The sequence below is a fragment of the Pholcus phalangioides genome, unplaced genomic scaffold (genome assembly GCF_987345545.1).
Source record: "Pholcus phalangioides strain wild (caught in Gottingen) unplaced genomic scaffold, Ppha-v1.0 ptg000004l_1, whole genome shotgun sequence".
NCBI classification, from domain to species: Eukaryota; Metazoa; Arthropoda; class Arachnida; order Araneae; family Pholcidae; genus Pholcus; species Pholcus phalangioides.
The window spans coordinates 31,788,789-31,860,877 of NW_028301597.1; positions in this window are offsets into that span (position 1 = coordinate 31,788,789).

Genomic DNA, 72,089 nt, shown 5'->3' on the forward strand with positions numbered 1-72,089 from the left:
GTTTTACTAGAATTAGGTTTTTTTGCGCCGCGTAAACCGAATTAGACCATTTTACGTGTTACATAATCACGCTACGTGTTGGTGTTTTCCAACATGGCGCATCAGATCAGGGCGGCTGTATTATAGTATATCGCCTTGCATCAGCTACTCTGTCGTCTGCATGCTCCGGTTTGAAGGAAAGGGAAAGAAAACACACAAGAGTGAAGAGAACATCGGCAAAACGCGCAGCGCACGACACATTTGACTCCTCCAGAAGTACTCCGCCAATCACGCCCAACGTAAAGCGTTGTTGTTAGCCGTATTGCGCTTTGTAGGAAAACTGTTATTCTATTTTTCTTCTTGGTGACTGGACGGCGTGTCGCGCTGGGCGATTCACGTTGCACAGAAAACCAACCTATTTAAATTCGAGATTTCACTCTCATAAGAACAAATATGCACAGAAAATAGCTTGACTTTGTTCATGATTTCTCCCATGAGTGGACTCATGATGTATCTATGGGAACCATTCAACCCGTAACTTTTACTGATTCGATTCATATGCTTTACTTTTGATTCAGGATGTTTATTTTCAAAATTTTCAATATCAGATTTAACATATATATTTTCTGAAGAAAATACCTGTGTTTAGGGAGCTTTGAACTACGTAAAGCTGTTTTCCGCGTATCATAACTTTAGTTGCAGTGAAACCCCCTGTCTCTGGTCAAGTAGTTTCTTTTATGCATATTACTCCTTCGTTCTCTTCGAAAAATTGGAATTTTAAATTAATTTTTTCTAGAATGCCTTACATCCTTATAATAACAACAAATTTATTTTTGAAGTATATAATTTGTCTGATTTCAAATTTAACGTGGGTTTTTCTAATTTAAGGAAATGTTTCGTTGACCCGTTGTAAGGAAAAAAAAATTATTATAATTAGATCATATGATTCAAAAATAAAGGCAGCTCTCTTTCACACCCCCGCGTTGGTCTTATTTTCTTAAATCCACTCACACCTTTGTTATATAAACAAATCAGGTGATGGGCAGTGACCTCATTATGCCGGGTGACTTTTGCCAACCCTGTTTATATAAGGAAGAGGAGATCCATTAAAACAAAATATACGTAAATCATATCTACAAACCCCCAAACAAACAAAAAATTTCTTTTGCAACTTTTAATTTCCAGGTTGATTGAAATTTTTTAATTTCAATTTTAAAACTTGGCAAATCACCACAGTTCACGATAGTAGGAATAATAATGTAAATATCAGCAGTGTAAATAACAATTTATATAATAGCAATATAAATGCAAATAATAACAGTAACAGATATCGTTGAAAGTGTACTGAGTATTAAACGATTTTTTTTCTTCAAAATTTTATATGGAATTTCGTGGTATTTCTCGAGAAAGAAAACTAAATATTTTAGATTCTAATGGGTGAATATTAAATGATATATCATTAAACTACTGTAGTAGAGAATGTTACGATCTTGTGAAAGATATGACGCTATTTCGTGTCATCAGTTCCAGCTATATTCACTAATTTACATTTACCAAGCACAACTTTGGTCTATCGCTATTGGAAAATTTTCAACATTTGAAGACCCGACACACCCCGCTTTCCATCTCGGAGAGATATCGAAGCGTTCCGGAAGGATAGGTGTATTCGAAAAGTTAAAAACAACGTAACATGACCATCTCAGACGAACGCAGCAAAAAAAAAAAAATTACATGAAAATTGATCGTCAATCTGAAGTCATATAACAGATAAATCAACGTCAATTGGCAATCAAAATCATAAACGGGATTATAGGATGGTGGTGTATAGCCGTTCCATCCCATAAGAATCCAGTAATCGTCAATTGATCGAATGATTGCCGATAATCTTGGAATATAAAATTTCGAATCTCGGTGAATTAATCGCAGATCGTCATCGTCTAAGCCGCAAGTCGTTACAGGAATCGTCACCGGCTGAACTAAGGTCAGCACAATTCCTTATAGCCAAGTAAATAGCATTTAATTCGTCCTTCCTATCAATGACTTGATTTATCTCCTCCTTGCAGGTGAACTTGCTTCAGTTCTTTTTTCAACCGCTTCACCTTTTTCACATAGATAAGTGAGATAATTTTTCTTCACAAAGTCTCCTAGTATTAGGAAATATTGCGATTGTTTTATTTCATTTTTACACACACACACACATATCCTGTTAATAACATACCTAGACACTATCACATAAATTATGCTTTGCACACTAAATCGCCTACAATATATGGAATTTTGAACTTTTTGCGAAACCTTAACAATTTTAAAATTACAAAATTGCCTGTTTTATATTTTTTATTTTGATACATTTATTTCATTACTTTTTCTTCATTCAAATAGAAAACCATTTTAATGTACTTTGGTGCAATTTGGCGGCTATATATATATATATAGATATATATATATATATATATATCAACCTCACACACGCACATATATATATATACACACACACATATATATATATATATAATAAAGTGTAATGGTTGAATATGTTTACCATTATAGATTCTGTTGGTGAGACTTTAAGACTGGGAGATTCGGTAACATACAGTATATCCCACTTATAAAATTCCCACTTAGAACGTTGTTCCGCTTAGTGAAACATATTTTGGTGGTACTAACCATAGAACTAAAATTTCCTAATAGCGTTTTATACATCAACATTTCCCGTTCAAAGCGTTTTCCCGCTTACAATGTTTTTCTTTGACGGCTGATTGGAAAACGTTATAAGCAAATCCATTGTATATAATTTAATTTTGTTACGTAATATCCGCTGTAATCGACCTTATTCTAGTTGTAAGAAGTGAATAAATGAACAAGTTGCGATACAAACTACCACTCACAGCATTACCGGTTATCCAAACATTCGAAAAAAGTTTGAATTAAATTCTAACATTAAATTAGATACAAAACACATGGAATGTTCGTAAAAGTTCGAATTAATCGAATTACCCAAAATTCGAATCAACCAATTTCCGGCTGAAAAATTTTATAATAGCCATAAAAATATCAACAACAACAAAAAAAAATTATACAAATTAGCATTTTGAATTTTTTCTACACGGGTTTCTGAAATTGTCCACCAGTCATCCAAACCCTTTTGGCGGTGTAATGCAGCACTGAATAGTATTTTTCCACGAATTTAGATCATGTCGTTTTGCTAGTTTACGCTCGTATAAAGACCGGTAATTATTCAGAAATGAGTTGCTAAACAATAAATGCAGCGCGGAAAACAAATTCTCACATATAAAGAGGGGCATCCTTTTCTAAAAGGACGATGCGATCTTTTTTTCATTACAAGTTGTCATAAAACCTGGGATTATGCTTAGGACTTGCTCAAAAATTCCTTACACGTTCCGCAGCAGACAGAATGTTAGCATGGCTGTTCGAGCCAGAAGTTAAGGTCCGATCATCTATAGTGCACTTAAATTCCAGGAACGTCAGAATTTTTTAACTTTGCTTTTAAAGATAGATTTACTGTTCAACAAATTGGTCAGCAGTCAGTAGCCCTGTATAATGAAGATTAAAGAAATCAGTCGAAAGGAGCAACGTCTGACTACTCGTGAATTTTCTCCAACTATCATAATAAGAATAATTTGCTCATACTAAGAAATATTCGAAAATGTTCGAATTAAACAAGGAAGTCTAACATTGAATTAGATACAAAATCAAAGGTGAGTTCGAATTAAGCAAGCTTCATTTTGATTGAATGTCATGTTCTTATATGTTTCTATCCGAAGATGATCTCACTCTCCGCTATTGAGGCTTCGAAGGCTGGCTGATGCGAAGATGAATCTAGGAAAGAAAACTCAACTGGTTTTGCGGGGAATCGAACCCACGTTCTCTCACGCATCAGGTGAGCGCACTAGACTAGAAAGGCAGCAGATCCTCTCCCCAACTGAGAGGACGTAGCTTCGCGCCCGCGTGGAGTGGTGGTGAGATGCTTGTCTACCACCGTGAAGGTTGCTGGCATGGTATAAGGTTCAAACCCGAGGTAGGATATAGATAAGATGTTTTCCCTAACGAGCTTGAGGTGACCACCGATACACAGTGCCTTCATTTCCAGCCATTAATGACAGTGAATTTCAATATAGCGATATGGCCAGAGTTGGTGGAAGTAGTACGTAGGTTGAATTCCTCGCAAGGATTGAATTTTGAATTTTCTTTCCTGGATTTACCTTCTTATCAGCCAGCTGTCGAAACCTTCGTATTAATAGCGGCGAGTGACATTATCCTCGGATAAGTCGCCATTTAGTGGTAATGGCAGTAATGTGATCTTTGGCCCAAAGTTAGGTTTGGCGCTGTCCATGTAAAGCCCTGTTTAGCACATACGAGTTCTGAGGAAAGAGGATTCGTTGCTTTTGTAGTAAATTAGTCTAGGGTGCTCACACAACAAATGAAAGGACGTGGGTTCGATTCCTCGCAAATACCGTTGAACTTTCTTAACTGGATTTATCTTCGCATCAAGCAGCTATCGTAACCTCCGTATATGTTTCTATTTCAAACTTTAGTTCTAACCAGATACCCCAATCCCACCACTTTCTTTCTTCGTTTAAGCTATTTAAAGCATTGTATACAGTTTCAGGTGATTGTTCATCAAAACTTTTGACTGATACGCTGAACTCACTCGTACATATCAAACGCGTAAATGCATAAAAAATATATAAACTGCTTATACGTACCTAAGAGTGGTGATTCATGTGATTTGTAAAGTCAAAACTGCCGCGAAATCTGAGAAATCTTCTACTTTGTCAGGCATCTTTTCCATTCCATCAGCATCACTCTCGAGACATTTCTTCAGATAACTTAACTTAAATGTCTTAGAAGAGAGAAAAGGAAGGTGAATATAACTGAGATGACAAATTGCTCGAAAGAACCTTGTCTCCATTCCCTTTACCCTCATGAAAAGGCCTGTCTTCGACGAAATGCAGTAGTATGGAAGGGGGATAGGAAGTGTAAAGGCTTGGGCGTTATTCTTAGGAAAATCCCCATGGAAAGTATGGGGGGCGTTGGTGCGTTGGAGGAAAGAAAGTTTTGTGTGTGGTGGCCCCCACCACAACCGTATAGCCCCCGCCCCCCTCTATCTCGGTAACAGTTTTCAAGCGTTTTGAGAATGACATGATAAGTGAGATGTCATAAGCAACCGATGGTTTCTCTTTTAAAATGCAGCTGTTCTGTTCTGGTGGAAGCGTCGGAGGGGCCCCCTTCGAGTGGCTGGGTATTAAGAATATCGTTCCAAATAACTTTCTGGTCTCGGCAACATTATTCAAAGTGATTTGATTAAACATATTTGTTCCCTCTTAAGATGTTCTATCAGCTTTTCAGCCTTCTCTCTCTCTCTCTATCTCACTCTCACTCCCATCTCTTACAAAGCTAATTATTATTTTGACGATCGATCCTTGAACTACAGAACTTATGAATGGATTGATGAAATTCCGCGCTGTTGTTCTCTCTCAGTAAGGAATCGACGAAAACCAGAGACGGGATATGATATATGAATGAGGATGATGTATATGTATATATGGAATTAAGGATGGGTTGGGAAATTACTCGAGAACACGATCGTGAACATATTTTTGATTTTTTTTTTGGTGTCCTCACTCTCCCTCTCTCTCTCTTAAAACTCAGAATTTTCTGGGTTATGTTCGGTAAAAGATGATATCTCGTAGTTTAAATGAATTATCTCTCTCTGCCTTGTGTGTTTCCATGATTAATAAATCATATGAAGGTGGTTCGTTTTTAATTTTAAAAATTGGAATAGCTGTTACAAAGTGAGCATTATTACCAAAGAGAAGGTTATTGGAGCAACGCACGTTTATCTCGACGCAAGTTTGAGAGAATTTTCATACATTTTGTATCGTTCAAGTCATTGTATATGCATTATTGATCACTGACAGTTATGGGTTTTCGAAATGAACTAGGGAAGGCGGGTATTTTCAGATTATTGAAGCACTGATATCCCGGGTTAAGCGTTTAGTTTACTACAACTTACTGGTAGTTCTAAAAACTCGCATCTCCAAGCAAACTTCCCAAATAAAACGATGAAAATATTTTTAATTCTCTTCATATCATCGCAATGTACAGGGGTTATACAAAATAATGTGAACACCTGTGCAAAAAACAACACTCGAGGGAACCTGTCGTATAAGCCCGCACTCTAGTGTGGAAGAGTTACACTTAGTGGGCGATAATGCGCACACATCAGTCTAGTCGTAGTAGTGATAGCGTTCGGTTGCGATGTATATTGGGGCGTTAAAACTTCGTTTTGGCTGTGTGTGTGTGTGGCCAGAAAGCACAAGATAACAGTATCCCAGATAACATCCGACATGAACATACATCTACAGGAAGGTGTATCGACAAATACTATCTGCGGGTGTTAACTGCATGCAGCAAACACCAGGTAGAGCGACTATTCCCAAATCATTGGTGACACCATGCAATGCCTTGAAACGACGAACATTGTGCCACGAACATAAGAATTGGACATAACAACAATGGGAGAATGTTATCTAGTCAGACGAATCGTCGTTCGCATTATTCCAGACTAACGGACGTGTTCAAGTTTGCAGAATGTCTATGACGTAGATTGTTTCCTTTCTACTGTTAAGTATGACGGCGGGGATCAGTGATGCTGTGGGGTGTCATGTCTCACCGTGGTATCGGCCCACTGGTTGTCCTGGATGGGCGGGTTAAAGCATCGGTTTATGTCGGTATTCTGACCGACCACCTTCATTCAATGGTGCAGTATTAGTTTCCTGATTCTCGACCTGTGTTCCAAGATGTAATTCGCCCGTTCACACTACTGGAATTGTCGGAGACTGGCTTGATGAACACGATGATGAACTGCAACACCTCGTGTGGCCCGCTCAGTTCCCTGATCTTAATATAATTAAACCTTTGTGGGGGTATTTTGGAGGCCAAACTGCGAAGTAGGTTTCCACTTCCAAAGACACGCTCTGAATTAGTGACCTTTTTGAAGGAGGAGTGGCTACGTATCCCGTGACTGTGTTGCATGCCTTGTAATGGAGGAAACTCGAAAGTGGCGATCTGTATTTTATTTATTTCCGAGAGGATTTCAGTGTTACATCGCTTCTAGGTGTTAAATATAATCAACGAATGTGTGTGCTATATTTTTTGGAAGCACCTGACGATGATATTTCCGAAGGGTTTCAACCAAGATGTTAGATTTAGATGTGAAAAAAAAAAGTCACATAATTCCAGAAATTTGGAATCGGTATCTATATGCAACGAGTTTCTCGTAAAATATTTCGGAAACCTTGACGTCCTACTGACGAGGTAGTTCCCACGATATTTCTTACACTTTCATCTGCAGCAGTTTCTTTACCACCGATAAACGGGATGTTGAAATCTCTGTTCATTTATCATCAATGCTTCACAAATGTTCTGCTTGGGGTAGTTTTCCTTCTTCTCTGAATTCCCATCATCAGCACCACTCCTTCTCGGTCTGTCTCACGCAGTCTTTGCTAACTTCTGAGAAATTTTTTCTTCAGTGTGAATCTGCGTTTTTTTTATATTTCCACAGAAACCATAAGCACGTGAATATTACTACATTGCCGAACAAAATAGTTATCTGCCAAAAATGATAAAAATAGTTGAAAACAAACGCTGAGACACCTGCTGACCGAAATTTGCAATCACGAATGAAGGTAAAAAAGTGTCTAACGAATGAGATTTATACCGAATTAGATGCGCAAAGAGATTATCAAAATAATTTTGACCTTACAAAACCAATTCTGAATATGTTAATAATATTACATGGTGAATGTGTTGTAAACTATATGGGAGGGTCAGTGTGGTCCCCTACAGACTTTCTAGGTGTATCTGTTGTTATCTCCGTTGATAAGAAAAACAATGAAAAAAGCTTTTTGTGTCACGCTAATAAAATGATAATTTAGGAAAAGTCGAGACATTTTAAAGCTTTTGGGTCATTCTTACTTGAAATATGGGAGCGGAAACAGCGCACACAGGTTCACACACAGCCCGTCCGTCTCTCTAGTGTTAAACTTTAGTTTTGTGGTGAAGGGAGTCGATATTTGTGAATTTTACCATTTAATAATAGGCTAATTGGATGACTTGAATAATGAAAATATCAAAAAAAAAAAAAATACTTAGTAATTTATTATCACAATATAAAAGTGATAATAATTTTAAAATCTGTAAATAACTTTAAGAATATATAAATCACGTATCTACACGTTTCACAGGAAATAAAAATTGAGTTGAAATAAAATTTTCATTAGAAAATTAGAATTTTCGACTTGGAGCATCTATGTAAAGGTGAATACATGGAAAATATCATGGAGATTACTTTTGGGAGATAAAACGCATTTTTTGAATTTAAAATTTTATCTTAACTATCAAATTTGCATGAAAGACAAATTAGACATTAGAGTCCGAAAATCGGTGTGGCATGAACTTGTTGAAAGCATCGTCTAATATTGCGTACATTTATCTTCAACTTGAATGTTTCGATCTCTCGTGCTCATATTTGCAGTAGTACAGTATTCTGATTAAGAATTCATTTATTCTCATTCATATTCATTTTTATTGTTTTTTTCTATTCATTTCATTTCTATTCTATTTAATTATTTTTCTCTTTTTTGCAAGCGAGATGTTGCAAAATGGGTTATTGAAAGTATCTAACGCAATTTTCAAAACATGTTCTTTTTTATGATTTTTCTGTTTGATATTAAGGAAGTCCGAGGATGATATCACTCCTCGTTATCCATACGAAGGTTTTCAACACTTGGCTGGTGCAAAAATGAATTTAGGAAAGAGAGAAAATTCACCTTTCCATGCCGAAAATCGAGCTCACACTCTCTCACTTGTCGGATGAGCGCCTTGGACTACTAGGCCACAAAAAAGCAGCGGATTCCATATTTCCTTTTAGTCTAGTGGTCTAGTCAGGCCCGTCATTTGGGGGGAGGCAGTGGGGGGGGGGCAACTTCCACCCGGCTTTTGAAAACACACTATATACAATTATAAATGCATTGAGTAAATGTTCTTTGCCCCCACTGGAAAAAGTTGAAATGACGGCCCTTGGTCTAGGCCACTCATCCAGCCAGCGAGAAGACTCGGGTTCGATTCCCCACAAATACAGTTGAATATTTTCGCTCTTTCCTAAAATCATCGCATACTCCTGCTGTTGAAAATCTTAGTTAAATGCACGTACATTAAGAAAGTGCCTCGCTTAAAGTTTAAAAATGCAAAAGCGTAATACTTAATATGATAAATATTTGGATTTAATGTGTCGCAAATTTTCAGAAACCATTTGAAGTGTGAAGTGGAAATTCTGTTTTTCCAGTTCGACCATGTACATGCATATACATAGTTTTAAATAGAAATATTGGAAAAATCACGGCCATGAAATTATGATTACAGAATTTCTATTACGATGATGGTTATAGAGGCTACCCTCTCTCGAGGGAGATTTCGTTCGATCGCGTCTCCTGTATTCGTTTCTCATAAACAGTATTTACTTCACTCTCTCCATATATCGCATTCTTTCTCTCTCCAATTCTCAACTCTTCATAAATACATGGTGAGAGAGAATGTTACCAATAAATAACCAACATACTTCAGACTGTTATTATTTCCGCACGAAACGCCCGACAGTATGATTTTATTGACAGATGCTCAGCACAACCAGCCTAATGAACAATGCGAGCGTACCGTATACTCGTATATATTTTCCGGCTGCAGCCCATTAACTATAATTAATCGCTGGAATAGTTAATGTTCTAACTATCAGTGAACCAGCAGTCAACGGGAAATAGTACCAATGACTGAAACAATAAATCGCATCAGCAGATTCGCGGGTCGTTGATCCAAATAAAATATTAATGCACTATGCAGTTTTGGGGGGGGAAAAATGCACAAGTGTTATAAATGACGCTGCGCGCACACAGTTCGAACATTGGGTACAGGTTATGGTTATTTACAGTGTTTATAAATTGTTTGTGAAATGGTGATCTCTTGAAAATCACATAAAACAGGTATAAATGATTTCTAGTTTTCGGTATCACGTTGCAGAGTTCATCGAAGCTTTTGAGCAAGAGAAATTTCTGTTATTGACATAATATACGTGTTACGGGCATAGTGTATGTGCAGGGGTTGTTAAATGAAAAATCTCAAACACAACACTCAGACTGTTAGGTTCACACACAGTTACACTTCCGGCACAACTCACTAGGCAGTAAATCGCCCATAGATGGTGATAGACCTGAGTTGTGTTCGGTTTAAAAAAAAAGAACGGTATTGTTAAAGCCGGTTTGTTTTTTTTGGGAGGAGGTTTTCTGAGCCACGCGCAACGTGAATCGCCCAATGCGACACTCCATCAACAACCACTAAGAACGGCAGTGCGACCGTCTTCGTACAGAACGCGGCACACACGTCACGCCATCACTTCACGTAGAGCGTGATTATCTCCCGGTTACTGGAGGAGTCAAACGCGTCGTGCGCTGCGCGTTTCACCGACAAAACACACTTCTGTTGCGTTTTCTTTACCTTCCCTTCAAAACGAAGCATGCAGACCAGAGAATAGCTGAAGAGCTGATGCGCCACGTTAGAGAAACAGAAAAAAAAAAGTTGCCTTATTATGTAACACGTACCTGTCGACGCGAAATGGGCCGATTCAGTTCTGTGCAAAATGCTTACTGCTAGGAAAACCTCAACTTTGTGTGTTTAACGGACTCTTTTATGCCAATACGTTCAAAGTCACGAACCAATTCACGCCCTTACGTTTGCATTAAGGGCGCCACGGACCTCTTCTAATAGGGTTGCGAATAACTGCAAATAGCTTAATCCCTGCTGTTGAGATTTCTACCACACATAAGTAGCACGTTTGAAAAAATACTTTTCAAGCAGTTTTTATCTTTTCTTCAAAATATGGGGACTAGATGTCTGCACCATCCAGAACACGGAACGTACGCAACTCTGAAACATAAGTATGTTAGAGTCACTCATACACATGCAGTTTAGGAAATTTTGTCCCAAAAATTTCGCTTGTCTTTACCGTGTGAGTGACAAAGTGAGTGGGTGAGCGACCAAGTGAGTGATGGAATGATGAGTGAGCATATGTGTGTGTGACAAAGTGAATATGTGAGTGGCCGTATGAGTGGCTAATTGAAGGGTTGAGTTACTGACAGAATGAGTGAGCAAGCAAACCCACTGCGTGGGTGACCGCATGAATGAGTGACAGTATATGACTGTATGAACAACCAATTGGGTGTGGTCACTCATATGGTTACTAACTTGATCATTGATGCGGTCAGGCACTTGGTCACTCATACGGTCACTCAATCGCTCATACAATCACAAATTTGATCATTCATATGGTCATTCATGCCATCACACAGGCACTCAAAATTATATATGCGGTCTTTCACTTAGTCACTCATACGGTCAATTATTCACTCATGTGGTAACTTACCCAAATGTATGGTCAATCAGACAGTCACTCGCCTGATCGCTTGGTCGCTCACATATTCAGTCACTCGCCTGATCGCTTGGTCGCTCACATATTCAGTCACTCGCCTGATCGCTTGGTCGCTCACATATTCAGTCACTCGCCTGATCGCTTGGTCGCTCACATATTCAGTCACTCGCCTGATCGCTTGGTCGCTCACATATTCAGTCACTCACTTGGTCACTCACATTATTTATTTATTATGGACATCTTTTTCTCAGCCACCTCGTTGGGCATTTTGCCTGTTGTGGCGCTGTATTTGTATTTGTATAGTCAGTAACTTACTTGGTCACTCAGTCGTTCACTCATCAGGTCGGCCAGGTGCAGATGGACGAAATTTCTGGATGCACACGCGCACGCGCGGCGTGTGCGTGGTGTGTGTCCTTCACGTACCGATTCGTTATTAGAAAATCTGCAGAAGAATGTGTTCGAGGTACATATACTGTTAAATGGTAGTAATAGTAGTGACACGTGGCAACCCTGCACTTCTTCCAAGTTTCTATGAACGTAGCGCTTGAAAAAGCTCATCATTGCTCAAGAAGTTCATGAAACTCAGTTCTCTGTTCTTCAAAAATATGATTTCTCTTGGTCTGAAAGGGTAGATGCAGAGGTTCCCGAAGAGAGGAGAGAGGCGTGTTTTTGAAGCTTCTTTCTTTGGCTTCCTTCCGGGTTTTTAACTTCGGTTAAAAATTTAATTTAATGGTGCTGCACCGACATTTCATATACGAGGGGTTTTTTTTTAATTCTTTTAAAAAAAAGACATTCTGATCGACATGGGTGAAGATACTTGGGTAGTCGTGCTTGTGTGTGTGTGGGTAATCAGCAGATACATCAACCTGTATTTGAAAACCAATAAAAGTTGAACGATAGTAGGGCTTCCTTTCATCGAAATAAGCAACCATATGCTTTCGTCAAAGTAAAATTTTACGGGACGGTCTACAAGCAGGAAAAGGAATTACTCTTTTTTTTTTTTTGCATACACGGTTTTCAAGATTTTAAATTTTTATACCGGAATAAAATTTCCGAGACACCCTGTAGTTTCTTATTTATTATAGTTGCGTGCTTCGTTATTAACTAGTGGTTCATGGATGACTTATAAAGTTAAGGCGTGTTTTAGATTTGATCTACAGTATATTTATTCACGTTGCTGAAGAAGAAAATAAATTTATGTTAGGAGTTTAAATTTTGGGAAAACCCACAGTTTGGGAGCCACTGGGTTAATGATGAATATCATAAAAAAAAAGTACGGGGTGATTATAAAAAAACTATCCCGACATATGGGCCCCTAACTATCATACCATTCACAGAAACTGAATGAAATTTTGGCATAAGGCATTTTGAGGTATGGGCTCAAGAATGATATGGAAAACAACAGTGTCACTCTAACAGTTACGGTTACAGTGAGAAAATTTCGAAAATATCAAATAGCAACACCAAGTTTTTTGTATTGGAATGCGATCTCCATACTGAAAAACACTAAATAGCGTTCGAACGGCACCTGTAGCACGAAAATCCCCGGAGCTAGGCAAGGAAAAAGTAAAAAGGACTTTGCCGTGCACCAGAGCATTAATGTTCGTTTCATTCGTCACACCGTTTCTTCGGCTGAGATCCCAGCCTGATTAGTCCTCCATAAGGTCATGTGGAAAATTTGTGAAACACAATAAAATGCTTTATTTTATGCTGCTTCTCTGTCCTTATTGGTTGTCCTCACTTTTAGCCTATCTACCGCCGGTGATTTTCATGCTACAGTTGCCGTTCGAACGCTATTTAGGGTTTTTCACAATGGAGATCACATTCCAATACAAAAAACTTGGTGTTGCCATTTGATATTTTCGAAATTTTTTCACTGTAACCGTAACTGTTAGAGTGACACTGTTGTTTTCCATATCATTCTTGAGCGCATACAACAAAATACCTTATGCCAAAATTTCATTCAGTTTCTGTGAATGGTATAATAGTTAGGGGCCCATATGTCGGGATAGTTTTTTTATAATCACCCTGTACAATACGTATGAGTATTATTTTTCTACCATTTCACAACTTTTCGAACCAAGCAGCGTGAATGCCTCATGCAAGTAACTTTAACCTGGTGTTTCAATGCATACTCTATAGAGCCCTAGAAAAAGAGTTTCCTACAGTAAAGCCGAATACGTGTGTTTTTTTTGTTTTTTTTTTTGCATTTGCCATGATACTATAGGGCCATTACATAGAAACTCATGTACCAATAAAAGATGCACTTTTTTTCCCGCTCTCTGGATAATGTTTTTATGCAATAATCAAGGGAAATGTTTTACTACTCTCAGAACATTCCTTGTTGAACATCTTCACCAGCATTTTATTACATTATCCGCACAGGAACTACGTACTACTACATACTACCATTTGGCATCCCTTCGCAGAAAAAAAAAAAAAAAATCGTCGGTATTTTTCTTGTTCCTGTTCTTGCCCGTAATTTAGTAGCCAGTAGAAATTCACCTCACGAAATATTGTTTTCTTAAAAAGTTTATTTTGCGAGTGGCTAAAATATAAAGGCAGACTCTGAGAAAAGGAAGAGGAAAAAGTTGCGTCTTGTTTTCTTTCTTGGAGCTAAACCAAAGCTGGAACCTGAGGACTTATATTTTTCTTTTCCAACTCCGGTATGGACATTCCTCTGTTTTTTTTTTTTTTTTCTTTTTTTTATATACTTCATAAATAAAAGATATAAGGAAGTAACGAGAGAAGTTGTGGAAAACCTATGGAGGAATCAGTAATATTTTCCGGGACGGCCTCCTACTCTTATGCGGCAAACTATGTGCCTATATTGTCAGCGTTAACTTGCCCTTGTTGGTAGGGAGGAGCAACTTACGTGATATAACCGTAAGTCAGCTGAGTTATACATATAAAAAGAAATATTCAAAGTATGCCTTTACATCTTTTTTTTCTTTTTCGTCCAAAGAGGGAGCTGACGTGTACTCGTTTTTCAGATGCGATTCGATTTCGAAATGATAATATACCATTGCATATTATGTTGATGATTCCCTTAAATGATATGATGCAGGGATTCTCAATCTCTCATGCATTCAGTATCTACTGGAAATGCGTACGGGGCATAAGCACGTATAGAAAAATGCGCAGGAAGTTTGCGTACTTCTAGGAATGCACAGGAAGTTTGCGTACTTCTAGGAATGCGCAGGAGTTTTGCTCACTTCTAGGAATGCGTGGAAGGCGTGCGTTCTCCCGAAAATACGTGTAAGATATGTGTTCTTCAAGAAATGCGTGAAAGTTGTGCTCACTCCTAGAAATGCGTATAAAGCCAGGGTGACACTTGTGTCCGGGGTAGCCCAATACTTTTCAAGGTTGGTCTTGGGCAAATAGTGTTACCGCTCCACTATTGACAATGATCGCGAAATACTGGAGGCCGCAAGAAATTGGAAGGCTAGTCGGACAGAACGACCAGTAGGTGTACCTTCCAGCCTCCAACCCAAGTTAGAGAAATTGCCTTCCTTACCGATCTTCCAATTCGTCTGACCATACACAGGTTGAAGAACGGCAACAGTCGCTACATGGAAGCTACTGTAAGCAAATATTCGCAAAGAACACTAGGCAGGAATACTGGGTCAGCGTGTAGCCAGCCTGGCTCAATGTTTCATAACGAATATTTGCCAAGAAAACAACTGTTTTTTCCAGAACACTCTCCGTGTTGTGACTTTTGGTGTTCTTCGACCAATGTATGACCAGAAGGACTGGAAGATAGGGGATGGAAGGCGACTCTTTTTGACTTCGGTTGGAAGCTGGAAGGTATGCGACCAGCCTCCAACATTTAATGATCATTGCCAATAGTGGAGCGACCACACTATTTGCCCATGACGAACCTTGGAACATATTATGCTAGCCTTGTCACCAGTGGGGCCCTGGATTTAAGCGTGAGTGCTCGAAACTTCTGTGAAAGCCACACATAACCATTGTACTGCTAGAAATGTGTAAAAGGTTTCCATAACCTCAGAAATTCACATATTACAATAGTATTTTGTCATTTTAATTATGATTTAAGTTTTTTTCACTGAATTCGGTTTATGTGTGTTAATAATAAATTAATTACATTTCATTTAGAGAGTGAGACGACTTTTACTCGGCCTAACATATCAAAGAAATTGATATTTTATGGATATTTTGCCGAGTTGAACTCGGCAAGAAAAGTCATCTGGTCTCCTCCGGAAATCGAACCCAGACTCAGTTTAAGGGTAGCCACTAAGGCTTCTACTTCAGCGGCTCACGTCCCAGTGCGCGAAATAAAAATGTCAGGGCCATGTCTCCAGCGATATATATGGTAGTGAACTTGCTTGGTTGGCGAAAGATCCTGGGCGTGATTCCCGGTGGAGACCAGATGAGTTTTTTCTTCTTGAGTTCCCCTCGGCATAATTCAGATTGGCTGTTTTATATAGGGACGCCTGGGAACTCTGCAAAACCGATACAGTACGTTACAACAACCACTGACTGCGCAACTTGTTCAAATAGCATGACAATTTGTGCGTCAAACTATTTCTCTCAAGTCTCAATCTTGTGAGTCTAATATTTGCTCGCAAAGTGAAGCGTTTTTAATAAGAAATTACTTATTTGCTCGTAATTTGGATTTCTCTTCATTCCAGACACTCGTGACTGGAAGAATTACTACCTAACTGCACAGGCACCTCGTACATAAACCACTGCGGAATATTTTAACGAATTGATACGTGCCAGAATTCTGTGTTCTGAATAAATATGTATGGTCCTACTGCTTATTTCGTGTTCTTGCTGGTGGTGTCATCCGGCTCCAATATTTTGAAAACTCAACTCCAAGTACTACTGCATTTCAAAAGCATCAACTGCAGTTCAGTTAGGGCAAATAACTTTGCATTTTCGATCGGAATTATGCAGGCAGTACATGCGAACAAAATGCATATTTAAAACGTCACTATAATTATTTCATATTTACTTATAGTAATGGGATCCAAAAATTATATATCATAACTCTTTCGTAATTCCAATATATTTAGAACACTGTATGTTTATGAATCCCTCCAAAGAATATACAATATACATTAATATCGTTCGGAATTAATATTTGCATAATGAAATTTAATTAAATAACACTGAAGATAATTAACGGGCGAATTCGAGGTTCTTACAATACGAATTCAAATTTGTTTTCAGTTGAGAGATAAATATTTCCAGAGAATATATTATAAAACGATATATTCTTCTCCACCGTAATACTTTGAAACAACGTGAAGTCATTTTTCTTTCAGTTTCATTCCTTCTCGTATATAATTTGAATTTTAAAATATTCAAATAATCTTATTAAATTTAGATGCGACAAAAACCATTATATTCAATGATAAAACTTCTAATACACATACAAGGAGCTTACCGTACTTGGATATATTACTGAATCCTAAATTGATAAATAAATGAAAAAAACACTTATCGTAAAGCTATGAAATAACCTTTGAATATTCCATTTATCGTTATAAAATAATTAAAAAGAAAGGATGAATCGCAGGAAATCAATGCTGATAATTTTTATTTATATGTAAATAAACAAAAGTGCATAGCTGAGAATTATCTGGATTTTTCTCCTCTATTACGATTCTAAAACATCGTAAGAACCCTTCCATTAGTCTCACGATCTGCTAGAACAACAAAATAAATCATAATACACATCAACTAACACATATAATCTATTTTTCTATGAAAATTTCATAGTTTTTTTTTAGTAGAATGCGATTGATTAATAGTATTTTAATTTACAAAACCACTCGTGAAGATTTAAAGGATTTACATACATTACAGAAACATTTCGTTACTATATAGATGCATTAAATGAAAAGAAATATACGCATTTCCTTCCAGAAATTGAATTCAAAACAAATTAGTTATGGAAATTCAAGGAATTTAATTAAATTATTTCGTCCGATTTAAAAAACGAATTAAAAAGAATTTAATTATTCTTCAATTCTTGAATAAATGAGAGAAATGAAATAAAAGACATGATGTCAGAGTTGTTTTCTTTAGCATTTGATTGAGTCGAATGGAATGTTAATTGCCGATGTTTTTGCGTTAAAACGAAGATATCTACGGAGAGAAAGCCTTGCGCAGAATTAGGGAAAGCCATGGAAATATACAGGGTGATTTTAATTAAACTTTCCGTACCCTTTTTCCCTGAAAAACTACCACGAGTACAGACAAATTTATAGGATACCTTAATGAGACCGTTGAAGAGAGATTTCAGTGCAATTAAATTTTGACCACCACGTGGGTAAGTGGCACTATTTTTATTGAATTTTCTTTTTTTCCACACGATCCATATAGCGTATATACAAAGTGCCAATGAAATTTGTCCGCCAGAACGGGCGCTACATATATCTGAGTAGTTTCAGTATAGTGGCACTGCTGAAACCTATGAAGCGCCCGTTCTGATGGAGGTATTCCATCGAAACTTGATATATACTTTATATGGACCATGGGAAAAAACGAAATTCAATAAAAAGCGCCACTTATTAAACTAGTGGTCAAAAAAATTGAAATTTGTTTTATCGCAAAAAACTCTCTCCCATGGTCTTATTAAGGTTCCCTAAAAATTTGGCCGTATTCGGATGAGTAGTTTTTGACTAAAACCACTCAGAGGGTACAGGGACTTATAATCACCCTGTATTAACAAAAATAGAGAAAACTGCGTCAAAATACTTCCACAAGCTTTTAACGTTAATACACTAATTAGTAAAGCATTAGTGACTTTGAATTTTTTAGAACTCTCACACAAAATGTTTTGGATAATTAAAAACAATTCTATTAGTTACAGTAAAACCTCTCAACAACGGCCATTAACGGGACTGTGAAAATGTGTGAAATGTGAAAAAAAAACAAAGCAAAAAACTAAAATTTGCGATCTATATAACATACTGTAATTGATTACGATAATTACATAATTGTTTAATTCATATAATATTAATTACTATAATAATTAATTTTACCAGAATATGCGATTATAAAATCACACTGAATAATATATAACTGATTAATCTTCAGGGCTACCCGAGTAGAGGGAATCAGGTGGATCCGGTTCCCAGTTGCCGTACCAGAGTGAAGTGCCAATATGTGCCACCGCTTGCCCCGGCTGACCAAGCATCTAGTTGTGACTCTGCTAATCGATCTATGGTGTTATTTTGGCATCCTAAAATTTATACTTTCAGTGCTGAGGTAGAACACAACAGAAAAGACTTGAAAAAAAAAGGTTATAGACTAAAATGTGTTAAGACGGTGTACCAGCAACCTAAAAAAGTTATTTATTCCCACCCACGATCAACTAGACCACACACAGTTGCGCAAACTTTTTGTTCCATAGTCCCCTTTTACAGAACTTTTTTTTCTCTCATCCCCCCAACTCAAGCGAACCAATAGGACCCTATATTATACCCGTAGATTCTATCGCCCCCCTGGACATTTCCATCGCCCACCAGGGGGCGATATTGCTCACTTTGGGAAACACTGAACTAGACCATGAATGCACAACCCATGACGCGTGGGCCAAATGTGGTCCTCGGAGTAACCTAATGTGGCCTGTGATCTCAAACATAGTTTTTAACCACGCGGCACATTCTCAGATGAATTGACTCGCAGCACATTTACAAAATACTTAAGTGATCTGAAGCTTAAGTCGTAAAAGAATGAGTTTTGACGTGAATACGTCTTACAAAGTGGCACAATTTTTAGACTCCCCGGAAATATGTCAGACTTTGAATCCAAATAACTTTTGGATAACACGTGTGAATGTCCATTATCGCTTTAAAAAGATGAGGATTCAGAATGATGACCGTGTAGTGATGAGCGTTTTATCTCAGCACGTCATCGGGTAACACAATAGTGTTACAAACATGAAGTACAAAACTGTTTCGTAACAGATCAAGAATCGGTATAGCTTGGGACCCTGGCTAGCTATCACTTTGTATGAGGTCTCGTTGAATTCTTCTTAACAAGTTCTACAAGAATGGAGTGAAATAAAAGCAGATGATACGCATTCCAAAAAAAAAATATATATATATATATATCGTCCGAAATTGCGATTTTTCCCCCCAAAATAACGGAATATACGGTTAATAAATTGTTTTTTAAACATTGAAAGCGATTTTAGAGGATAGAGCGACTTGTGCTAGTTATAAAAAACTCAAAGTAGGTAATGTCACTTAATGCTAATGCTTTACTAATTAACGCAGTTTTCACTTGTAAAACTTGCGGCTGTATCCAGACACAGCCGATTCTTCTTTCGGATGCGGCTGCATAAAGAAGCCAGAACTATAATGATTCAATAGAGCCCTGAGACTGCATAAAAAATGTTACTAAATAAAACATTTCGGAATTTTTTCTTCTGGCGTAGCTGGTTTCCAGTATGGGTTAAAAATTTGAAGTATTTGTGATTTAAAGCTTTCTTCAAGACTAATACTTCAAAAATTAGTAATTGAGCAAAAGTGATAGTGGCTACCCTGCACGTAATACGTAATTCCAGTTATATTTCTTTAGTATTATTTTTCTGAAAAAAGTATACGCATATTCTTCTAACCGATTACTCTTCTAACCGATGTAATAGATTCAGGGCAAATAGTTTGTATGCATATGACAGGAAGATAAACATGCAAGATGTTGAAGAATTTATGGAATAATTTTACCTTGAAATTTTTTTGTTCTTTTAGCACAAAGACCAATCTAACCTACCTTTTTAACAGCCCTTTTTTTTTTTCTTATTCTCCTGCTAACGCTGGAGCTAGTTTGAGTTCAGTTTTGAGAATTTTTGTATGATAAAGGATTTTTAATTAACAACGTTTGCTTCGGGCATTAAAAAGTTGATTCATTATTCAAATCTTTGTCATCACATTCCTTTTTTCTCTCGATTCCTTTGCCAATTTTTTTTTTCATTCTTCTTATACTTCAAAAATCATATTCTAAGAAATTGATCAGCGTTTCCTTTTTCAAGTTGAGGTTTTCTTTGCCTCGGAGCAAATATTCACGATTGTTACGCGATATCGCTCGGTAAATTATTGGCCGTTTCCTTGAAAAAAAAAAATTTTTTTCAAAGAATTTCTCTCGTAGGAATAAAAGAAGCATAATAGCAATAAGCTAATAGAATCACTTTCAAGAAACGATTTTGATTTTTTATTCATTAAAAATAGCAGAGGTTGCGAGATTTGGCTTTTTTTGACGACCCTACTGTTTTTTTCTTCTAAATCTTTGAATGTTGAAAGCAGTTTATTTAGGATCCTTATTATAATTATTTTTTAAAATATATTTTAATCATGTCTTTAATTGGAGCTGATGTATACTTCACAAGCATTTTACATTTTTGGTCATTTAATTCTTGCAACGGCCAATTAGACAGGTAACCTTAGGTCGAAAGCAGTAAATTTTTCAGTCAGATTATAAACGAACAAATAGGGACACTAAGCCTAATAGTTACTGAATACAGGCTGTCCTAAATTGTTTGGTCAGTGGATATCTCTGTAACCATTGCATTTAGATACGCAAGAAAAATATTTTAACTGCCATGCGGTTACTCAAAATGTCTTAAGGAAATTGATGTGCACGCAAATTTTCCAAAAAGCATATTCTCTAATTTTCAAATTTAAATACTATGAAATTTTCTGCGTCTAACCTTTGAATTTCTGTTATACAAATACAAATACAACGTCACAACAGGCAAAATGTGAGAGGTGGCTGAGAAAAAGATGCCCATAAAAATATGGATGTCATATATTTCAAAAATATAGCAACCCAATTAAAAATGCAATTAACAAAAATTGTAAAATATGATAAAATATTATACAATGCCCATAAAGAATACTTATGGTTGTCTTATTCTAAGTATGGGCAGCTTCTCGATTTACCCCAACTAATAACCTAATAAACCAACTAATAACTTGTTCTACCTGTACTAATAATAATTTTAAAATATGTTAATATAAATTGCTGGCAGGCATTACACACGCTAATGCTTTTCACTAAAAAATTCATTTTTCTCAGCAAAACTAATTTTTTTGTTGCGCAAGGAAAGTTTTTTTCCAAACACTACTCATTCAAATGTCTTGAAACGCTGTGTCTCTCTCAACATTATAGTGTTACATACATATTTAACTCGAGCTTGTAGGATTTTAACTGTTGGTTATTTTTATATTGAATTATAACTCAACAACATACAACTTTTTCAAAAATCATCAAAATTTACCAATATTTTGTGCCAAAAATTTTTTTATAATAATTTTGATCAAAAAATCCTCGTGTTAAATTTTGTAACACGATAGTGTTGAGAGACACACAAAGGTTCAAGACATTTGAATGAGCTAAAAAAATGTTCCCTAACTAATGAAAAACTTTTGAGACGTTTGAAAAACGTTTGAGAAAGATCATTTTAGGGAAAAGCATTAATATGTGTAATGCCTGCCACAGTTTATATTAAAATATTTTTAGTACAAGTAGAACAAAAATTTGAACCGTTAGATGCAGAATATTTCATGGTATTTAAAAATTGAAAAATGAGCCTTTTGGAAAATCTGCGTGAAACCAGCCCCCCTAAAGTTTCGGAGGGGTCGTAAAATAGATGAAAAATTATGTATACCCATTGTGTTATAACATCCAAAAAAAGGAAATGTAAATGCGGCTAGAGAAGTCATTTACAAAAAAGAGCAATTTTAAGCCATTTTAAAATGCAATATTAACGGGGATATTTCAGTTTGAAGTTTTCAGCATTTGTCGTCAATGACTGAGTGTCATTTAATATAATTGTGAAACTCAAATTATATTAAAATTTGTCAAGTTTCTGTAGCGGACGAAATAAAATGTAGTTCCTATTTTTTGGGAATAAAAAATAAAATGTTTGAGTTTACTCCATTTGTATACATTACCTAAAAATGGATAACTCTTGAATCAATTAAAACTTGCCAACAGAGTTGTCGAAACATAGTGATTTTATGTAGGGTGTCCTGCAACTGTTAATGCGGCCTTTATCTAATCGACCGTCTGCCTAGAGGGGTATGATTTCAGTATGAAAAAATGCTTAAAAGGGAGTTCAAAAATTACTCTGTACCAGTTTTGTGAATGAAAACACACAGTATCACAAAATTAAAAAAAATATCTAAATTTTCATATGGTACCTTTATCCTGTAACTTTAAATTAAGAAAGTTTGCATTTTCCCACTCAGACCAACAGAAAATATTTCATGTTTCTAACTGCTCTATTGGCGAAGATATTTGAATTCGAAAGTCGGAGAAAAGTTATGAAAGAACAACAAAAACTAACGGACATCTCTCCTTCTCTTCATTCACGGTGTCTTTTTCAAACTTTACTCCGATTTTTGAATTCGAATATCTCGGTGAATATTGCACTTGGAAACTTGGATTTTTTTTGTTGGCCTCAGGAAAGACAGTACAGCAACTTTCTAAATAAAAGTTAGAGAACAGGGAAAACGTATAAAAAATTGGTCATTTATTTCGTTACGCACTGTATTTTCACTCTCGAAACTGGTACAAGGTAATTTTTGAACTTCTTTTGAAAATTTTCTAAATTGAAACTATACCTCTACGACGAACGGCTGATGATATAAAAGACACATTATTCAAATACAAATACAACGCCACAAGAGGCAAAATGCCCAACGAGGTAGCTGAGAAAAAGATGCCCATGAAAATATGGATGTCATATATTTCAAAAATATAGAAACACAATTAAAAATGCAATTAAGAAAAAATTGTAAACAATATATACACATGATAAAATATTATACAACGTCCATAAAGAATACTTATGGTTGTCTTATTCTAAGTATGGATAGCTTCTCGATTTACCCCAACATGTTTATCGTATTTCTTTTTAAACGTGTCAATTGTGTTGCAATTTACTACCTCCGGGGGTAAGCTATTCCATTTATTAACAACCCTATTAGAGAAAAATTCCCTGCGACACAATTAGAACTTACAGAACACCATTCATGTTTAATATCATTGATAAATATTGAATTCGAAAACATAAATCACTTTTCAGAGTTTGGATATACATGTCTACAAGTATAATTGGAAATGTTAGCACACGGGTACTGTATGAAACGTTAATTTCTTTATTGTTTTATATAGCCATTTTGCAGGCCCGGTGTAAATTTGTACTAGGTTGCAGCCGTTTCAAGCACTACTGCCCCCCTCTGTGAACGAGCTATGTCCCACAGATTTTTGTACGTTTCTTTTGCATCTGCCCTATGTTGATCTCCGTACGCGATCACCATTTTGATACTTCTCACCCCCTTTCCTTTCCAATTTTATAAGTTTCTTGAATACTCAGACCCCCAGGTCGGGGTTGCGATTTGGTCAATTCCGTAAAAATACGCATTGGCAACTCTCATATGTAAACTATGCTTTTAATTGTACATATTTGATGTTTCTTCTCACACAAATGTCCTTAACGTGTATATATCTCAACTCAACCCCCCACCCTTTTTTCTGCTGTTTAATGTAATTTTGTGTAATTTTGGCCTAAAGGAGGAATAAAATATTATTATTATTATTATTGTTTCATGTATACGGCCACTTAAACAAATTTTAAGATTTTACGTAACTGTACGTCATTTGAAAAAAATCTGTAATTGAAAGTATCAAAAAAAATTTAGTGCACTTTATCTGCTGCATTTTTGTGAGAGGATTTAATAGAAATAAATATTTATTGAAAATTAATTTTTGAAGTATAAATTTTTAAGAGTTTTTTGATAACATATAGATGTAAGAAATCGAAATTATTTTAAACTACAAAGAGACAAACAACCCAAATAATAACAGATTAATTATTGATGAATGCAATTTTCATTTGCAAATTCTAAAACGCTGCACACTATACGACTTTTATTGTTTTGAAAGTGGCCTGCGAATCATGAGCAGTAAAGTATAGTACCGTGTTCGAGTTCAGAACGCATCTCATTCGTTTTCCATTGTCATAAACATAGTCTCAACTAACAAAATAAAGAACAAAAAAAAATAATTATTTTCAACATTTTTTTTCAGATTCAGATACATTTAAAACCGTTCTTACTTGTGTAAAAATCTGGAAAAAAAATCCTGAATAATTATAAACAATAAATGTATTAAATGTAAATCATTTTAAAAATGTTTTAAATCAATCCTTTTTTACTAAATTCCGGATTATTGTTCATCTCTAAACAAGTTATTTTGTACTTCATTTTTTTGCATAACCGGTGGAACTGGTGATCAAATATACTTATTTAATTAACTTTATAAATTCCAAAAAAATGGCATTTTTAACTTTGTTTAGCGATTTGAAACTCCCATGCAACTAATAAAAGAAATATCCGCATATATAATTAAAAAATACATTGCTATTACTTACTAAGATAAATGTATTTAATTCAGAATATGATTTCGGTCACAAGTATGTCCTTCTATTCGAAAACTCTGCTGAAATAAAAAAAATTTAATTTAAGTCAATTATGAATAATTATGAAGGAAGGTAATTATAAGCACTGTAAATTCGGTATTGGAAAAATATAAGAAGTATTGGTTCTCTCATTCTCAACCAAACAAGGTCTATACTTTGGTTCGAATCTCATTCTTCAACAAGGCAGTAGCGGTTTAACAAAGCGATCTCGTAATTTGTAATCAACTTTGTCGAGAACGGGAATTGAACGTATTGGAATATAGGATATATCGCAGAGTTTAATTTCAACTTCGACATCCTCAGGCTAAAACTCTCATTCCCACATGATTTTCGGTTAAATCATGTCCGATACTGATTATTTGTGAATTCTTGGTACCTTTATTAGGCAGTGATTTCAGAAAATTTCCAATTTGCAATTATAATTGAACACATTTTCGTTGTATCATGAGGTGATCTTGAATTGGTTATGTTGAGCTACAATTTCGGTATTACAGGAATGTAGGAAAATATTTTGACAAACCGAGGTTTCCTATTTGAAAAACTTGAATGATCAAAATAATTCTTTACATTACGCCGTTAGAACCTATAAATATTACGCAATGCATAAGGGATATTAAGAGACACTAGGAAAAGTTTTCTGGTCTCGATTCGGGATTGAGCATGAATGCCAATGAAACTGCAATCGATATAAGTTTACAGTATATGTTACGCTAACTGTAATAAAAATCGATGATTATCCATAATAACCGGTTATTATGCATAATGACCTCGGTAACTTTGATAGAATTTCCTTCATTATCACTTTTACCGGTGGTTATGCATATTGAATCTACTTAATATGATAAATAAGGAAAAAAATCAGGCACAAATATTACTTAAATGTAAGTACTCTTTTCAGTTCCTCTTGTACGTGATGGGTGCACTACGCATACTTCGTAAGAAAAATAAAATTATAGAAAAATAGTCATTATATAAAGATAAAAACGTATAAATTATTATCAGTATTTTTTCATAATAGTTTCTTTAAATTTAACAACATTTTGAAGCATAATCACCATCACATATTGAACCCCTCATACCGGACTGAATTTTGAGCAAAATGTTCGGTAAGTTCAAGCAGTTAATTGACGATTTATCATACTTACCAACACGAGCAGAGGGTCATAATCACCGGTGAATGTGTAAATTCGAAATTTATCAAACTTACTCGGTGATTATGCATAACCACCGGAGTATTCACATTTACCATAACATATAGGGTGATTCTGACCTATTTCGCCAAATGAAAGGGAGTGACAAACGAGCCTAACTAGATCATGAAACACTCAACCAACCCTGTCCTATCCCAAACCTTTTTCGAGTTATGGTGGAAAAAATGCGTCAAGTCTGAGAACAAAACAGAATTTTTGAAGGTTCAGAGAAATCTACAAGCGAACTGATCACATATGTGGAAAGCGCAGGAAAAATCGTATAATGTCATATCAATTTTATTGGAATACCTGTATTTATTGGCGCTGAAAGATTGACAAAGATCAAAATAAAGTTGTCACAAAAATTTTTAATTGAAAATTCCGCAAAAACACTCTTCTAGCTACGGTCGACCACATTTGCCAATAACGTGTTCAGCTTTCGAACGAGCCCAGAACAAACCAAATTGGCCATCTAATTCATGAGATATTCAATCGTTTGTTTGCAATACATCACTGAAATCAGCGTTTGCCGAAGTAGATATTCGACGATAATTCTTAATTGGCGGTTACATATTTTAGCAACAATTTGAATTTGCACAAAAAAGAAAAAAATCCTATAGTGTGGCATTACTTCTATCTGCCGGATATCTGTATTATGACAAAAGTTGAAACGAAAAATAAAGTAAAAATGAAAAATAATTTTCTTTTCGACTCTTTGTCGTGAACAGCGAGTAACTCCCATTATATGGAGTGTATTTGCCTCTTTTTTGCTTTCCTTCAATTTTTCTCGGCTACCCAAAAGGGAACTTCATACGGTTCTGAAACGCCTGTAGCTGTAGTTCTCTTATTAGGTCTACCGAAGTTGGTTTCCCTGATATATTGACAGATGAAAATGTTTCCCTCAACACAATTTCCATCTTGAAAATATCGCAGTGAATATATATATCACACTACTGATACCATCTAATTATATTTTGGTATGGTGGAAAAAATTCATATCATCTATATTATATTGTCATTTGTAGAGAAATTTATTTATTTATTAAATATTGCTTGGCCGAGGCCTATACGAGGGAAATGATCAAACATTTAGCGGTGTATTAAAGCAATAATTGTTAAAAAATTGTATCCTATCACCATAGTTAAGGGGGAAAAACAAAACAAAAAAAACATTGAAATCAACAATGTCATTTCATATCGCAAAAAAATAACAATCAAAACAAGTGGTTCAACAATTAAAATAATTCAGTCGAGTAACACATTTCCATGATTGATTGTAATTACATATTTATTACTACGGCTAGAATTTCTATGATTTCGCTATTTTTACGCTATAGAGCATTTTTTCATGGTTTTATTAATATTAAGGCATTTTCTTCAATAAATTTTAGGTACTTTTTCATGATCTCTGTAGTTTAAAGGTGTTTTCATGATTTTCCTAATTTAAGACATCTTTTCATATTTTGAAGCATTATTTCTCATATTTCAGTGAAATAGTGACTTTTTTTCCCTAGCTTTATTTTATATAATTGTGGATTTTTCGCCGATATTAGCAATAATTGGCAAATTTACTTACTTACATTTGAAATCATTTGGCAATGATTGACAATTTTACGCATATTAGCAGCAGTAGGCAATTTTATTTATGTACTTTTGCCATCACTTTTGACAATGATCAGCGATTTCCCCTAATTCGCCGAGGAAATATGGTAAGCATATTTACAAGTGCATATTTTTAGGTTTTTAGGAGCTTATTCTGCTGGTTTTTACGTCACAAAAGTCCTAGTAATTACTAATTACAAGCTTGTTACAAGTGATGATATACATAATCTTTAGCAAGAGTATTCTTAAAAAGTTAATTAGAGAAATTTCTGAATGCAAAAAAAAAAAAAATTTCACTTCAAAAACAATAGAATCTACGATATATATTCTAATAAAACGATAATATTTTCCCCATAAAAATCAAATACTAAATACGAAAAAATAATGTGGAGCGATATTCAGTGGAGTAAAAAATGTAATATTTATGTGATACACACACACATTATTCCAAATCTTTAACTCTTGAAAGCATAGCTTTGCAAACTCAAATGATTAATAAACACAAAGAAATGCAAAATTTTACGATATTGATTGAAAAAAAAAATGATAAAAAAATGAATGAATGAAAAATTAATGTATGTTTTCTATATGACATAGAAAACTTACACATTTTTATGCACTTCATTAATTACAAAAAACAATTATTTCAAGATTCTCCTTTAAAATTCGAAAAATAATCAACATAAAAAAAAAAGGATATTTAGCGATTAGAACATTTTCAATGATAAAAAAATCAGAATTTTCTTAATTTTGTTTAATTCAACTGAAAAATTTCATTAACGAAATATCTTTAATGGCACTCAAAATTCTGATGATCCTGATAAAAAAAATTCGTTTTTTAAATGTGACTCATCCGTTAATTAATGAAAAAATATAATAATACATGCACATAGGGCAATCTATTACGCTCATTCATGAAATACAAGACGTCAATTAGTCCTAAAACTTGCGTGATTTCCATCACGGCAGTGTTATTCATACATCGATCCTAAGAGGGAAGAAAAAAAAGAAGTTATACAATATTAATTAACTGGCTATTGATCATAAATGATACTTGATCACGCACATCACAAAGCGTACTAACAATCAATGACAGCAACTTTCAGAACATAAAAAAAAAAACGGCGACGTATTAAACAGTCCATGATCTTTTCACTCTCACACATACTTCAATAATAATGGCGGAGGAAAAAAAAATTCTATTTTTTTGGTATTTATTCCAAAAAAATCATTTTTTACTCACTGCAGTGAAACAGATACATAAAAAAGAGTATGGAAACTGTACAAAATATTATCAAAAGAATAACTTAGAGAAAAGAGAGAGAGAGAGTGAGAGTGCCAAAATAACAACTCGCTTTATCATTTCTGACTTCCTTGCAGAAACATCGTTATTAATAACGAGATTGTCAGGAACGATGCTGTACGTTATTATGCAACTTGTACTAAAGCAGCGCTTTTCCACTCTTTTCTATTCGTAAAATAAAAAATAATAAATCTGTAGAAGAGCGAGATGGTTTTTAAATAATAATAACAATAATAATAATAGTAATAAATGATAGTAGACAGGAGGAGAGATAGGAAAAAAAAAATCGTCTAAGAACGAAATCATTAGTGTAAAAATGTTTCCTGCAATAAGGAAAAATTGAAAATGTGGGGATGAAGGAGAGGAAAATGCACGTTTTTCATAGAAAAAAAGTGCAATGATAATAATAATAATAATATAAAAAAATTTTGAGAGAGAGAGAGATGAGTAGAAAACGGATACATTTATGTATACGTATGTATTATGGACGAAGTGTGGGGGGGGGGGGGGCTTGGGATATAAAATACTTTTTTGGCTCGTCTTCCATGCCTCATTTACTAGTGGCTCTTTTCGCCACCAATTTTTCACAGCTCATTACTCAAAACGCGGCCGAATACAACGGCCCTGCGTTTTGGCAGTTTTTCAGCTACTAAGAAGAGAGAAGAAAAAATTAATTTCAATACTTGCGTGTGTGTGTGCGTAAACTTCATGATGAAAATTTTCGATTTTTCATTTTAGTTGTATTAAACCAGACTTTGTTTAATCAATAAACTTCATCGGTGAAAGCAAGAAAAAGAAAAGGTTTTACATATTGAGTTATTTTTGATGATAAAAAATTAAAAAAAAAATGATTTCGTATATTGACTATTCGTTCATGAATAGTGTTTACATAGATAATTCAAGATTAGCAGATATCTATATTTTGATGGTTCATGTCCATATTGCTATTAAAAAAAACTGAAATTCCCGTATTTTTCAAAACATAGTTCTGAATGATGAAATTCCGAATGACAAAATAGGTAGTACCTATTAATAATAGTAGCCAGATATATTATTGTAAAGCAGAATGCTAAACAAAATGTTGTAATGTTGGTTATATACGGGATGGCTGTATGTCACGATTCGAATTTAATATACGGTGCCGCATGTACACCAATACCGGACGAGAGCTGTGACGTCACGGATTGGTGTGGGGGGGGGGAACAGATGATCGTGAGAAGCTGAGACGTGCCACGTCCGTACGGCCTGCATTCCATTATTCTATCTAAATGTTCAAAAAAACAAACTATCATTTTAGTTCATAGTTATGTCTTAAATAGTCAAATATAAATCACCTCCTTTAGCCAACGACGAGCCAGCGTAAATATTAATTATTTTTTTATGATTGGGGTGATTTTGTTTTGATTGTAGTAATGGCAAGTAATTTAAATTATTGTGTTGAAACCTGGATGCTCTGCCACCGGCTCGAAGAATATATCGAGTAGTCATAATTCGTTTATTAATAATTTGATAACCGTATTGCACGTATCCCACAATTTTGTCATATCAAATGAGTTTGAACTGAAATGATATTTTTGTACGTATATACGTACACTTTGAAACATTATATTGTAGGTATTTAGCTGAACTCCTCGATCGATGTAATAAGTTATATTGCAGATGATATGTTGTTTTGAACATAGTTTAGTATTTCCCAATGCCAATTTCTAGTCTTCTCTGATATTGCTCGAATATTCATGCAAATAACTTTTGCCAGGATACTTCTCCAACGAAGGGCTCAAAAATTAGAGAAGTTTGATTGCGTCATTTATAAATCGTAACATGGATCTAATAAAACCCCCATAAACTACAGAAACACTGAAGACAGAGACCAAACTAATCACTGATATCACACTCCCATTCTCAAACCACGATTATTTTTGAATATTCTCATATATAAAAAAATAATAATAATACTAATTCAGAAAGTATCATACAATTTCAAAATTATATATTTTCAGAATTAAAATTATTGTAAATGAATATTAAGGAAAAATTACCAAGTTTTAGATTATGAACCATCGACGATGCACTAGTTTGGTGTTTGTTCGCACGAAGAAAAATAATATGTTACAAGACCTGTAACTATAGCTGAAAATTAGAAGTAGTATAGTGTTGAGCCAAATAGTCTGAAATTCTGCCTTTACATGTAAGTGGGTACAGAGAAGGATAATTGTAACAGCTGACTTTTTCATTAGCAAGAATTTTCACACCACCTCGACGAATATTTAAAGAAAGTAATAGTGTATGTTTGTAAAAAAAATAAAAAATATGTATTATTTATTATTCTGTGCCGTTAACTTTGAAAAACATATATACATCATTTTCACACATTGGATCACTCTATATTTCAGTTGTTCCGCTCTTTCTCTCTCACTTGAAATACGTTTTTGCCATCACAGTTCAAATGCGAGTGATCACTATAGAGGAAAAAGTATAATACAAATACAATTTAACAAAAATGGTTTTTAAAACATAGATACCATCTTAAATAATGGTCTCCATGTAATAATAATGATAATAGTAGTAATAAAAAAAAAACCTTGTGTGGTCATCGAAACAATTGGCTATAAATGAAGAGAAAAAAAAAATCCGTCTTTTCTCGAATAAACTAAAGACAGACATTTAGATAAAATGGAGGAACATGATTGTTTCCTTGAATACTCAAGACAAGCACATTAGTAAGAATCCACTCTAACAAGCCTTCCAAAGAGGAATCAAATCAAGAAAAAGGATAAATAAAAAAAAAAAAAGAAGACTTAAAGAATAAGAAAGACAGAGGACAAGTATTTAGGGAAGCTTAGAAGTACAGAGCATTTTTCAAGAGAAGAAGAAGCCAATTTGAACATGGCACACACACACAAAAAAGAAAGATTGGCAGAAGAATCGCAATGGAACCAGAAAAGAACTTGTGGTACATCAACGGAGATAAATACCTTCCGAATAGTACAAAAGCAAAGAAAATGACTGAAAAAGAAAGAAAGAAAGAAAGATGAGAAAAAAAAAAGAATAAAAGAGATTGAAATAGAAGGAAACTGTCTGCACATCGACAAAATCACTGGAAACCGAGTGCTTAAAGACGTCTTTTGCTTAAGGCGGAGTAATCTCAAAGACAAACAGCAACCTCTACCTGGTAGCTTTTTGTTCCTTATAACGCTAATCCCCTGCTGTTATTCAACGGAGTCCTCTGTAAACAAGTCCTGACAGTGCTCCAAATTGCTTTTTTTTTTTACTCTTTTTCTCCAGATATTTTTTCAGCTTTCACTCTTACTGTGTCTATTTTACTTCCAGTTTTTCTTTTTTCGACTCTTGTTCTGCTTGTTACCTGTTGTAAAGCTATTCGTGACGGCTTTGCGCTGTTTTTTTTCTTATTCAATTCCGTTCAAGAACTTCTATATTTTTGGGTGAAAAAAACCTCTTAAATTTCACTTATATGGAAAAAAAAATTGAGCCCATGTCACCAGTGGGTCGTAGAGGATTACTTGGTAGAACTCAGTGACTGATGAGAGAGGTAACCCTTTTTTTCATACTTTGGAAATGATTGGTAAAAATTCACCATTTATTCAGCTCAAAGGATTGTTACAAGTGCATTTATTTGTGGTATCTCTCTGAACAGGGGTCTTCAACCTTTTCACACACGGCAGGCAAAATTGAAACTTTCCTCGCAGCCCGCGGGCCACCAACTCGTAGTGGTGTCATAGAAGGGGCCAATGGGGATTTCGAGTAAAACAGGGACAAAAATAGTTGAAGACTTTTATTTTTTCTGAAATTATTTATTTTATCAGTTATCAATTTTGACTAGTTCTGAAATAGTTTACTAATTTTGGAAAACGTTTTCAATTAATTATTGATTAAATCAATAATTCTGAGATTAATTTTTATCTGAAATTTCTTTAAATGACTGCAATTGTGAAATAGTTTCTCTCAGAAATTATGAAGTTGTCCCTCTATTGATTAATGAGTTATTTTGTTTCACTGATTCTGAATTTTCATTAATTCTAGAGAATTACATTTTTCATTTATTCTAGAATCAACTGTTTTTCAATATTTTCAACCATATTCTAACAATGATCGGCGGGCCACGATAAAAAGTTCCAAGGTCCAAATGAAGCCGCCATGTGTTGAAGACCTCTGGCTTATATTACGACCAAAGTTCGAATCAGATGAGTTTGCGAATCGGTCGACCATTTCGCTTATTAGCCAATTTGGTTGTAAATTGACGAGCCTATGCTCGATCGTTTCTTGATTTCGGTCTTTGACCAGTCTGTTCGTGAAATGGCGTAGAGTGATCAGCCGAAGTTGGAAGAAAAAATAAATAGTGTCATCTCAATATTATCGTCGCAATACAGCACTTTTTTTGTTGTCACATGCACACCATCGTCAAACCATTCATTCAAACCGAGGTGAGTCCGGTCTAACACCATTGACAATTTGCTACCGATTGAGTTTTGCCGGAAACGAGTGTATCCCCCACCGAATTCCCTGAGTCCTCCCGTATCTCCAAGAACCCGAAACCCTTGAGTGGGGTAAACCAGAATAAACCTGTCAAACCAGAATAAATATAATTATTAAACCAGAAGCGATAGATGTGCCGCATACCGGATCATCTTGGATCAGCACATTGATGTTTAACTGGAGATCATCAGCCACTTCACTAAATCGCCCGGAAAAATAGGAACAAAACACGCTAGTCATATCTTATAATAATCAGAGATAACACCACTCGGCCAATTCTCAAGATATCCTTTTTCGAGCTTTGGTTCGATTGATAATGATTATTTTGGAATGAAATGATATAGAAATGCAAGGTGGGCAAAAAGTTCGTAGAAAGTTTAAAAAATCGGAAAAATAACCGAAATAAAAAAAGGTTTGCAGGGTTAGCATCGCTAAGAGAAGTCACGGGAATTCTTTTGACAGGGGGAAAAATAACTAAAACACAGCGAATAGGTGGCGCTGGTACGAGCAACTTCGGTGGGAATATGCAAATGAGATGGTTATAAGAAATTGTGCTCCTAATCCATAATTAGTTCACCATTGCAAACCGTGTATGTGGACCTGCTCATTCTGACGTTGCTGGATTTGTAACTCGCCCGCATTGTGTTATCGCCGGTGGTGGTGGTCATATGGAACACATACTGCTGTAATAAACGATTTGGAATCATTCTGTTCGTTATTTGCATATGTTTTCTTTGACTTGTTTGTGTACGCCAGCGAACCTATCGGCTGTTTTTTTAGTATTTTTTTTCTGTGTTAAAAAAAAAATTCCCGTGACCTAGCGATACTAACCCTGCAAATCATTTTTCCGGTTTTTATGAATTTTAAAATTTTCTACGGACTTTTTGCCCACCCTGTATATGAAATCCATATTTGTTATGGACATCCTTTTCTCGGCCACCTCGTTTTGCATTTTGCCTAATGTGGCCTTGTATTTATGTATGACACTGCCAAACTGTTCCAATATCAGGCAAGGATGCCGCGTGGTATTTCAATTTCATTTGCTTCCAAAACGAAATTATGAACAAGAATAATAAAGTTTCTTATATTAAATTATACCGTCTCTCTCTAATAATTTTATATATTTAATATTCTGATCTCTCTCTCTCCAAAGCGTGTGACGGGAATAAAATGTTGTTTGAAAATCCTTGCTTTACATAATTCTATGTATTCTCATTGAGATCAAAATATCATTACTAGAGATTATTAACAATGAGATAGAACAAGACGGTATTTAGATTTTATATTAGTATAATATTCACTTGATTATTTATTAAATCTTTATTGTTTTTTTTAAATGAAAACTGTAAAAATTATTTGAAAATTGGATTTTGTTGAATATGTGAGATTTTTAACTTTCTAAATCGAGGTATATTAATCAGCGATACAGTTGTGTATCATATTCATAGAATAAAAATCTATGCCTTATTAACATCGAAGTGATTTTATGAGCCTTTAATAAAAGATATTTCAGAATATGCCATATCAATAATAAATTCAGATGTTGAAACTGATTGTGCAATTAATCTAGTTAGATAAGATTTTTACTTGATATTTCAGGGGATTTAAATTTCCTTAAATCACCTTCAAGTTTTTCTATCAATTATTCTATTAGAATGTCGAATAAATTAGTTTGTTATGGATCTCGATGATTTATTATTTAATTTGATTTTAAAAATGAATATAACATCCTGAAATGAACTAAGATCCCGAGAAAAAATAGGGTGTATATGGTGAAGTTCTACGTGTCAAGAACAACGGTTGTTCTTGAGCGATTCGATGTTGGTCTGTGACTCAATATTGTTATCTAATTAGTGAATATTGTTATATAATTAGTGAATATTGTTATTTAATTAGCGAATATTGTTATCCAATTAGTGAATATTGTTATTTAATTAGCGAATATTGTTATCCAATTAGTGAATATTGTTATTTAATTAACGAATATTTTTATCCAATTAGTGAATATTGTTATTTAATTAACGAATATTGTTATCCAGTTAGTGAATATTGTTATCCAGTTAGTGAATATTGTTATCCAGTTAGTGAATATTGTTATCCAAATAATGAATAATGTTATCCAAATAATGAATAATGTCATCCTACAACTGGGGGAATTCTGTTCTACAATGAATAAATAAATTATTTTATCCAATGAACAGGGGCAACATTTGAAGGAGCACAATATTTTTGTTTCCGAAAAATTTTGAATTCCGACCCTGCAAAAAACATTTAGATTAACAGAAATCGGTTAAAAGATAGTGTTTTGTTTCGATATATTAATTTTGTTACCCAATAAATCAATTAATTCTATTATCCAAAGAATGAATGATTTTGTTATCCAAAGAATGAATGATTTTGTTATCCAAAGAATGAATGATTTTGTTATCCAAAGAATGAATGATTTTGTTATCCAAAGAATGAATGATTTTGTTATCCAAAGAATGAATGATTTTGTTATCCAAAGAATGAATGATTTTGTTATCCAATAAATGAATCTAATGTCAATGTTGAACTGATGATTTTTAGGAGATTTATTTAAGTTTCTATTACCCAAAAATTTTAGTAGGACAAAGTTCAATTGGGACTTGTTGAATTTTGAGTTTTGAAGTCGAATGTCAGTTCCCATATAAAATATTACGAGGATGAAAGAATATATTAAAACAGAAACTGTATATAATAGTAGGAAAAAAAGAAACTAGCGATATATTTATTTTCTATTACAGAATATGACGCAAACATTGGATTAGGAAATTCTTTGAGATTTACTCGGTTATTTTCTCCCAAGAACTAAGTAAAAATAATAGTGAGCTAAACTATCAATTTAAGATGATAAAAAATAATAATTAGATTGTTTCGAATAGCGATTTATAAGGCTTCTACGAAAAATCAAGAAGTTATTACGACACAAAAGTCATTTTCTATAAATAACGTTGTGATGTAACACTATCCTTACAGCATTATAACTGACAACATAAAAGCATTATGATCGGGTAAGAATTTGGGAGACAGCAGTGATTTATTTGAAGTTTATTAACTGTTTTGACGTAATTCATTTTGTCTTCTTTTGTTTTTAGACTCCTTCAAATCATTATTAACTCTTGCTTAAGTGTTAAAGTTTCATCAGTTTTAATCATTATATAATATTCGCATTAAAAAGTATTATATAAGTGGAAAAAAAATTTAGTGTAATTTTACTAAATTTTAGCAAATCGGGAATGAAAAAAAATTCTTGTGATCAAAAATCTTTACATTTAGTTTCAAGGAATTTGACTAGAGAAACTGATTTTAAAAACAAATGTGAGAAATTCATATCGAAAAACATTTTGTTGTATTTATGCCGAATATCGATGCAGCGCACGCAGCTTAATGTCATTACTCGGCATGCATTGTGGTATGCACTTACAATGCATTTTTGTGTATGTCTTTTTTTCGGGAATTGTTTTTTTTATTTTGCATTCCTATTATCTACTTTCTCAAAAGCAGTTTCTGAATGGCACGCTAAGCACTTACAAAAGATGTTATTCATTCGGACACTCGAAATTTTCGCGTTCAATGCATTTTCATCTTGACTAAACATAGGCATTTTAGCCAGGAGGGGTAGATTTGGTTTAGCCAACGTTTCTCTGTAAAACTCGAAGACTGTAACAGTGATTTTGCATTAAAATTCCTTAAAAATGTCATTTCCTGAAGTTTTGTAAGTTGCCCCCCCCCCCCTTTGTCCTTTCCTTTAATCCTGCCGCTGCTTAAAGTTGAGTGTTCAGAGTAAATTTACGTAATTTTTTCCAGGACTTTGGGGAAGGGGACGTTTTTAGTATCGATGGTTTCCGCTGTGTGGTCTGTGGGCATCCTGAAGGATTCGCATCACGAAGACCTGGGTTCGATAAGGTTTTTTTTTTCATTCCCACCGGTGGTGTGGTAGTTGGCTAAAGAAAGTTTCTGTCATTTTCCAGCTTCAGACAAATATGAGTTGATTTCCCGGTTGTAAAGTCTCGCAACCGATCTTAAAACCACGACCGTAACGAAAAACAAAAATTGTCACTGTCACCCTGGGCAAGTGCCAATTTCGGCAATCCTTCCTTGGTGCCTTTTCTTGTCCAGCGCACAGGGAACGAGATCCATCCCCTAGTGGTGACGTCGCCAACTGCTCAAATATTCAAGCACCACACTTCACTCAAGATTTGAAAGACAGATGTCATGACTAACTTCACGCATAACACTTGTGTGTAACGTCTTCGTGTGTATCAAACGCACGAATACGGTTAAGAATATATCAGGTATGAGTTAGATATAGAGCATATACAAACTTTCGGCATAACTCGCAATCTGAAAGCGGCAAAAAAAGGTAGTAAATTGCCTAATGACGTTAGACCGGAGTTGTACTCCGTTTAAAAGTATTAATGGTACCACTGTATTATGTTTCGTTAAATATGTTAAAAGTTCCAAAAACAAGCACAAAACTGATTTAATGTGAAGTAACATTAGGATTGAACTTGACAGAAACAATCAACGAGATTGTGCTGAAAATAGACGTCTCCTTTATGACAAGCTTTCTTGAAATTTACGCCATCTGGTAATTTTTTCGGATTAAATTTTTTTTTTTTGTAATTTGAATTCAATTGTAGCTGAAAAAAATTACATGGATTCAATCATTATGAGAATTCTTGAATGCGCCTGAAACGAAGAGCTAATATTTCCAGCTTTAGGAGCAAAGTGAAGAGGATTGTCTAATTACGCGTTTTCTCTAAAAATGATAGATATAAGCAATTAATTAATGTAAGGCATCGTAACAGGAACGATCGGAGTCAATAATTACCTCAACGCTGTGTTTCATTCGTCATGAGTATAAGTGTTCATTTGGGGAACCATTCAATTTAATATACGTCTCACTCACTCACTCATTCCGTTTCGTACGGAGAATTCGTTACCCCGCACGTACGCATCGGGACCAAGTAACAACAATTGACAAATTTCCCTCGTTCCAGTCAGAAAATGACTGTTCTCAAGAGACTTTGTGCCTTTAGGCATTTGCTGACACTTTCGCTGTTCATTTGTTATTCCGAAGTTAGGAGGCGGATAATAGAAGCCGTAGTGTAGTAGTTACATGTGAACAGAGCTTGTAACCATTTTTCTCGTCTAGCTCTTTCTGAGTATGCGTGTACTTGAACAATAATGCATTTTGATTCTGAACAAATACCGAGCGGACATGCTTACGTTCACATGTTTAGTAAAGCTCTTTATTAATATTGTAAAATGTTATTGTAAGAATAGCAGTGAATAAACGTACAGGGTTAGAGAGAAATATAGAGCTCTCTAGAGTGCGTTCAACTGCACAAAACGAAACAAAATTTCTACTGAGGAAGAGTGAGGCAAAACTGATTAATCTTGAGTAAGTTTTCTCTTGGATAGTTTATTTTTGGGCCGTTGCAGTTTTACCAAAAGCATTTATCAAGTATGCAAATCAATCACTAAGCTTCACTTTTCACTATTATTTATGGAGATATAAATAAGTATAAATTAACTTTATTCGGCAAAAACTGCAACGACGCAAATAAACTACCCAAGAGAAATGAATTACTTCTTCGAAAAAGTTTTGCACAAGCCAAACGATTCCATCTAAACGGATGCTGCTTACACAAAGGTTTCTTCTCCAATTTTTCCACTACTTCACCGCACACCAACTTCGGTCATACATCGCCATACAGCAATTTCCACGGATATGAGCATAAGCAAGTATTCTAACTTTTTCATGAAAATATGTCAATTATTTGGAATAATTGGTTATAATTAATTATTCCAAATAATTAAATGAACTCAATATTTGTAATTATAAGTTACAGGACGAAGTTTTCAAGGACATTGTGGAAACAATAGGAACAATGTGCATTTCTGCTAATAATACTGCAAAATACTTTTTAAAAGAATTCTTCATTCCAATTATATAGCTGCATAAAACATATTACATTATTTATCTTTGTTAATATAAATTATTATTACGATATGATTTTGTTAAAACATGCGTATTAAACTAATTTTTTTATCACATTCTGACATCATTATACTCATATTTTTAACTTTGTATCTTCCATCTGATGTAGTTTTACAATTGTCAGTCTTCTATGGCATATCACTCTAGATAACAATCTAAACGCTAGTACACAATGTGAAATTTCTGAAATATAATCTAAGTTTTTGCAAGATTAAAAGCAAACAAAATTTAAGAGGTAATGGATTTTGTATTTTTTGTATGAAATATTAACTTACAATTTCTTTTTTAACGTTTGCAAATTTTATTGGACCAATTTATGTCCCGCAATCTTATGTACAACACGGTCTAATTTCTTCACGCCATCTGGGACATTAAAATAAATTACTATTAGCTTTTAAAACTCTGTCTTTGTTTTTTCTCGGGTGGGAAGCTCATTTTCTAAAAATTAAGAAAAATCAGTAGCTGAAAAAGAAGGAGAAATTGCTGCGAAGAAAAGGAGGAGAGAGATGGGAGCGAGAATAAGTGGAACGGCACAAGTTTGTTGAATCTTCATCATCTCTTTATGAAAAATTTCTCGGATAGAATTTTGTGAGCTCATTAATTATATTCATTATTTTGGAATTCCCTTGTGTAAACATTCTCAAAAATTACCGTTGAAAAACAAAAAAAATTAAAGAATATTTTTCTTAAAGGGAAACGTTGGCTCTCGTCTTTGTCTTTGATACGGTATCGCATTTCAAGTGTAGATATATTATTATTATTTTTTTTTTGCTATGAAAAATTCAGGCTTGTAGACAATAATACGCAAACAATTAACTTAAAACACCTCGTTTCAACAAAGAATATTTACACATTCCTGCAAATTGGATATTTTTATGTCTTCTGAGTTTGGAAACAAAGAACATTAAAAACTTTGTGGTTCCTTGTTCTTTTCTCGTTTTTTCGCAAATAAGCTCGTCGTTTAGAATTTTGGTTGCGGTGAGTTCATTTCATTTTCTCGTTTTTAATTTTGTTTTTGATAGGACACCGACGATGTAGTACAGTTTGTACTTCTCCCGTGATTATTTGAAATGGAAAAAATTGGAAGGAATCCAGAGTATTGGAATTTTAAATCGAAAGGCGGAAATGCGTTTAATTAACCCTTTGAGCGGCGCAGCAGAAATAGCAAAATCCTTCTCAAAATGTGACATCCTTTTTACTGAAGCGGGCTTTTTTCCCCCATTTTCCGTAGGTGCAAACTAAGGAGTAAAGTGAGATTCGGCCCATTGAGAAATCTATTTTACAAAATATGGACTCGTGAATTGCTAAAATAAGTGGCTTTTAAGTAAGCGAGATATCTCGTCAATTTGCCGCTTAACGTGCTAAAAAGGAATTTTGTCATAAACGGTTTTGGAATAAATGTTTTTACTTCTATTACCCATACTGACAAAGATACAAGTTTGAATGCATTTTTATGATGCTGTAGGTTTGCCTTCAAATGTTTCATAGAAAAAACTGGTTCATGCACATGGAGGGCATGCATAGTTTAGGTGTGGCCTGTAAAGGTCATGCATGATTATTTTCCAATCACTGTCTTATATGATTGTTGTTGAATTATTGTATTCCATAATTATTATTGAATCTTGTATTCCATAATTATTATTGAATCTTGTATTCCATAATTATTATTGATTCTTGTATTCCATAATTATTATTGAATCTTGTATTCCATAATTATTATTGAATCTTGTATTCCATAATTATTATTGAATCTTGTATTCCATAATTATTATTGAATCTTGTATTCCATAATTATTATTGAATCTTGTATTCCATAATTATTATTGAATCTTGTATTCCATTGTCGTCGAAATTATTTTGAATCATATCGAACAAAAACCTTTGCCAACAAAAATTGTACTTATACCGTCGGCTAAAATAATTGCCATGCATTGGCAGCCAAGATTTTGACGAATTATTTGCAAAAAAACATAGTTCATTCTCGGTCAGCAATAATGTTTATAATATTAATAATGTTTATCTATTATTATATTGAGTATCTTTATTGATGAAAAAAGTTTGTCGAATCATTGTTGACAGAAAAAAAGAAAAAAAAGGGAAAGGTTTGGAAAAATGTTATCGAACATATAGAAAATCTCCGTTGGCAAAAAATGTTCACCGAATCATTGTTGGCATAAATACGAATCCATTTCTGGTGAAATTTGTGGTTGAATCATTATCGAATAAAACTATTTGTCCAATCATTATCGGTTGGAATTTGATGTCGAATCATTGTCGGATGAAATTTGCTGTTGAACCATTGTCAACTTTAATTTTATAGAATAGTTATCGATATTAATTGTGAAATCATTGTCGGAAAAAGCGATAATTGAATGATCATCGTTAAATAGTCAAGTGAACCACTGATGGGAAAAGGTTTTCTTAAATAACAAATCTACACATCTTACACATCATCTACACATCCTAACAAATCTACACATAATTCACATCTGTGACTTTGTCACAGATGTGAAATCAATGGTGACAAAGTCACAGATGTGAAATCATCAGTGTCAAAGTCAATTTTTTTGTTGGGAAATCGCAGTTGTAAGATAATTGTTGGAAAAATCACAGTTGTGAAATCATTGTTGGAAAAAGATCGCAGTTGTGAAACCATCTTAGTGAACGTTGCAATTGTGATTTCATTGTTCATTGTTGGCAAAATTGCGGTTGCGAAGTCATCGATGTCTAAATAGCAGTTGCGAAGTCATTGATGTCTAAATAGCAGTTTGCGAAATCATTGTTGGAAAAATAGCAATTGTTATGTCATTGTTGGTAAGGCTACTATTATAAAAGCATTGCTTCAAGTTAGCAGTTGTGGAATCACTGTTGACAAAGTCACAGTTGTGAAACCATTGTTGGCAAGATATCATGGCACTATCTCTATTGTTGGTGAGGTAACGGTTGTGAAATTATTGCGGACAAGGTCACAGTTGTGAAATCATTACAAAAAAAGAAGTATTGTTGGCAAAACAAACGCTATTGTAAGGACGACTGTTATAGAATTTCTGCTAACAACCTCAATTTTCAATTTTATTTTATTAAATAATAATCACTGCTGTATATTAATCATTGCAAGGCGTGTCTTGCAGAATCACTTCTGAAAAAATCAATGTTGTGGAATTATTTTTCATTAGATCCCTACGGTAAAAACTTCGCAGATGAAAATCTTATAGAAAAAAACCAGTCTGCTTATCTTTTGTAAATCTTCGTTCAATTTTTCTTCTCTCGCTTTTTTCATAAATTTTATATTTTTCCTCAACATTCTCTTTCTCAATTCTTTATATTAAACTTCTTATACTTTATTCTTTTCTTGCTTCTATATTTACTATTTCTACTCTTCGGCATCTTTACAAAATTTGAAAGAAAATATTAAAATCGAACTATATCGATATATCATACCGTATAATACCATACTCTTGAAACTAAATATCAACGATCAAGAAATTGTATCTCCGCAACGAAATTGTATCCCAGCATCGAAATTTCTCATGTTTTAAATTTAAAACATGAATTTGTACTGTACTGCAGGTCTCAGTTTCAAAACAAAGGGGGCATATATACCTTTATTTCGCCAACCATCCGTCGTAGAGGTATGGTTCCGATTTAAAAAATGCTTAAAAGGCGTTAAAAATTACCCTGTACCAGTTTTAAGAGTGAAAATACAGTGTATAACCAAAATAAAATAAAAAATCTTACGGTCCCCCTGTTCTCTAACTTTCAATTAGAAAGTTGTTGCCCTGTCTCGCCAATTTTCCAAATTTCTAAGAGTAATATTCGCTGATATATGAGATATTCGATTTCAAAAATCACAGAAAAGTTGTGAAAGAACAGCAAAATCCAACGAACACAACGCTCCTTTCCCCTCATTTATGCTGTCTTTTCACCGATTTTTGCAATCGATTGTCTCAGCGAATATTGCGCTTGGAAACTTGGAGGTTTTGTTCTTAGCCTCCGAAGAGACGGGGCAACTACTTTCTAGTCTGAAGTTGGAGGACGTGGGGGACGATATAAAAATTTAGATTTTTTTATTGTGTTATACACTGTATTTTCATTCTCAAAGCAGGTACAGGATAATTTTTTAACGTCTTTTGAACGTTTTTTCTTTTTTTTTTAAATTAAAATTATACATCCACGACGGATGGTTGATGAGATAAAGGCCGCATCAGCACTTGCAGAACACCCTGTATATAAACATTTCCTTGTCATATTTATTATTTTCCTATGCAATGAAACTGGTTTTTTTCCGTTGAATAAGTCTTGGGCTCAAAGAGTAACATTATTTTTGTAAGCATTGTCACTTTCAATATTCAGGGAATTCATACCAAGAATACATGGAAAAAATGACAACATGAAAGAATGAAAAAGAAAAGCGTGAAAGCACAGAGGAAAGCCAAAAGCAATCTTAAAGTAAAGAAGTGAAGTGAAGAGTTGCCCTCGACTTCACAATGGCAACAGTGGACAAGAAGGACAATCTAATCCTGGACTGTTACGCAGTTCCATTTCAATAAGTGAATCAAGGTCACAGTTGTGAAATAGTTGTTGGTGAGGTCACAACTGCGAATTCATTGTTAGAATCTGGTTTTATTCAAAAATTATTATTATAAAGACGACTGTTATAGATTCCCTGCTAGCAAAATCACTGCGATAGATTCATAAGTAGAAAGACCAGTGTCGTAGTATCGGCGCCCGAGTGGCGTGCTGGTGAGATACTCGTTTACCACAGTGAACTTTCTCTTCAGGTCTCAGGTTCGTACTGGGAAAAGAATATAGGTAACAAGACATTTTCTCTAACGCGTTGAGGCGACCACCGATAGGTGACACCTTCATTTCTAACCCAACTCGTTAATTGGCAGTAAATTACAATATAGCGATATCGTTGATGTTTGAGCGAGTTGATGTTTGTTCAAGTAGTGTTGTGGTGTCACTGATGAACACTTCGGGGTGTTATTGAACTATTTCTCTTAAGATCATATTAAAACCATCGTAGGTAAAAATCTTACGGTAAGAGTAAAATCTGCTGATTTTGTTGTATTCACACAATTTTTTGCTTCATTTCTTTACTTTTTAATGGATTTTATTAATAATCTGAATAATTCCGAAATTCACCTGTTGCACATTGGCCCAACAAAGAGCGATTCATTGTCTATTTTACGCAGATGATACATGAATGAATGAACGCCAGAACTTTGCCACTGGCCCGTTGCCGAGATTTCTTCCCGTCCAGCTTCGTGGCAGAGTCTGGAGCACTTTATTTTGTGTCAAAAAACATAAAAAAATTTTACTACATGTTTTCCCCGGACAATTGTCACGATTTACAAATTTTGTGGTGATTACAGACGAGATGGGATTGGGAGTTGGAGAAAAGTTTCGGGGTTTAGTTAAGACGGATGAATGTACACATATTAGGATGGAGATATGTTTTAAAAGCAATTGAGGCCCCCTCCCCCAACATGCCATATCGCCTGTTATTTTGCACTTAAGAAATCTTATTGTGTGAAATAAAAAAAAATATATATATCCATCGGAGCGAGTCATCTCGCTCAACACCTTATTGGTGAGCAAATGGTTTTGATAACTTGCGGAAGAGAAGCCAGCATCAGTTTTATTGGGTTGAGTTCACTCGCTCCGGCGGATTTAATGAAAATATACAAAATGGAAGTATTATGTGGGGGAATATATACAATTAGGGGGAATCACCCGTGGCATCTCGCTTAGCGCCTTATTCAGTGAGCAACACGAATACGACAATATGAGTACGCACGTGTGTTGCGGACATGAAATGCATGAAGAACTTGAATAGAGGAAAGAGAAATACACATATTACAACACATTTATATACATATATATATATATAACTGCCAGGTCGAGTCGTCTCGCCCTAACCCTATTTTGGTGAGCAATGTGGGCTTGGTTTAAATGGGGGATTGTCTGGATTAGCTTCGGTCTTGGTGTTTTGGTAATTCGCTCTGGCTGGTTACATTTATATTTAAAAAAATGAATATATATAAAATATAACCTACATGTAATGGGGGGGGGGGGGCTATTCTAGTGGGAACCCCCACTAGAAAAGCGGAATGAAGGACACTTGTGGTTATCACATTTACATCATTGTAACGGGAATGTCATAAAAATTCTTGTTCGGTTCTCGTTAGTACATGCTATATCTTGTACATGTAATGGTTATGTATTAGAAGTGGCAGTCATGTGTGGATGTGAGTTTTGTTGTTGTTTTTATCCATTTTTGTTTTTTTGTAACATTCCCTGTTATTTTTGTAATATTTAAAAAATTATTTTATAAATCTGGTGGACAGAAAATAAAAAATTCTAGAATCTTTCTGCATACATAATATAAATTGCAAATTAACATCTCTAAAACTAAGGTTATGGTCTTAGAAGGTTGGTTTTCAGAACCAAGTTGTTTTGGTTTGTATGGTTTTCAGAAGGGGGGGGGGGGACTAAAAAAGTCAGAAAAATTGTATTTCTCTAATTATCCCAATAGAAATAGTTTCGTCTTACACATATTTGGGAATTCCACTTTCATCTTTCGGACAGCTAAAATAAAATTCATTTCCAAAGCAAAAAACGCAATAACACGCTCAATCTGGCCGATCCTTATCCAGTCTAGGATTTCATCAATCAATATTTCGTTCAGACTCTCCTCTTCTATGGTTGTATAAACTATGTCATATGGTGCACCGACTTGGCGCCCAGAATATTAGAATTATTTCGATGTTTTATAAATTATTAAATTATTATTATTAAATTAAATTATTAAATTATTATTATTAAATTAAATTATTAAATTTTTTTATGGGAAAATGATTGCACTTTCCATGAGACACGCCAAGTTATATAATCAGATGTAAACTTGGTTAACCAAGTATGTGGAGAATATTCGACGATTGTGTCTTGAGTTTTCTGAAAGAATATATGGACCCAAAATTGGTAAAAACACACATCCTAAAAATTCTTCGGATTCTATGTGATCGAAGTTAACTGGTAGACTTATCAAATGCATATAATTCTACATCATTTCCCCATTATAGGCTCGTAAAATCTAACTTTGGAGTGGAATAATTTCTTCTGAATAACAACGATTTAAAGTACGAGAGTTTTTGTTCAAATTCAACTAGGAAAAGAACGTATTTACTTTAATGGAAAGGGGCTTCTCATTAACACAAACGAAAACTGTACATTTTGTAATAAAACTTCTCCCGGGACCTGTGGTCGCATGTTCTTTTTTACTGTAATGCTTACACACACACTATCAATCGAAATACTTAAACAAAAACTTGGCACATCAATGAATTCCTGAATTTCTGAAACATTTATGAAACTAACGTTTCTAAAATGTATTGGTTCTTGTATGATAATATCTATAAGATTTAGAGATTTCTTTGAATATTGACAAAAAATTCACGAACAAATTTTTTCCCCCATCACCACCGTGTTTTTCTAGGTATTTTTATTTGTATCATAGTGGTTTTATATTCTTTGATTATCATAATTATATTGTTGTATGCTGATATATATCAGGAAATTGTGAAACTTATGTATGTGCACGCTCATATTTATGCATCATTTTTCTTTTATTCTTAATCTTTACTTTTTCCTTCTCTTTTTACCATAAATATGTAATTTTTTGTACTGTTTTGTATCTGTATTCGGAGTTTCATATTCACCAACTAATATCTGTTTGGTTTTTCCGTGTTGTCAACTTTTGCCTTTTGCCAATGGTTTTTAACCAATGCATGTAAATTATTATCATTAAACTTATTATCATTATTATTTGTTATATTATTATATTATTATTATTACATTATTATATTATTATTATATTATTATTATTATATTATTATTATATTATTATTATATTATTATTATATTATTATTATTATATTATTATTATTATTATTATTATTATTATTATTATTTATTATTATATTATTATATTAATGGCAGTAAATTGCAATATAGCGCTATAGAAATGTTTCCTACATTTTTTTACTTTTTTCTATAATTCCTATCGTTTTTCCCTCATAATTTCTCTCTTCTTTACAACATCTTATATTTTCTTTCTTTTATTGCTCCAATTTGTTTTTACAATTTTCCTACTTCAGTATCTTCGCATAAAATTGAAAAAAAAAAACAAAAAAAAAAAAAACTAAAAAGCAAATACCGATATACGATATTATATACTACCGCACTCTTGAAACTAAATATGAAATCATCAATCAAAAACTAATTCGATATATCTCATGTTTCGAATTTAAAACAGAATATACATATACAAATTTATACTGAAGGTCTCACACAATTTCTTAGATATAAAAGTTTTCTAGTCATATTATTTCCCTATACAATGAAGGACTAAAATTGTTTTTCGTTGAATAAATCTTGGGCTCAAGAGTAACAATATTTTTGTAAGGATTGACACTTTCAACCTTTAGGGAATTCATACGAAAAAATAGAAAAAAAAAAGAGATAAGATGGAAGAATATAAAAAAGAAATGGTGAAAGCATAGAAACGCCAAAAGGAATCTTAAAGTAAAGAAGTCAAGTGAAGAGTTGCCATCGACTTAAATCTCGATACAGTCGCTCCTTAATCTTCAAGACAAACAATAGCTTGTCGAATAAACTTCTCAAGCTAATCCTGGACTGTTATTCAGTTCCGCTCAGTGATGGCGTTTTGGTTGGGTAGAAAAATAAAATGAAAAAGAAAGGAAAAGCCCGACATCTTTTCGTGGATTTCACGTTCAGCTTACTCTATTTAGCATAATATATCGGATTATGCCGTACTATAAAAGCTAAGTATCCGGCAGAGAGAGAGAGAGAAATGTATCGAGTTTCTATAATATTCAAGGCGTGAGAAGATCAAGATAGATATTTTCAGAGATAAAGTTGGTTGATGGGAAACTTACGAAATATCGGATTATTTTTGAGAATATTGCTTATACAAATGTAATTTGAATAACGTTTTTGAATATATTTATTCGGTTGTAAATAAATTCGAAGGTATTATATTCCCAGTAGTTTTAAGTAGGGGATATTTCGTGAAATTATTTTGAAGAGTAACATATTTGTTAAAAGAAATCCATCATTAATGTACAAACCATTAAGGACGTATAGTAAAATCTCCCTTGACCAGATCTTTCTACGCATCAATCGTAAAATTGTTTTTTATAGTAGTATTTAGTATCCATGAAGAACATCGCGGTATGCAAGTATATATGTAAGTTACTATTGATTGCATAAAAATAATATTCCATAACACATTTCGTGAATCACAATATATGTTGCGTGAAAACTCAAAAATTTAATCTATATCTATTTCTATAATATAAAATCACAAACTGGAAAAGCGCCTGTTTCTACGCAACTGGAATCGATTACGTTTTTTGGTGAAGTTTTCATTTAACTCTTGAATACATTGGAACCGTTTGACCTATCGGGACCAAATCATGTGTATGGCCCGAGAGACGTGGCGTCCCCCCCATCCTGCAGCAGGAAAATCTAACCCTTAGGCTGCGGTTTTTTTTTTTTTTTAACCGAGCACAACTCAGGTCTATCGCCATAGGCAATTTTCTACCTAGTGAGTTGTGCCGGAAGTGTAATTGTGTGTACCTAACAGTCTGAGTGCGTATCTAGTGTCGTGTATGATTTTTCAGTGCTGCCATCTATATCTCAGAAGTGAAGTGAGTGATGTGTCGTGACTGAATATTTGTACTGTTTGTAGGTCTGTTGCTCTCTGTGGCGAGACTTTTTAACGGGGAGATCAGCTCGCATTTGCGCCTCGAAGTTGGGAACCACAGAAAACCAACTTCAGCCGACCACCACTGTGGCGACGGTGGGGCTCGAACCCGGGTCCCCGCGATGCGAGTCCGTCACTATGACCACTCGACCACCACAGCGGCAGGCTGCGGTTGTTGGCGGCCATCAAAATCAGCTTCAGGGTCCCTCTGTAGTTAATTTATAGTGTGAAAAATCAAACATTGGTAAGAATCGTTACGGCTCCTGTCAGCCCTGCCCTTGTGGGGAGCCATGGCAAGAAGTATGTATATGTATAATATACATATATCCCCAATGCTTGTAACGACACAGGATACAGTTACCGTGGTTTCCAAACAATGCGTTTCCCGGTCATGTTATTATTTTACAACGGTTTGTCATTTATTTGATGTTCACAGTATTTGAAAAAAAACCTGGGAACCCGAGTATTAATGCTAGCATAAAATAAATACATAATTTTGCATTATTTTCGGTATTCTATAAACCAGATTTTCCGTTATTGGCCCATTTTCAGCCAAAATTGTCCATACCGAAACCCGTATTTAAAAAATTGGTATAATATATATGAAATTGAAAATAAAATATGAGTGAATGAATGAGTGATGAATTATATGAAATATAAAATGAGTATATATCAGAAATGTTTCTGCTTGTGTGTTATGTTTCGCAAATCTGTGTTTGGAAAGAATTATTTTGCTAAATTAGTTTAAAAAGTAGCGTATTTAAGATTTTGTGACAAAAGTTTAATTTAACTATTGTTATCCACTTGACTCCCACTTCATTTAGATATTCAGAGCGTCCCGTTCGTCGTTTCAGACCCCCCCCCCCACCACATAGCCTGGTATATAGCGCCCACCTGTGAAATAAAGTATGGGAGACATCGGGGGGAGGGGGTTAATGGTGAAATATTAAGCATTGGAATTTTTTTTGTTCATGAAACTGAAAAATTAAAGCTTTTACCATCTTCACTTCGAAGTATAGAAGATAATGGCGGCACCAGCAAAAACACAAACGCGTCTCCGACAACATAAGTACTCTTTCTCTCTCTCACACATACATTATCGCTTTGTTAGTAATACCGCAGAGGGACGTGTACAATTTACCAGTACGGTTTAGTTCATGCACTGATAATTGCATGCGGCAACAACTATATGGCAATATAAGAAAAAGACATACAGTAAAAATGAAATTTTATATGCGTGCTCGACTACACTAATTCTGATTCATTTTTCTTTTAACCTTATAATGTGTTAAGATTTTTATTTATTTCCACGAGAATTTTAAGTCTTAATGTTTTTGTTTGACACACAATTATTTTTATGTTTACTTTGTGAAGTTTTTATTTTTGGTGTTAATTTATTTTAAGCTCGGTATATTGTCGAGAGAGTTGTTTGCTTTTTTTGCTGTGAAATTGTGATCGCTGCGCCGAACCCACCTTGGGGTATGCCTGTAAAAGCGGGACGGCCGAACTTATTGATATACACTAATTCTGATGTTGTTTTGCATGTGATAATTTTAATTTCTACCTATAATTTATACACTAAAAAATATGTTGGCAACAACTTTTGAAATCATTCTAAAAAAAATAAATAAATCCCTTTGTAAAATTATGTGATCGATCGGTTTGATAATACCTGAATTTAACTGACAACAATGGTATGGAATATGCAATACTCTTAGTTGAAACGGCATAAAATTGCATAAAATATTTAAGAATAAATTCCCAAAAATGTTTGTATCCTACAAATAGTGAAGTTCCATTCTTATCACTACCAAATAACTTATCAAAGATGACTACATAAGCATATACATGTATTTATTTGACCCTGAACAATAATGTAAATTTGCATTTCGATATTCAAACATACGATATTCCAGTGTGTAAATATCACGCACGCAATATGATCTTAATCAAAGCAGCTGGAGAAATAAACGGAACTATTCTGGAGACATCAAACAATGCCCGGATTATATCAATCTCATATACTCCGGATCCAATTTAAAAAATAAAAATAAACCGAAATACATATACAAAACCACGAGGGGAAAAATAGCCGAGTATAGAAATGAAGCTAAAAACTAAATAAACACCTAACTTAATATTCGAGATAACCATATCTCCAATAAAATTTTAGAACTTCCAGGCCTTCCTCGTGAATAATAACATATGCGTAGGAGATGCTATTTCTAAAATTATTGGTTTCCAGGAAAACGGGAGGCGTTGAGAGAAAAGCAACGTAATTTTACAGCTTTTTCTGTTTCCTATTTTCATTCCCGATAAATGCCGTTCTTCTCGAAGCTTTCTGCTAACATCTGAGGGGATTTGCAAGCGTAAAATGTTAATGAAATGCAAAAACTCTAAACAAACATTTCAGCACCGATTCGCTTCGTTACGTACATACAGACGAATTCAGTATCAAATTTATTCACGTGTTACAAATACTCGCTAAGGAAGTTTTATAAATAACTGCTCGCATTTCGAATATATACGGCATTCGAAAAACGAACAAGTACAACATCTGTAATGTATAAAGATAACCGTGACGTGACATTTACATGAACTGGTATGCACATGCAAGATATTGTTTTCATTTATCCGTTTTTGTCTTTGAATAATCTGGAACGAAGTGTGCCTAAAAAAGAAAAGAAAAGTTGAACACATCTATTTTAATATTTTAAGGATTACTGAGAGCCATGTTGAACATTCATTTAAAGATTACTCTTCTTTCAAGACAACATCTTAGAATATCTAATGAATCAAGAGTGGTGAATTTCGCTTATTAGGAGTGAATGCTAATTCTCTTAGCTTTGATTCATACTCACAGTCAGCATAATCTTGTGGATTAACATGATGCTCTCACATTGAAATTTTTTTTTTATTCCTCGGAGAGATTTTAACACTATTAAGTATTTTCTAGGTATTGTATGGAATTTTTCCAGTTACTAATGGATGGTGGAGAAACTGATACAAGTTAATGCGCCATTAATTAATTGGACTTATGTAAAATATTTACTTTTCTTCACTCAATAAGATAATGTGAAAAAAAAACAGTAGATACTGTAAAGCTTTCTGTTTTTTTCTTTCATTGTATTACATGTTTTCATATTTTTGTGAAGTTTGAGAGAAGTTGCACTCAATACATAATTTTATTATTCCCAAAAATATTTCTCTTATGGGCTAACTTTCTAATGCTTCAACCCCATAAAAATGTATTGGAAAGAAAATTGCAAGTGCGGTTATAAGTGGATGATGTTAGCACATATTCTTCCTTCAAACAGAATACATCAACAATGAATTTTAAATAACTACAGAATGGGTTTTTTTATAATTAGATTAAGAGTGAAGTATACTCACACACAGTGTGCCCTACTTTTATTTTTTTCTATAAACAAATAAAACCTTATCCGATGATGATGACACTCGCCGCACGAATGTTTTCATAGCAGGTCGATGCGAAGATATATTTAGGAAAATTCAACTGCTCTTGTTAGGAATCGAACCCACGTCCTTTCACTTTCCAGGTTAACGCCCTAGACTTCAAAGGCACGTCTGCGCTGATCATGCACACGAGTTCCAAGCAAAGATTGAGCTATTCGTCGTTTACATTGTAGTCAAGTGGTCTAGGGCGTTCACCTGAAAAGTGAAAGGACATGGGTTCGATTCTTCGCAAGGGTAGTTGAATTTTCTCTTTCCTAAATATATCTGTCAATCAGCCATCTGTTAAAAACCTTCGTATACATAAAATCTTGCCTGGCAAAGTAAAATGGTTTTTACCTTGGATATCTTATCTTCAACATACTCAATTCGCTGCGATTTTATAAATCTCTGAAAACGTGAAACATTTCAACAGCATCCAAAAATGACACTGACAAGGAATCAACACTTTCTAGATAAAAAATCATTTTACTCATATAGTGGTATATTCTACTAAATGACTCTATAAAAATTGCTTTTAAAAGCAGAAAATAATTGCATAAAGAAATGCTGTGGTGTTTGGTCAGAGCATGATAACTGCAAAATCACATTTTTCAGATATAATCATTTTCATTGTCATTTAAAAATCAAAAATAAAGCATACACACAAATACAAATGAAAATATCATACATCAGCGTAATCGTACACACGTATTTGCGCATTTATCTCACTTCTAATTAGTTATAATTAGCAAGACTTACTTTTAGATCAAAAAACAATTTTTTTGGAGATATCATGTTCTGACCAAACACCACAGAATTGGCATAATGGGTTTTTACACAAAGGTCAAAGCGTTTACGATTTGAATTAAAGTATACAAAGGACCATTTATAGGACAGAATTTTTTTTTTTATATAGATGGTACTTATTCTACAATTACTGACTCTATTGTACAATTCTACAATCTAGATGATACAAAAATTACGAATGCCACAATGTTTATAAAAAAAATTTCTCTAAGGGTTACCGCTATTGCACTTCGTTGAAATGACCGTATTGACTATTATATTAGATCATTTCATTTATCCATTTAATCAAATGCAAAAATAGAAAACGTATTGTTGCTAATCTAGCTTGTATGCCACGAAAACTATTGGCTGAGAAATCATTTAAAAATAATTTACTTTATTGCTATCTACCAAGGAACTGCTCAAAATCAAGAAACTATGTCAAGTTACGTGTTAACGTTATCAACTGACCGAGTCAAATTAAAAGCTTTTATAACTACATACTGTTGAAATATATAAGAAAATAACATTTCAAGAAATATATCAACTTGAAAATTGTTGGAAAATATTATTAAATCCGCGATAAAAAACAACACAAAGGTATTATCACGTGGAAACTTCGAAATCAATATTTGCTGCAGAATCTTTAAAAAAATTCAAGTAATTGGTGAAAAACTGTGATATAATTATAATAATACTAATTATATACATTACTGTATCAAACCCCGAATTTTGGTCAGCCAGTTCGTGAAGTGGCTAAAGTCTGATAACAATTCTTGGCCAAAGTCTGATAACAGATGACATAATTCGAGGTCATCGCCAAGTTTGCGTATTTTTTTCGTTATAATTATGACCACGTTAGCTATGACAACCCTTGGTCACGATACGGTAATCGCTGTTTTTCTTTCAAAATTTGACAGGAAAAAGGTATATGTTTATATTATTATTTTTGCAGTTTTTTCTCTCAAATTTCTTTTTTTTCCTCTGGTCACATTAAACTAATTCAATACAGCTGCGATATACAGTCAAACCTCGTAAGTGCGTCACCGGGTTAACACATCACTCCGCTTAACGGATCACTTTTTTGGAAGTCCCAATTGTTCTCAGGCAGGAATTGGCAAGCTATGGCTTATTCCGTTTAACGAGTCACTCCGCTTACTAAATCATATTTTTGCTCTCCCAAGAGTGACTCATTAACGAGGTTTGACTATACATACAGACATGTATCACACGTTGGCGATGAAAAAAACTGTTTTGGTGCCTATCGGACCGCCTCACATCAGCACATCAATATTTGGCCAGGGATCTCCGACCACAGATCGAATCATTTCTGAGAATTGGACTTTGGCTAAAGTCTCAGATATTTCGCGAATTTGCCGCACTTCGTGCTTTGGCAGTAACATACAGTCAGTTCGCGATAAGTCGAACTCCGATAATTCGAATATCTATTTAAGTCGACGTTTTTTCACTCGGCTCCAGAATGATTTCCGTATTTTATTTTTAGTGTTAAAATTTACCCGTGACTCGAAGTTCTCTTCCTTTAAAGTCTACGTTTTCGGGATTGAGAGAAATTTAAAACATAGTATTTAGTAGTAGAATTTTGCATTTATCAATTTTATTTAGCACTTAGCATCAGAATTTAGCATTTAACAACATAATTTTGTTTAACAATGTAATTCAATATTTTACATAAGAATTCGGCAGATTCATTTTTCTGCTCGCAAAAAGGGAGTAATTTTCTCACGAAAGAAGGACAAAGAAGAAAGATAGTCAACAACCATTGCATTTTTTGACAGAAAGTATCTTGTTTAGACTTTATTTGTAATTCTTCCATTTATACGAGTATAATGTATGTATCCATTTCCATAATAGGGTATGCATGTCTAGTTTATTTTTAAATATTATCATATTCAATAATAAAATATAATTAAGTTAGACTTACTTTTTTTTTAATTTTCTCTCAATCTCCAGTAGTTTGATATGTTTTACTAATAAGGTATTTGTGAATAGCACTGTTACTTTGATAAATATTTCTTTTTCCCCAATCGGAAATCGGAATTTCCGATAACTCGAAATGTTTTGTCGGCCTCTGCATATTCGACTTATCGAGATTTGACTGTATATACACTAATAATATACATGCATTAGCTCAAAACGTTAGCCAATATGAACGAATTTGATTTTTCAGTATTATATCGAATTTAATTTCAGAAGTATAGAAAATAAAATTCGATTAATATATTATATATCGATAAATTGAACGTAACTTAAATTTTCATCTAAATTTAGACAACCATCGATATTCATATTTGCGTTTACGATGATTGTAAATTAATCCAGAAAACAATTCTTTACTTATACGTGTTCCCAGTATAAGATCTTTTACATATTTAGCGTTTTCGAAAAACACCTGCAAAATCGAAGACTGAAAGTTTGCCCAGTATCTCTGACATGTAAAAGTCTCGAAAAGAGGAAACCATCATTGTATTCCGCGTGGTTGACACCTTACTGGAAGAATCAGCTCGTTTATGCTAGTATTTTACATGAATAAGTTATGAGTTTGTTCGACGGCGATATAAAAACGGGGAGAACCATCTCTCTCTGAAGTAGGAAAAGGAGGACGAAAAAAAAAAAGAGAAAGTGACGATCAGAACAGTTTGTGGGCCGTCACGTTGAAGAAGTAAGCTATCGACCACTGTCAAGCAGATTGGTAGAAAGAGAGCAAAAATAAGGTCACGAACAGCCCAAACTCGATAGAAAACTCTCACCCAAATTTGATAGAGGGATACGTGGTAATTGGGCTTGAGCTGTGAGACCCAAAAAAGATGGCTTATACGATTTACTTTGTTCATACCTCACTTTCCTATACACTTTTTTCCCCTTTATACAGACTTTTCCGTGGTATTTTTCCGTTCTGGAAACGTGTAAAAATCAAGACTCATGTATACAGGGTGTTGCCTTGAAGTGGCGACAAGCTCAGAGGGGTGATCTTAGTCATCAAAAGGAACAAAACTTGCCATAGAACTTGGTATCACAACCCGCGTTTAGTCGGTTAAAATCGCAAAAATTCTTATTAACCCTGCAGTGTTCGCGCGGCATATTGTTCCGCTAATGGTCACGCGGCGTCTCACCGACGTCAAGTATATTTTTCCGTTAGTAATATATATTTAGGTTATTCAATTCAAATTTATAACTGCAAGTAGTAAAACAATTCTTTAACTAAGTAAAATTCAAGCAATAGTATAACTTCTAAGTAATTTATATATGTACACATATTTATGGTTTTATCTAATTCTAAACAAAAATCACTAAACTTCAGTTTACAGTTGATACATTATTTACTTTATTCAACATACACAAATACAAATTGAAAAATAATTATTGCACTGTTGAAAAAATTTACTATATTAAATATAAAAAAGATTTAATTTTAGATAAATTTAAATATAATAATTATTTCATACTTTATACAGTTTTGAGAGGAAAGTGTTTGAAAAAATTAATCTTCTTCCATTAGCATACGTAATAATTTTACACAGACACGTTAGTTTTCCAGATTCAATGTTCTCTGTGAAGTCATGTTGGATCTAGAACTAAGAAAATAACTATTAAGGTCAGCTGTTGCCAATAAAAATTAAAAATATTAGAAATATTGAAATAATTTTTTATTACTTACCTTCAGAATCAAATAAGGTCGCGTGGTGTCTCCTAGACTCCAGATGTGCACAATTCATGAACAACCTCTTCCCTCTAGCACTGAAATCGAACTGGAGTTAATGATTCCAGGAAATTCAGTATTTAGTTAATAGGAAGGTGGATGGAAGTGCAAGTCAGCCAATCAATCTACAGTAGTTAGTAGTTGTATTTAACAGTGAATGTATTAACAGTGAATAAAAGAAATGCGCCTGGCGTCTCTGGGACCCCACGCGAGCACTGCAATGTTAAGGGCGTGACGTCAAGTGGGACAAAAAACCAAATAATAAGTAGGAAAAACATTTATCTAACAGCATGATTACAATCCAGCCTGCGCAGCTCAGTTCAATATCAGAAAGTAGACGAAGATAAATGATTGGTGAACCACTGACATGCTTTCAGATAGAAAAAAGTATCCAAATAACATGTAGACTTCAGATACGTCATTCACGTTGCAATGGGTCGTATAGTTACTAAAGCATAAAAATTAAGTTTATATACGGACACTAAATACTCAAAATCCCAATTAGGAAGTTGTTGCCCTGTCTCTCCTGAGAGCAACAAAATAATTCCGCACAATATCCCCAAAGATGTTTGTATTCGAAAATCGGTGAAAAATTTGGAAAAACAACAGCATAAATGAAGGAAAAACACTGTGTCCGTCAGTTGCGAACCGGTGAAAAAATTATTAGGAGGAAAATTTCCTGACTTTTTATATTTCTAAAATACAAGCAACCCCGTTAACGTAGGAGGTTGTTGCCACCTATTGAATGAAAACGAAACTATATGTTCTAATTCTTTAAAAAAACTGAAAAAAAAATGGTTGCTAATATGTGGAATGAAAATTAACGAAACGTGATATGACTTTTTGTTGTTGTTGTAATTTTTATGCTGCATTTCGATGTAAATTTTAAGCGCCAAATTATTGGTTTGCATATGTTTTTGTCGTTTACAAAAGAAAGTAATTTAGACGTAAACTTGAAAACAGATTGTCCGGAATTTCGAGGCAAGCGGCCCCCGTGAAGTGATTTTATGCAGCCCACGACTAGGTGAAATTACTATGAGAAAATCGATTTCCTTATCACTATTTAAGCCATCATTTTCAATCCCAGACCTGATTTTAGCAGACCGTTTCCACTCATTATTTCTAGTGGCAATGGAATTGTGTATGTTTTCATCACACAACCTTTTCATACACACGTATTGCTCTTGAAGTTTGTTATGGACATTTTTACCATATTTCTTTCCGTCAATCGTTAGGCAAGTTGCTTTTCTTTTGTGGCCACTGTGTTTGTTGTAGCTGAATGCATATTTGGTGACGCATTTTTTTTTTCGAAGTGGATGCCAACTCACAATGACGCCTCGAAATCACAATTAACTATATATAAGCTACTCAGAACCTAACAATTCCAAGCAACAAAAAATTTTCGTATTGCATGATCAGGTTCGAAATTCCGTTGAACAAGAGAGTTCTACACCCACACACGATGATTTTTTAAGAAGCAGTCATCTCTAAATTTTGACATAGTATGTTTCCGGAATTCCACTAACACTTTATCAAACCAAAATACCGTTACTCTGTTAGAATGTAAGGGCCCTTTCACACGGAGCGGATGCGGATGCGGGTCCGGAAGAAGTTTTAACAATTGGAATATACTGCGCCTTTCAGACGAGCCGAAAAATCTCCGCACCTAGGAAATGTTCATGCGGGTCCGGACGTCGTCCGCATGTGTCAAAACCTAAGTGCGGGCTCCGCATCCGCACATAGAAGTTTTGACAATAGGTTTATTCGGAGCTATTCAGACGATGCGGATGCGGAGCGAATTCGTCCGCATCTTTGGCTACTTTTTGAAGGTGATTTTTCACGGAATTTTTTTAATTATCTGCCATAAATACCCTTAAAAACACCATATGATGGTCCCTGCTCATTAATATAATGTACCTACATACGTGTATCCCTTCGTTTCCTTCTGAGATTGAGATATAGAAACTTTAACTGCCTTTTGTCCATATTTCACAATTTTATACAATAAAACCTGTCAACAACGGCCACTGACGGGACCAAAATTATAAGCCGTTCTGTTCATTACGAATATTTAATTGACTACATACTTTAATAACTTTTAAATTTAATTTAAAAATTTTAATTTTTTTCTTTTTAAATTTTTAAAATTATTTAAAAATATCTGAAATATTATTTTAAATATTTGTTATTTTTCTTAAATTTTAATCTGTTAATTTTTTTAAACTTTAAAAAAAATACTTTTATTAAACAACGTTATCCACCTACGGTGTTCACTCGATTAAGACGTTTGAAGACCCTAGCACTTGAATATTTTTGGTGGTTCCCTCGATACCTAAGTATATTTTACTCAATATTTAGTCTATAAACTTAAAAAAATGAAATTTTATATTTCAGAAGTGAGACTAATCTAAGGATGGGATTTCACTCTAAAAGGTTTATGAAAGTTATTTTATAAAACTTGAAAAAAGCAACTAATAAATTGCAAGTGCAACCGATAAATTTATTAGTTGCTTTTTTAAAAGAATTATTATAAAATTTTTATAGTGTAATCCGTACTTGAGGCCGGGATTATACTATAAAGTTTTGTAAAAGATCTTTTATAAAAGTTAAAAAATTCAACCAATAGACGCATCGGTTGCATTCAAGCAAATGCAACCGGTGATCTTAATGGTTGAATTTTTCACGTTTTATCAAAGAGCTTTTACAAAACTTTTATAGTGTAATCCCGGCCTAAGACAGAATTGTGATGTGAATATTTCTAAGCACAGACATTTTGAAAGTCCCAACCCCTCCCTTTTTTTATACTTGCAAATTCTTTGATATTTGCTGAATTTTTTTTTTTTTTTTGGAACATCGAATGTTTTGGATGTTTTTGGATTGGATTTTTCGAACATTGGATGTGTTTTTGGAATTTTTCTTTCATATTTTTCCGAAAAGACAGATTTTTTTTCAAAATTTTTTGAAAATATTTCAAGACATTTTCTCCCATCGACTACTTGTGAGGATCGGAATGGAGGCATCTTTAGGCTCAATGATAAAACCACCAAAGAATGCTTCTAGGCTGCCTATGGGCACTGAATCAGGGGTGAAGGAGAAAAATAATTACAAAAATTGCGAAAAAACAGTTTTTATGCACGAATTTCGAACTAAAGATGCGGGCGATTCGTCCGCATCTTCAGCGCTCGTTTGAAAGGGTATGCGGACCCGCGTCCGCATCCGCTCCGTGTGAAAGGGGCCTAAGTCAAGGAACAAGTATCACATATTTGGTTCCATGTAATCTGATGGGTATACAGGAGCACCAGCTGATGGTATGTGTGTGCACATCCTTTCACATCTACAAGTAAACTGCCGTAAATGCGAAACTAGTCCATTTCATCTCGGTGCCATCACGGGTTTACTCTCATTCCGAATAGTCAATACCACCCACACGACTGGCTTTTGGCACGCTTTCCATCTCATTAATAGAACTCTTCTTAGGAGTTTTATTAATGAAGGATTAAGAGATAAATTTAATAAGTCTACCGGAAAGTAAATCGATTCCTTGAGCGTGTATTCGACTCGTGCAGCCCCCACCGGACCACAGATAAGGAGTAAGGGATAAAAACAATTGAAGAAAAATGTAAGACATATGTATCTTATTTGTGTAAAATTCAAACAATGGATTTAATTGAATGAACTGGTTTTCAAATAAAACAGTAATTTTTAATCCATTGCATCTACTATCTGGGAAACATAAAAACAGTGGTATGTGTCAGTTTATGAAAAAGTAGAGCTTAGGGTAAAATGTTAGACTAAATTGCCCGTTTTTCAACGTTACTTATGGCAGACACAAATTTGTAAATTTTCTGGGTAGTTTTACGGATGCGACTTATACACCGGAGTGTTGTCACTGGTGCTTAACGTGACGCTGCATCTGCCATTATGTTAGTTCTTGAACAATGAGAAGTTAGCCACTCCTGATATTATAACACATTTTTTTTTTCATGTTGCGTACCGTTTTGAAACTTAAAACCAACTTTACTGCGAAAATTATAACAGACAATTCGTATTTTATTTGACAGGTAGCAGCAGCAGCAGTCTCATATTTTTATGATGAATATTTTTTTCGACATTATAGCAATATTTTCAACAATTTTGGAAGCAATAGTAGAATTTTGGCTCTTTCGGATACGTTATATACAGTATAATATGGCCATATAATGCAGTTTTTTTTTGGAAAATTATATTTTAAGTCTAATATATATATAACGAAATATGAAATATCTTATATTCTACCATGACTACTACGTGTATATACTTTTTCTCTGGAAGAGAGTTTTCTCGTTTTCCAACTCAGCCCATTTGTAGTATATGAGAGAACCGGGCTGGTAAGTATTTGGACCGTAGAAATTGATTCAAATACGTTGACAACACATTTGTATCATGATTGCTAAGGAAAGCATTTCTGTGGAATTCCATACATGCGTGTAGGAACCAAAAAAACGAAAGTGTTTAATGTTTTTTTATATGCCTCAATTCCGCATGCGGTCAAAAATAAGGTATGCCCGATCGGCATTTTCACGTACCCGGGCATGTGAATCCACCAAGTGAGTTTGCCTAGCCCTGTTTCAAAAGCCGTTGGTGGGTGTAAATTTCTTCCTTAAAAACGTACCAAACTCAAATATATTTATTAAAATTAAAAAAAAAAAACCCATTTACTAGAGAGAGAGAGAATGCTAGTCTCTGAAAACTATAACAAACTACAAAAGAATTGGGAAATTTGAAAGAGAAAAAATGACCCAAGAAAGGGTTAACCTAAAATTTTCTACGTCTAGTAAAAAGAGATTCGGCTTCATCTAATGCCCATGTGCGATAAAACTCTAAAAGATAGAGGGAAGCATTTAAACAAATTTTAATAGCCCAAGTTATCATCGAAAATATATGGTGTTACTCCCACAGCCTTTAAAGTAACAAATGGATATATTCATTCGTGGTACTAAACTCACGGGTAATTAGACGAGAACCCTGCTCTTGCCCGTGACTGGTAATTAATATGTATTAATAAAAATATAGGGTGATTGAAATTGCTCTATTTACGAGTAGCTAGACATTTTTCCAGGGATTTAGAGGACATTTAAAACTTATAGCACAAATTAGACTTTTAAGTGTTGTAGATAAACGGGGATAAAAATCTACTACATTTTAATTCCAACGGTTTAGAAAGTCAGTGTTATATTCGGATACCCCCTTCTAATACAATTATCGTAATTGACTTCCTTTGTAAACAAAACGTTTCGTAATCATTTTAAACGACATGGAAGAAACACCTTGGAAATAATTTATCAAACTCGGTTCCAAGACTAAAAACTCAATAGTAAATAATTTAACAATTCGTTCCACTGTAAAATTGAATCCAGCCAATTTTATAGCTTGCTATAACGAATCGAACTATTTTCGAATAATTACTACTGAGGATATAAATACGAGGTTTCTTCTTCTCTAGTTTAGGAATAGATCTTTTCAAAAACCGCTTCTGGTGTTGATGGCGGGTGAAAGTCTTTTATTGCAGAGGAAAGTTTTAGAAAACTTTGTTTCCTCGTGTGTATCTATTTCTTCTCAACGAAGTCTTCGAAAAAAAAAAATTAGCAAGAAACTAATAACCGAAATTGTTAAGTGATTTCATTCAAAAGCCTTCGTCGGCTTGGGCATTTTGAATCGTGCACGCTAATATCACGGGAGAGAGAGAGAGAGTTGCACGAAAGTCAGCTCGTTACTGCTATCTAATTAAGGAAATGTTCCAGCAAACTTTAGCCGGTGGCAATAAATGACGGTTTCAACCCCGCGAAAGACCTTCGTCTGCTGACGAAGTGAAACGAAAATTCTTTCGTCAAGCAGATTGAATTGAATGACTTGGACACATACACACACACACACTCTTTCCAAGAGAGAGAGCGAGACTTGGAGGTAATTACGTGTGTAGGCAGCACAATGTATTATTTCCAAGCTAAACGAATGAATTATTCAGTCTCTAAGTGCAGTAGTGACTTAGAACGATACGAACACGTCCGCGAATTAATAATACAGATAAAGGAGTACGACGGCTGTGCATTTTCTACTAACCGTTGTACGTACAAATGTTTCCTCGACGTTTGTTTTGATAGAGCCATTTCTGCACATGCATGTGTATGAGAACCAACTCCCTCCAAACTTCCAGAGGATTCTACTCGATTCGATTGAATTTCACTGATGATGGAATGCGCATCACTTCTAAGATAGATGGTTCGTGGATCCCTTGAGGGTACAAGGAACTTGAATAAAGTTCCAGAGTTAGACCATCCATTTACTATATTCGTTTAAATGTGAAATGTTGATTGAACAAGGATCTTAGAAAGCACGAGCATCATGTGATTGACTTACAGCTACTTATTACTAATGTAATGAAGCGATTCACTTTGATCATAAATTAAGCACATTTAATTAATCAATTTCTCGGTTGCCCTTACGAGTTTACCAAATTACTCACAGATCTGCGGAATACCTTCTATACCATAAGTCGATTCGGTAGAAAATGTGAAACCGAAACAATATGAACATTTCTTATGGAATGTAATGAAAGGCGAAATGGGGACACTCGGGGAGAACATAACTATATAATGTCCTCCTACATTATAATGTTCATATATCAAGGGTAAACATCAGTCTCTAAGCAGCAGTGACTTCGAACGCTGCGAACTCGCCCACGAATTAATAATATATAAAAGAGTATGACGGCTGTTCATTTCCTACTAACCGATTGTACGTACGAATGTTTCCTCGATGTTGGTTATGATAGAGCCATTTCTCTGCATATCCATGTGTATGAGATTCAACTCCTTTCAAACTTCCCGAGGATTCTACTCGATTCGTTTGAATTTCACTGATGATGGATTGCACGTCCCTTCGAAGATAGATTCCTCGTAGATGGCTTGCTATATTCGTTTACACGTGAAATGTTAATTAATTAAGTATCTTATAGAAAGCACGAGCATCATGCGATTTACTTACAGCTACTTAGAGAAAAGACAGACCAATTTTTTTTTATTTCCCTTCATCATTCCTTCAAGATGGCAAGAATTAGAATTGACCACCTTTCTGTAACGAACCTACGAATAGGGCGATTCTCTTAGGATTTTCTTTATGTATGTATATATATAAAGATTTTGTTCTCAATAAAATTCTCCATTATACAATCTCTGCCCCCCTCCTAATTTCGCATAAACAGATACCAAACATCATCCGACTTGAGCGACAGGCTACTTCAAATGTTCACCTGAGCTGGGCAAATGCCCGAAACCAGCAGAAAACGGTCGGGGAAACAATGAGCTCGTAGGCTTCAATATCACTTTTGTTACTAAAATTTGTTATTTTTGTGCAAAAAAATGTGTTTCAAACAAGCTTACCCCTACCAATGTTTTGTCATTTATTAAACACTCTTAAGGCGGATACTCACTACTATGATGTGACGTGTAAACACGGGACGTCAGATGGCGCGGGATCATATCAGACATCATATTGTGTGCACACTGGTGTGATGCATTAAGACCGAACACACTACGATGTCGAATTTGTGAAATCTTATTCGTGGAAATTCTGTGACGTGGAATTCTTACATCACAGAATTTCCACGAATCTGAATTCACAACGTCTCTGACATGACGTGCAACTTTACTGCGCTAGGCATTTGTGCCTTCCAAGCGTGGCCCATCTCAGCTATTCTGTCGACTACGTTCTTCAATCTGTGCTCTTCGGCCGAGAATCGAATTTGGATGCCATTTTGTACTCTAAAAACAGGGGAAACAGAAATTTTACACACACATTCAAAGACGAATTTTGTCCATTTCTTTGAGGGGGGGGGGGAAGCTGATTTCCGTCCTTGTTTTGGTCGATTTAATGATATTTATTGTTCGTTATATTGCAGCGTTTCCCAACCTTTTTGATATCACCAACCTCTTGTGTTGAAGGTCCATTTCGAGGTGCAAGCCCCAATAAAATTCGAAATCATAGACGCCGGAAGGTGGGGACTGTAGCTATCTCCTCAAATAAATTTTATGAGGAGGTTGAGCCCCCCCCCCCCCCAATAATTCATTAATGCACAATGCAATGCACCATTTCGATAAAAGTGGTATACATTTAGGGCAATTTATCAAATTATCAATTTATTTAATTAATTAAATTAGGACAATTTATATTACACATAATAATCATTTATTATGTATAATAACCGCATATATCAAATTTACCGTAACGTATATGTTTGTTCATCTCATATGCATTTACACTTGTTTAATTTTACAATTTCAAAGACTAAATAAATAATTTGTTTATTGACCTGAAACTTCATGTTCTTCTCTGATCTCGCCCCAAGCCTTCCTCCGCGTATTTTGATTTCTGTATTCTCAGTGGGCAGGGTCATATAGGAATTTTACCGAACGTGTTCGAGCAGTTGCTCTTCCATCATCAACACACGAGCAAAAAGCAAAGTAAATGAAAACACGGGAAAAAAAAATGAATAAATCAAAACGCGAACACAAAACGAAATTGATCAAAACACGAACGAAGCAAAAAGAACGAGGAAAACAAATGTGGCGTCTTCACATGCCATCACACGACTGACGAAAATCTGAACGATTTGATTTTTTTGTGACACGTAATAAGGCGCGTTACGTCGGATTTCATAATCCTACACATTCCCACGTTGCGTCAGCACGGTGTGAACGCACCTACAGAAGACTCATTGGTGGAACTTTATATCAGATGCATTAACGTGTGGTAACACGCCACGTCAGTATAGTGTGCATCCACCTTTAGCCTCTGTTGTGAAGTCAAACACCTTTCCCGCCAGCAAACCAGCGCGCCATCGCCAAGGTTGGTATGGCGCAAAGGAAAGCCTGTTATCGAGGAACCAGCAAGAATAGAAAAAACGACGAGTTTTCAGTCTTCTGGTTAAAAGTTTGTTAGTAGTTAAAAAAATTATAATACTAACACTGAGATGGAATGTGAAATTCCTTAATACGTATAACCGCGAAAAATCGCATGCAATGTAGTAATGATTTTTTTTCCCTCAAATTGTAAGTTGTGGCTTTACTGAGCACTTTAAATGCTATATTGCCACTAAACCACACACTTATCTCGCCTACATTCCTCTGCGTAACTGTTACAATGCTAGAAAACCAACGTTTATTTAGTTTATTTTTTTTAAAACGGAATTAGTCAAGTAAGCCTTTAACTACTCAGACCTCCTAATCCAACGGCTGTCAACCTTTCTCTATTGAATGGAATATATTGAAAGTCAAAGCATAAAAACATAAACCACATATAATGACACATCTCAAGAGAGCAACAAACCGAAAATCCAAGTCCTTGACAGCAACAATTTGAGATGAATATATCAGATATTTAAGGCATGCATTCGTTTATGCTGCTTTAATGACATAAAAGAGAGTTTAAATCTTTAATTTTAGACAGTACTGCTATGCATTGCTAAACATAAATTCATATTTGTTTTCACAAAGCTATTATATGTCTCAATAACATATAATATATAATATGGTCGGCGTTCAAACAGAGTCACTAAGTGTTTTCACTATTTCAAAGAGTTCTAACTCTTGCAGGGTGTAGTAGCCCAGGCCGATAAAATACTCGCCTAAAGCACCAAAGGATGTTCAGAGGTATCGCGAGTTCGATACCCGTTCATCCTTGTTAGAAACTTTCCTGACACAGGGGTACAACAGAGACGGTAACATGACCACATAAAAAGATTGCTACTGCAGGGAGCCCCACATCGAAAGTGCGCTAATTAACCTTTTGGTGAGTATAAAAAAAGCTGCCGTTACTGTGCAGAAAATGACCGTGGTGCGACAAAAATGATCAAATGATCCAACTCTTGCAGTAGATTTACGGATGTTTGGGTAACTGGTTCGCGGATCACAACTGTTAATATCATAAAATACTTAATTGGAAATTCTAATCAACTACAACTACTAAACCATGCATGCACCTAGTCCACATTCCTCTGCGGAATTTCTAACGAATTAGTCCATGTTGGAATGAGCGCATACGTGTTGTGAACCTAACATGAAGTTCATTACTGTACAATGCTTGTCATGTGTGGTGCTGCCATCTCACATCAATTTTTCTAACTATGACTGAAGTGCAGTGATTGAATTATATTCATTCTCCAGTGGTCAGTCAAAAACTTTTTGTATACATAGTGACTTTCGCTTGAACAAGCCGACAGTATGTGACATATCATGTAATATATTAAATATATATGTGACATCTAGTCAGTGAATCCCCCCCCCCCCATGTAGAATATAAGACACCGACTTGACAATACCACTCACTTAGACAATGTCTGTTTACAGTTGTTTTTTTCACTAGATATAGAACAATAATTTTACCTATTGTCGGTATCCTAGAAAAATATCTGGCAATCCGATTTTCCAGTTATAATTCATTAAAAATCATATTCAAATTCTCTAGAAATAATCCATTGTCACTTTTCCCAAGACAAAAACAATTCCGAATCTTTGAACTCATAGAAAAGGGAAAAGACGGAGAAAATAACAACGGATTTCCTTCCCTTATTTTCAATTCTTGTTTTTTTATATATATAGCCCTAATTCTCAATTTCTTAGGTGAGATGCCGATTTTCTTTGCTATTGGTGTTTTTTTTTTGCTTCCTTTTCATACGGAGAATAATGAATTCAGTGCGCATCCGGATAATGAGCGTAAGGAAACAAAACGCTCTGGTAATTAATCAGAACAAGTTTGAAGCAAAACTTTACAAGCGAGAAGAAAAATCATTAAATCAGGCTAAGCAATTTATTAGAGCGAAGTTAATCGAAAACGCTCTACTATATACTAAACTACTACTGCTTCTTCTTCAAATGGTTTTTGAAACTCAATTTTTCATTAGCATGTGGGAATAAGAGTATTTCCTGATACCATTTTTTATTTTCTTGCTTCTCTCTCTCTTTCTTGTTACTCCTCGGATCTATTTTTATATCCGAAAACATTTATATTTCGTTTCCCGTTTGAATTAGTTTTTCTCTTCTTTTCTCGTGTTTTTTTTGGGGTTTTTTTTTTACTTACGTACTTCTTTGATTCAAATATTTACTCAAATTTCTTTAAGGAAAATAAGAAAAATACCCTTTTTGGACACATTATTTGAAGAAAAATATTCCTTCAAATGGATATTTCTTTTGTTCCTATTTTTTTTTCTAAATATTTCTCGCTGGTTATGCATTGAATTCGATGAAGATTAATAGGTTTGTGTGAATTCTGTCAGCTGAATGGGTAAAGATTATTTTTTTTGGGGGATTTAGATTTTTTTTTCATATTTCTTACTTTTCGCACGTGTTGAATGCTTGTTAGAGATAATAAATAACATAGTGTTAATGGAACCGAACGTGTCAGATATCTCGCGGTACGATCAGAATAAATAATATGGAACAGAAATAATATGCATGATGATTCGGGCGAGTCCATGGCTTTTCGTTTAGCTAACTTATCCCTTCCAGACCCTGGTGCCGCAAATGCGTCGGTTGTCATTTTCACTCTGTAGATTTTTTTTTTATTTTGGCCTCATGGAGTTAAGCCACAGCACTTGGGTTTGAACTTTCAAGGAATTTTTAAGTTTGCATCCACACGAAGAAGTGCCCCCGGATAAAATGTGATTTATTACATAAAATTTAGCAATAAAATTGTGGAAAAATCACTATGTGAAGATGAATGTACCCTGCCTCATCTTGTCTGAAAAAATATTGAACGAAGTGAATTTTTTCTTCCCCAAAAATTAAAAATTATAAAAAATTGAAAATTTGCTCGATTTTTTTCTTTTTCAAATTTGACGTACCATAGAGTATTTTTGCTGTTTTCATTATGTGTCGGTATATACAGAGTGTCAGTTCACTAATAACTCAAGAATTCATACAATTTGAAGGATTTTGCTTATTTGAATCTAGTTTGCGTAAAAAGTTATCCTCACGAAAGAAATTTTTTTTGCTACAGAAAAACGTTATGTTGAATTTCGTTTAGTAGAGGGCGCTGCACGAAAGCAAATCCCTGCAAATATGCAAATTAGAGTCCTGTATAATGAAGGGATTATGATTTACAGCTCATTTCTGAGAATACTTCTGTTACTACTTTATAACACATCAACTCTAGTCACATATCGCCATACGGCAATTTCCGAGTAGTTGAGTTAGGTGGGAAATGAAGGCGAAATCTAACGTTTGTCACTCCAGGCTCGGTGGGCGAACAACTTACGTAGATAAATAACTTATCTGATGTTCTTGCCCGTATTCAAACCCGGTGATCCTGACGGTAATCTTCATAGTGGAAGATGAGCATCTTTCCACTGCACCACTTGGGCGGCGCTTTCCCCTCTTACTGGCGTTTATATAATCTTTTTATTGTGATGTTGACATTGGTGTATAAATCATTTATCTCAGCCACGAATCGATGGATGAAGTTCTGAGTTTTTCAGACACAGAAGAGAGATTGAGAAAAGGTTCACGTCCAATCACCCATGATTTAATTTCATACAGCATCCTCTATCGACAAAAATTTTAACAACGTTTTTCCTGTACCAAAAGGAAAAGAATCCTCCGTCGTGAAAAAGGCTATTTTTTTTGCAAACCTCATTCAAATAAACCAATTCCTTCAATTTTTACGAATTTTCAAACTTTAACACCCTACTTAATAGCATCTTTTTTTAGCTCCGCAACATAACCCTTTCATTTCTTCATAAACTCTAACACAAAAAGAGGTTATTTTAAAAAAACAAAAACCTGTAGTAACCCTGGGAGTTATTCGGAATTCATATCTCTACTGAGCAATAAGTACGTATGGACAGTCCAATTAAAAAAAACAACAACTCAAAATTTTATGTTTTGAGAAATCTGCTCTTTTTAAATATTAACTTTGTATGGAACTCACAAAGAAAGGTGTCCCCGAGGTGTCGCCCACAAAAGATTATAAATAAAAAAGTTGAGTATATTCATCTCACCCGGAAACACTTGAAAACGAAATAATTAGCGGTGGAATGTCATTATTAGTCAGAAAAAGTATTAAAAATTATAACAGTTAGCTACTTATCGCCTCTTGCGCTTCTTGGCGATAGCTACATAAAAAAAATATTTTCACTTTCTTTCCTCCAACTTCCCTGTTCCAGAGGAAAACTAGTGCTTTCTTTTTTCTCTTTCTTTGTATGTGTTGTTTGGATGATGTCACTCTAATCCTCTGGGGTTGCGGTATTTTTTGTCAAGTTAATCTTGGCCTCTCTTGACGTTCACGATATTAATATTTACAATCTTTTGAGTAGCCTATAATATTTCCACCGGATTTTTTTGCATTTTTGTGCATATTTGAATAAGTAGAATAGTGGTAATTTTTTCAAAACTTTTTGAAGACGACACCTTGGGACCCTTTCCTTGTTAGTGGCAATCAACTCAGATATATAATTACAGTATCGTATATTATTATAACTTATATTATATTACAGTATATTATCGTATAAGACAAGTTGGGAGTTGTTTCTGTTTTTTAATATAGAGATATTTTCCACCGTTTCAAGGCGTGCATAACTGACTTGCATTTGACTTGCTCCCTGAGCAGTCGGTATATTCTGTATAGAGAAATGCACTTTTTATAGAATATTAACAAAAGTATCGTGAAATTCGAAAACTGCTATTAGCACAGTTTCACGTTAATACATAACACAATTCAGACATAAAAAAATATCAGATTTTCACTCGTGCATTATCCTCACATTTCCTATACATAACACATACTACACATTACTTGATTACATACAAACGTAAATAGGAATGTGCATACACATCCACACTTACCCTTGTGGAAAGACTTGGACTAGTGAAGAAGACTCTATATATATACTTTTAAAAATATATATACGTTCATAGACAGTAAAAGAGAAATCAAGACTTCTTGCTATACATACACACACAGTACAATAAACTTCGCAGTATAAAAATAAATCGAGTTTTATCATCAGAGGAAAACGTGGAAGGAGATGGATAAAAAAACATAATGTTGCATAGAAATCGCTTTTTTTCAGATATAAAGATGATAAATTATCCTGTGCTAACTCGGGAAATTAGGTTCATCTCGATGGGAAAATAAATTCTTAAATCAGAAGACATTGAGAAGAAAGTCAAACTGAATATTATTTTTCTCTTGTTTTCTTCTTCTTCTTCATGAACTTCACAAGTAATATTTAAAGAAATAAGTAAATCGTGACTGAGGTATCATTTGTCCATCAATTACACATGAATGACGGTCAATTCGTATCGAAATTGTTGTTGAAATATCAAATTAAAAAAATAATAATTCCGATTAATTTTCACTTAATTTTAAGTGAGTAAGTGCTCTATATAAATTTGTGAAACTAATGGCAACACTGGTAAATTTCGAGTTTTCCGTAGTATACATCGAGCATCAGTAGAAGAACAAAATTATGAAATGAAAATATATCTTACGTTTTTAGTTGAGATCATTTCCTGTAGTGCTGAATATTTTTCTTAATATTACTAATTTTACTTGATGATAAAATGAAAACCCACATATTCATTGTACTTTGAGTATATATGTTTAATATGGAAACACATTAAATTGGAGTATTATCGAGTATTTTCGTAAAATTTAAAAACTGCTTCTGATTTTAGTTTCAAGCAAAAATATTTCTCCATTAAAAAATAAGAAAACCGCAGATTTTATCACGTTCTTTAT